Source organism: Hoplias malabaricus, chromosome 5, assembly GCF_029633855.1.
Source record: "Hoplias malabaricus isolate fHopMal1 chromosome 5, fHopMal1.hap1, whole genome shotgun sequence".
NCBI classification, from domain to species: domain Eukaryota; kingdom Metazoa; phylum Chordata; class Actinopteri; order Characiformes; family Erythrinidae; genus Hoplias; species Hoplias malabaricus.
Window position 1 is genome coordinate 32,307,827 of NC_089804.1, and position 72,089 is coordinate 32,379,915.

At 40.0% G+C, this 72,089-nt stretch overlaps 2 protein-coding genes and 1 pseudogene across 3 annotated transcripts; 1 reads left to right on the forward strand and 2 right to left on the reverse strand.

Moving 5' to 3' along the window:
- The first annotated feature begins 12,506 nt into the window (after positions 1-12,506).
- LOC136696197 (guanine nucleotide-binding protein G(t) subunit alpha-2-like) lies at positions 12,507-15,746 on the forward strand. The gene is made up of 8 exons (XM_066670380.1): positions 12,507-12,546; positions 13,238-13,280; positions 13,361-13,502; positions 13,909-14,066; positions 14,297-14,425; positions 14,749-14,878; positions 15,193-15,346; positions 15,543-15,746. The coding sequence occupies exons 1-8, from the start codon at positions 12,507-12,509 to the stop codon at positions 15,728-15,730; spliced, it is 984 nt and encodes a 327-aa protein (XP_066526477.1). The 3' UTR covers positions 15,731-15,746.
- A 994-nt stretch (positions 15,747-16,740) lies between these two features.
- Positions 16,741-19,685, reverse strand: LOC136696196 (G-protein coupled receptor 61-like; annotated as a pseudogene).
- A 3,231-nt stretch (positions 19,686-22,916) lies between these two features.
- Positions 22,917-52,656, reverse strand: strip1 (striatin interacting protein 1). Of its 2 annotated transcripts, none has more exons than XM_066670639.1 (21): positions 52,470-52,656; positions 46,199-46,268; positions 40,942-41,016; positions 40,533-40,667; positions 38,411-38,531; positions 38,251-38,319; positions 37,046-37,152; positions 35,587-35,714; positions 30,679-30,861; positions 30,282-30,514; positions 29,999-30,064; positions 29,836-29,899; positions 29,667-29,738; positions 27,764-27,838; positions 27,168-27,265; positions 24,865-24,991; positions 24,660-24,760; positions 24,396-24,462; positions 24,103-24,207; positions 23,773-23,977; positions 22,917-23,523 (listed from the first exon to the last, which is right to left on the reverse strand). In XM_066670639.1, the coding sequence occupies exons 1-21, from the start codon at positions 52,563-52,565 to the stop codon at positions 23,276-23,278; spliced, it is 2,445 nt and encodes an 814-aa protein (XP_066526736.1). In that variant the 5' UTR covers positions 52,566-52,656; the 3' UTR covers positions 22,917-23,275. The 2 variants fall into 2 exon arrangements, with proteins under 2 accessions (XP_066526736.1, XP_066526737.1); XM_066670640.1 differs by having other exon boundaries at positions 22,919-23,520; positions 52,470-52,654.
- Between the last annotated feature and the right edge of the window lie 19,433 nt (positions 52,657-72,089).

Genomic DNA, 72,089 nt, shown 5'->3' on the forward strand with positions numbered 1-72,089 from the left:
TTACTCCCATAGGAATGAATGGAAAAATGTCCATAAACTTTTGTCAAACTTTCAAACTGCTGTCACACGCTCAGTTTTCGAGCTAGAGACACCAGAACTCAAACGGGCAGACCCGAGGGTCCACGGTCCCACCACGTAAAATTATGAGCCAATAGCCCACCCGCTTCATGACCTTTGACCCCGTTTTCCTTTCACGGCCTACAGAGCTCCATAGAGTCCAATGTAAACTGCTGTGGGAGAGTGCTCTCTTAACATCCCACTACCAACAGCTTAGCAGTAAACTCCTTCACCATAAGCGTCACCTAGTGACCCACGCGGGTTTACCGTATCGAGGACCTCGCTTTAAGCGGGAAAGACGCGGATCGGGGGGCAGGGGTTTAGGCGGCGCAACATCTCGCGTTTCCTCCTGGAAATGCAGACCTCTAGTGTTACGTTTGCTGCCCTTCATTCTGAGGATCGTTCATTCTTGTCCGGTTAACTCCGCCCACAGTTTTCGAGATATCGACTCCGTTCAAAGTTTGTTTCGTACAGCTTCCCTGTGGGATGCGGGCTTGTATACAGGTTTTGGAAAAGTTACATAGTTTTTGCACAGTAAGCATTTGAAATTTCGTGTTTTCTCCCATAGGAATGAATGGAAAAATGTCCATAAACTTTTGTCAAACTTTCAAAGTGCTGTCACACGGTCAGTTTTCGAGCTAGAGACACCAGAACTCAAACGGGCAGACCCGAGGGTCCACGGTCCCACCACGTGAAATTATGGGCCGATACCCCGCCCGCTTCATGACCTTTGACCCCGTTTTCCATTCACGGCCTACAGAGCTCCATAGAGTCCAATGTAAACTGCTGTGGGAGAGTGCTCTCTTAACATCCCACTACCAACAGCTTAGCAGTAAACTCCTTCACCATAAGCGTCGCCTAGTGACCCACGCGGGTTTACCGTATCGAGGACCTCGCTTTAAGCGGGAAAGACGCGGATCGGGGGGCGGGGCTTTAGGCGGCGCAACATCTCGCGTTTCCTCCTGGAAATGCAGACCTCTAGTTATTATTTTTATTTTTATTATTCCACGTTTCCTTGTCCGCTTATCTAGTCCCGCAGCTTTCAAGCTATCGACTCCGTTCCACCTGGAAATCGTGCGTCCTATAGCGACGATGTGGGCTTGTAGACAGCTTTCCGATCCCCGCACTCGTTCGTCCGCTACACTCGTTTTTCGCTCTGTTTTTCCCTAGTCATTTCTATGGAATTAATTTTCAAAGTGCTCTAACTCGGTCATTTTTCAAGCTATGGACACGGGATTTCAGACGGTCGAACCCGGGCGTACCGGCTCCCATCACTTCCGTTTTCAGAATTTTTGCACTCATCCTTCCCTTTCTATCACTCCTTCAAAATCCCTCCATTCATTTCAATGGGAGGCTCTTAGAGTGGGTCATTATTTGGAGGGTCCCCTCGGTCGAAATTCATTGAATCGTGAGTCTGTCAGTTGTATTCTGTGAGGGTGCGTGAGAGAGAGAGAGAGAGAGAGAGAGAGGGGGGAGGGGGAGAGCTGTGAAGGACATATGCAGTCTCTAACACTTTAAAGGTCCTTTTTAAGGGGGACGTCTTAATTATCCAGCGTTTCTTAAGGTGAAATTTTTTAAGAATACCTCATTCACAATATACTGGCTGTCTTTTCAACATTTTAAGCTTTTTTTCATATGGTCATTTTTAAAGGTGGACGTCTCAATACAACTGTGGGTTTCTTAAGGTGGTATTTAAAATGTATTGGCCATCTTTTTGTGCTTTTAAGGCTCTTTTGGCCTGCGATGTTAAGGTGGAATTGTTTTTAAAGGTGGAATTCAAAATGTATCATTTTCCATTCACGCCCTACGGAGCTCCATAGAGTCCAATGTAAACTGCTGTGGGAGAGTGCTCTCTCTACATCCCACTAACAACCGCTTACCAGTCAACTCCTTCACCATAGCGTCGCCTAGTGACCCACGTGGGTTTTCCGTATCGACGACCTCGCTTTAACGGCGGCGCAACATCTCGCGTTTCCTCCTGGAAATTCAGACCTCTAGTTCACCATTACTAGTCATTCTTCATCACACTTGAGATGTATTTAATGATTTGGGTACACTTTAGCATAGACTGGCTGGCTAACTAAGCTAGTTAGTAACATTTTAGTGCAACTTGCAGGTAACGTACATACATTAATTCTGAAATGTATGATTTATAACCATTCCTGCAAAATAATTTTTTCATTAAAACATATGAAAATACAAGTGTCTGGATAGGGCGATACTGGCGCTGCTTCACAGCCTGTCATACCTTGTTGAGGGAACAAAAGTCCCTTGTGCTCTATTTCTGGGTTCGTTGTGCAATTAAAATCCCATGCTATAATATAGCTACCATACAGAGATGAGATTGTTAGAAAGAGATTCTGAAAAAAACTTTGGGTCATCAGTGTTTGGAGCATAAATATTGTAGTGGAAATAGTATGCACGGTGGCATTTGCACTACATAGCAGAGTCAATGATAATTAATTATTATTTTATTAATAATTAATTATTTAATTCATTTTGCTAAGCTCCATGTTTGGGAGCCATTAACTAATATGTAGTGTCCTTACCTGTCTTAATTTTAGCTTAGACAAGTAGGTCATCTTCACATATTATACAGCAGAATTAGCTAGAATTAACTGTTATTAATGAATTATGCTCATTGACCCGCCGTGGGTTCTTGACTCTGAAATGGAATCTGAACCAAAAGTTATAATTCCATACAAGAAAGGTGCACACACAAACAAATAACCAAGGATTTGTTTTATCACACACCTGGTTTATTAATTGTAATATCAAATAATGAATATTAATTAGACATTCATATAATGAAATGGATTACAGAGATAGATGAGGGAACAGGGAGATTAATATATGAGGGAAATTCTCTATGATAATTATTGTCCTAAGTTCTAAGAAAGGCTATTGTTTATCCCAGCAAACTTTCAGTACCAACCCATGAGCCATGAGAGACATGAAACCATGTGACCTTACGTATCCGGGGATGAACCGGGAGCAGGTCGCTGATGGTGCCTTCCGGCACGACTTCCTGGAGTATTGCAGATGCGGGCCTTGTAGGTTGCAACCGCGGGCGTTCATTTTCTCCTGAGGCTTTCAGACGCAGCCGTCGGAGCTGGTGGTGTTCTGAAGGTCTCTGTGGGGATTCTTCGTCGTTGCTGATCTGCCGCCTTGTGAGAGAGAGACACATCCATGCAGGTCTCTCCTGGGGCCTCATCTCAGAAGGTCATTCTGAGGGTGCGTGCAGCAGTCCTCTTCATAGCGTTATCGTCGTTTGGACGGTCAGAGGTCTAAGGTTGCCTCCATGCTCTGGGTGTGGCGTTGAAATTTTGCTAGGGTTAAACTATAGCTTTGCTTAATCTGTAGTTTCTATCTGGACCACGCTTTAAAGGTCCAAGACTGTTTAAGAAAGCCATGAGTCTGACGCCTGCAGAGTCATTTCCAAAACTCAGGTCATTTTACTCTTTTAGCCTTGAAAAAGCTAAAAGAGACAACGCCCCAAGTGTCTGAAGCCTTGAAGTGAAGAGTCGAACATCGGAGAAAAAGGGGCAGAAGCCCAAAAAGCTCAAAAAGCTTGAAAAGCTCAAAAAGCTCGAAAATCTCAGAAAAGCTTGTCATTTGGCGCCACAGGTTTTTAACCAGAGTTTAGAAAACCCGCCCCGAATACCTGATTTGTCCTCAATGAGGGAGAATTGGAGCCTTTCTTGCTCCTGATTGGCTGTTTCCTGTACCTTGGGAGTGCCATCACATAGAATTTATGACACTTGACAAGACAAAGACTTGACCATCCCTGAGTGAATACTTTGCAATATAAAAGATTATATGTTAACACAAAGTAATATCATTAAGAAAAAATAACCATGTTCTATATAATTATTAACCAACTAAACACATAGTATGTGACTACCTTGGTTCTACATAAATTCATATAAACTAAAATGACTTTAAACACATGTAAATTAATTCCACCTATTTTGATTGTCAAAACGGGATTAATTTCTAACAGTTGTGCCCATATACACTTGTTTTCCATGTAAGAACTTTGGGATGTTTGAATCTTTTCAAGTTAACAGTCTTTAAAAAGGTGTCCTTTAAAGAGGGCATTGTGAGTTTCAATCAAGATTGAGTCTCTGTGTCTCTCTGCATTCTTTTCTTGACCCTGGGGGTCCTTAAGTCATAAAAAAATGGTCTTTGGAGGGGTTTTACGGGCCTGCTCTGGAGGTTTATCTCACCTTACGATCTTGGTTAGAGATGTCTCTGAAAACTAGCGAAAGCTTGGATATTTAAAATCACATCTTCAAAAAGTCAAAATTTCTTATTAGAAATTAATACACATTCATCATATCCACTACAATATTTATCAGATTTATTTTTTCTGTAATCAGTGTCCCCTGTAGAATAATATACCTCACAGTCTTGTCTTTAATAACCCTTGTCACATAAAATGGTATGGATTTATGGATCAAGATCATAACTCCTCTTGCCTGAGAAGTAAAGGGTGCCGAATATAAACAGCCCTGCCACCTCCTCCCAATCCTTGCCTCCAGACCAGACAAGAGGTGAGTTTCCTGAAATAGCATAAATATCAGAGTGTATAGATTTCACGTCATTATCTGTTTAACTTTTTAAAATTTTTGTAATCCTCTGCAGTTCCAAGAAGATATTTTAATTCTTAACCCACCAGACATACTGTGTAATATTGAATGGGCTTCCCAGTTCCTTCAAATTATTTACAGGCAAAGAAACCAAAAACACTTGGATGTTAAAAACTACATCCATAACAATAAACATTGAACATCCATCCATCCATCCATCCATTATCTGTAACCGCTTATCCAATTTTAGGGTCGCGGGGGGTCCAGAGCCTACCTGGAATCATCGGGCGCAAGGCAGGAATACACCCTGGAGGGGACGCCAGTCCTTCACAAGGCAACACAGACACACACACATACACATTCACTCACACATTCACACCTACGGACACTTTCGAGTCGCCAATCCACCTGCAACGTGTGTTTTTGGACTGTGGGAGGAAACCGGAGCACCCGGAGGAAACCCACGCGGACACGGGGAGAACACACCAACTCCTCACAGACAGTCACCCGGAGCTGGAATCGAACCCACAACCTCCAGGCCCCTGGAGCTGTGTGACTGCGACACTACCTGCTGCGCCACCGTGCCGCCAACATTGAACAGTATACCCCTATTAACTAGAGCTCTGTTACCTACCATCCTCCCCCCTAGTATACTGGTACCTGTCTAACAGCTGGAGGCTGCTCCACACAAATGTGAGGATCAGCCGACTGTGCCTGAATACTTTTGCTTCCTACCCCACCCCGCTAGGTAAGAAACTCGTTATTAAATGTGTTCAAAAATGTGTCTAATAATATTGGCTGTAGGTTTTTGGACCAGAATACCTTCAATATATTAAACAAGTGATTTATCCTTCTTGTTACGACTTAAGGCATAAGGCTAACTAATTATTCATCCCTATCAATGCCCTACAGTATGATGATATCATCATTGTCTCACCCAGGTCCACTTTTTGCTTTCAGAGTCCTTACAAAATCCTTTGCTTCAACTGGTTGGTTAAAGATGCAAGACTGACCATTATGTGTCACCAACAGTCGTGCGGGAGGAATCATGCCATATCGTATCCCCATGGCACTGAGTTGTTGTCTCACTCCGTCAAATTCCTTCTGTTTTTTGTGAACACCAGTTGCGAGGTCCTCATAAAATCTCACTGGTTGGTTCTTAAAAAGAGTCTGTCCCTTTGCCCTGGCAGCTCTTATCATGGTCGTTTTGTCCTTGTAGTTTAAGAACTTCATGATAAGGGTTCTTGGATGTTTGATATACTCTTCTGACCCAACCCAATGCGCTCTCTCCAGTGTCAGGGAGGTGCATAATGGTGCCAAGTTTAGAGTCTCCGACAGCCATTTTTCCAGGAAGGCACATGCATCCTCTCTCTCTCCGCACCCTCAGGTAGATTAACCAATCACAGTTTGGATCATCGCGATCTGGCCTTCAAGTCCAGCACTTTCCCTTCAAGATCTTTGTTTTTATTTTCCAGGGCTTGAACCCTGGATTGCAGACTGGTGATGCTATCCTCTGCTGCCGATATCCAGACCTCCATCTCAACGACCCACTCGGCACACTCATTAACATCTTTTTTCACATTCTCTATTGCTGACAGAATACCATGAAGGATAGAAGAGAAGTTGGATTTCAAATTTGCAATTGCGTCTGAGCCAGCTTCCGCCGTCTTTCCTTCTCATTCTGCTCACAATTTTCCTCCTCCATTGCCCGTGCTTGTGCTAGCTTCACTACTGTCACCGCTAGCTTCAGGGCTCACCTTAGAAGTAAAGTTGGATAACTTCGACTGAGTCAGCTTACTGATATTTTTACTGGACTTCCTTTGCGAGAGAGGCATCACAGCTGTCTTTAGACATTGGTCAATGTCTCATATAATGAGTCTTATTCAGGATTTTACAGAAAGGTAGCAGAGACGAAGCTAACACCTCCTCTCAGCAAGCTGCCATTACCGGAACCGCCATCTATTTCTACTCTCATTGATTTTTCATCCAGCATAATAAGGGCTCTTTTGTCCTGTTTGGAGTGAGTGGCCTCTTTCTCATTTCGATAAAGTACTTGTACTTGCTCAATGCCTTGACAAATAGTGTGAAGCTCTAGAACCTCAGGTGTTTCTTCAAGATGTAAAGAGTCTGCAATTTATGGAAAAATCATAGTACATTCTGAACAATCGTCTAAAAGAGCATATGCATTAAAGGACTGGCCTCTATGACTTAAGGTGACTGAAACCAATTTCAAAAGAACCTTAGGGGACTAAATATGTGGATTTACATAAAACACTTTAGAAGGTGAATGCCGAGAGGGTGGATCATCTATTTTCTGGTTTACCTCGTGGAGGACACCTAGGTGTGAACCTTGACACTTTGGACAGGGTTTTATCAAGGTTACATTTCCTAGCTTGATGGTGATTTGGTTCTCATTTATGTGGCTTAATGTAGGTGTATCTGGATGGCTTTGAATAATCATTACTGACCATAACACTAGAAGCTAAAGCTTGTCATTGACAAGCTAAAGCTTGTCCTTGAAGCCAGGTACTAAAGTCTATCAGATTATATTGGACATCTGGATGATGATTTAACTCAGCATACCGTGAATAATTTGAAATTTGATCCATTGGTAACTTACTCAACAGCTGCTGAACATTGGATGAACGGTATAAATCTGTAGCTCCATCTCCTTGACCCAGTGACTGAAGCAATTCAACCAGAGATCGTACTCACAGGGCAAAGGCATGAAAGCCCTTTGAGTCTCCTGATCTTATATGAGGAAGTTGCAAAATAGACAATATTACCATTAGGGCTAAATGATGGGGTTGGCCATATTATAGTTTGAGGGCTGCTAGTGACATTGAATAAGGATGTGGGTCGTGAGAGCAACAGAAGGTGATCAGCAGGATATATCAAACTCTTTAGAAGGGACATAATTGTCCAGTGCCATTTTCAGCATAATAAATTCATATGGGTCATCATTTCCCAAAATCAGGAAAAGAAAAAGTCACAGTATGGAAATAATGCTTGAGGTTTACAGTCAATGTTTGGTCAGGAAAAGTAGAAAGCTGAGGCTCAAGAATTAAAAGCTAAGAGGAATCTGGCAGAGGCTGAGGAACGGGCAGTAGAGCAGGCTGAGGCTGAGGGATGGGCAGGGGAGCAAGCTGAGGCTGAGGGATGGACAGGGGAGCAGAGCATGAACTCCTAACTCTTGACTGTTTTTCTTGTAAGGAGCTTTGATGAAATTCCATGCAACTGTTAAGTCTTTGTTTACATTGATATTCACCATCCTCAGAATCAGATCTATAATCACAATGGGAACTAGATGAATGCTGAGGAAAACCAGGGAACAAATATATAGATTCAGATTGTTTGGTTTGGTCAAACAGGGATTCCATTCGATCCATGAGACATTGTACAGTCTCTTTTAGATTTTGCTTCTCTTCTTTCAATTCGTTGAATTTCTCTGATTGATGGGAAGGTGGAGGATCCATGAAGACTGCACCTCTTAGTCCAGGTAAGGTGGCTGAAGACCTGATGAGTGATGAACATGTATGTTCAATACTTTCATGTCTTACTGACTCCAGCTGAATTTGCTGAAGATAACCTGGAGGCTTTCTCTGGCATGTGGAACATCTATTTACTTGATCCATCACAACAGCAGATCCTAGGTTTTGGCACCATGTAAAATAGTTGTGTATAATGATGGTATGCCCATTAAAACATAGGGGGATAAATAACCAAACAGGTAGGTATAGGTAGTTGTTTTACAACCCCTGGCAAAAATTATGGAATCACCAGTCTCTGAGGATGTTCCTTCAGTTGTGTAATTCTGTAGAAAAAAAGCTGGTCACAAACATGACAAAAAACTTAAAGGCATTTCAAATGGCAAAATGCACTAACAAGCAGCCTTAATCTGATGCAGGTGTTAGAGTTTGTAATGAAAATTTGCAGGGTGATTCCATAATTTTTTTCCTCAGAATTGCGTGATTCCGTAATCTATTCCCTGTGCTTGTTCTAAAAATCTAACTGTTACTGGCTACCACAATTATTTTTCTTGATTTCTTTTAGTGTTTCTTAAAGCCAGAAAGTTGCCATTTGAAATGCCTTTAGTTTTTTGAGTTTTTGATCTGCTTTTTTTCTACAAAATTAAATAACTGAAGGAACATCCTCAGAGACTGGTGATTCCATAATTTTTGTATATTAATATTGAATTGTGACAAATGGTATAGCCTTGAAATGAGACAATGGATAATATTGATAACAATAAGGAGAATAAGGATATTGTTTTTTGTTCTGATTTTTATTATTCCGCCGGAAAAAAAAATTCTGCCTTAAAACGAATTGCACAGCCCAAACCATAAGACCTGACTTGACACTTGGTCAACAGATAGTACATGCTCCTGCTACTCAGGCACAAAATAGCCTAATTGGCCTCAAGGGGGTGCTACAGCGAAAGAAAATGCTTTCATTACAAGATTTTCCACCCCGTGTGGCATAGAGATGAAATTTTTTTCTCTACATGATCCTTGGGTTCCGATGAATCAAAAAGGTCGATACAACCACCAAGCTCCTCCTACTTAGATTTTTTGCTAATTAGCATAATTTACAAAACCTATTTTCACAAACTAGTCCCTGGATTTTGATCTGATCCCTATGATCTTGCTGTCAAAACATTTGTAGGAGTGAGCCGGTCAATAATTATCAAAAAAATCCTTACATTTGGAAACAAGATGGCGGACATATGCAAATGAACATGTACCGTGAATGGCAACTTTTACTCTAACCCCTGTAACTCCTGTATGCTTTACTCAAATCAGATGAGCTTCCAGTCAGTGATTTAGGACATAATTCTGAGGTAGCATGCATTTACTGGTGCATGAAATATTATAGGGGGCGCTATAATAGCTAATTATGTCTTTTTGCAAATATCTCAGCAGCTACAAGGCCTATTAAGGTGCCCTTTGGTATGCTGATTCTGTGAGCAAGCCTACACTTGGGGAATTAAGGACGACTTGATATGGGCACGTTTAATAATGTCATTGGCCAATCAAATTTCAGTTCTGGTTTTACATTCTTTTGACAGGCTTAACAATGTCCAATCATCATGACATTTGAATGGTATGTTCATAGACACAGTTTGTACAAGCAGAAAAAAATTCGTGCTGATAGCCACAAGGGGGCGCAATTAATGTTTTTTACCATAAAATATGGAATATCTTAGTGAAAATTCAACATATCAACATGACATTAGCTTCTTAATATACTCTCCCTAGTGTCTCAAAATACTGCAATTGCAACTATTTAAACAAATTTATAGTTTTTCCTCAATTGTCAGGTATGTGATTATGGAATTTTTTGAACTAGTCTGTGTGTTTTGATCCTATCAACACACAATCAGTCTCATTGCAAAGTGTATTGCCTGTAGGTAAATAATTATCAAAAAAATGTTGAGATTTGGACACGCTGTTGCTGCAATACGTCAACAAACGTGAGTGGGCGGAGCCCAATGCACTCTTTTAGCTATAACTCATATAAATTTGACCCAAATCAAACCAAAATGGGTACACATGTGCAAGGCATTACTCTGAAGAAGTGTACCAAATATGATCAAAATGCACATACAGGGGGCACTAGAATTGGAAAAAATACTTAAAAATAAGCTTTAATTTTTTATAGCGCCACCTAAGGATGCAGTACCAACAAAATGTATTGATCTGTTCTGAAGCATATTTGAAAGAAGCTTGTGTTTTTTCATAACATTTGGCAAAAGAATTTTTGACTTACAGCTGTTTATGTGTGATGTTTAGAATGCAAGTTACACACCAGTGTTAAGCAGAGCCTGGTTGCTACGCAGTAATGAAATGTCATTTTAATAATTATTAAAGTTCAGGTTCTTGTGATTCTGCTGATACCACATATGTCCATATTAAGTCATTAATCACAGACTAGTTTGCGGTCAACCATATGTGAGTTATTCTCAGCAATGCATTCAAAGGCATTATTGAAGAATCCTCTTTACCCCCCTTCCTCCTATTCCTTCTCACATGCTCTCTGCCTCTTTCTCTCTCTCTCCCTCTCTGTCAGATTCAAATAGCTTTACTAAGTGACAACAGTAGTAAATAATAAAAATATTTAAAATAAGATATTTTGGCAGCATATACAAAATGATATAACATATGTAAATATGTATTTATTTATACATACCCAAGCTTTACATGTGTACCTGTATAGCATATACATACTTATTTATTTAATATAGTGTAAATGTTGTCAGTAGTGAAGCATGGGTTATGCTGAGGTGGGTGTTACCCACTGTCTCTCAGCTATCAGCTGTGATGGGCTGATACACACTGTGCAGCGAAGTGGGCTGTGAGCCCATCACCCAGGATTATCTCTAATTTCTCTAGGTCTGTGGGTGTTTGGTAATTTGTGATCAGCAGTTTAAACCAATCTGGGTTTTTTTTTTTTTCAACAGAGTAGGGTTGACTGACGTTTATTTTGGGAGTGGCTTTTTGTGTGTTTTTGTATATGCATAGGGAGTAAGGTAAGGTATTGTTATTTGTTTCCTTTTGTTTTCACTTAGGTAAGTTAGAGCTGTTTGTGTGTCAGTTAGGAGGGATGTTTGTTTGTTATTTTTGTCGGCATAAGGCCATCCCAAAATTCACTGGTGTTTGGGTCATTGTAAATATCACATCTACAATATATATTCTATTCATTTTACATTCTGTGTATTCCGTTTGTGTCCTTTTTGTCCACCTTCACATCTCTGTTACAGTTATTCCTTTCTCATACACTAATTCCAACACACACCTCATTCTGTTACGGCTCAACCCTAGACTGGGTTGCAACAGTATGTACAATAAAAAGGGTACAGAAGGATACAGAGCATGTATAGAAGTGTGCAGGGAGGTACACAGCAGGCATAGAATGGTACTGAGCATGTACAGAAGGTTATAAAGCTGGTACAGAAGGTGAGGTGGCAAGGAGTTGAGGGGGGTGAGTTTGCTGAGGGGTGAGTCGTTGTGGGGTGATGATGAGTGGGTGTGGAGGCTGAGCTGGTGAGAAAGTGAGAGGGTGAGCTGTGGTGGGGTAAGTTGTTGACGGTGAGCTGTTGAGTTGTGGGTTGAAGAGGCAAGTTGTAAGGTGATGGGATGAGTGGGTGTCGAGGTTGAGCTTGTGAGAGTGTCAGGATGAGGGGGTGAGTTGTGCGGGTGACAGGGTGAGCTGTTGAGTTGTGGGGTGAAGGGGGATGTTGTAGGGTGATGGGATGAGTTGGTGTTGAGGTTGAGCTTGTGAGAGTGTGAGGATGTGAAGAGGTGAGTTGTTGTTGGGGTGAAGGGACAAGTTGTGGGGTGATGGGATGAGTGGGTGTGGAGGCTGAGTGGGTGATGGGGTGAGTTGTGGGGGCAATAGGATGAGTGGGTTTAGAAGCTGACCTGGTGAGGGGGTGAATTTGCAGGGTGTGACGTCCTGGAAACACAGCCGGTTTAAATCGCTGAGCGTTTGAAGGAATCTCAGCCAAATCCTTTTGAGCCATTTAGTATTTTTAGCTTCACTGAAAGTGGCTATGGGTTCAGACGCTACTCCTAATTGGATTCTGAGGTTACCATGACAACCAAGATACGCCCCAAGCCATGAATGGTGAATGGTGAAAAGGAGGAGGGGTTTGGGAAGGGGGCAGAGCTTGGAGTCAGGTTTTAGAAGTGGTTTTGGACAATGACATTAGTTTACCTGCTGAAACACACTACGACATCCATCGTCTCTATTGCCTCCAATCACCTTCATCGTCTACATCTGTCTATACATCTGTCTCTGTCCATCGCTTTCTGTCTAAATCCATCCCTGTCTGTCTCTGTCCAGCATTGAGAAACCATGGGATCCACAGAACAGAGCATTAAAGTCCTGTTGCTAGGTAAGGAGCTTCTGTTGCACTTTCCCAATCTTCTGCCTCTGTTTGTTCTGAGAGTGACTCAGAGTAAAAGATGATATTCTGGGAAGAGATGATATCAGAACGGTATCAGAACCGGACGTGTATGTGATTTTTATGATGATATTTGTTTCTGTGACCATGTATCTCTGAGAGAACAGTTTTAGTTACAGCATTTTAAACACTCTGACACAAACAAACTCGTCCAGGGCTGTGGTTCAGCTCTGAACAGAATCGGCCTGTTTTCCTTCTGTACTTCCACTGAAAGTCCTTCCTGTAAATGCAATAAAGCAGCTCAGTTCCTAGGAAAAACCAAGTAACACCATCAGACAGCCATCTGGGGGATACTTTTCCTTTGAAATGGGAGCTTTACTGCCATATGTACACCACTCTTAATCTCATTAAAACTGCTAAAAAAAACCTGAAGGATTTAATGTTTAAAATCCAAGAAGGCATCAGTGGTTCAGGTCAGTGTCTCACTCTCAGATCGTTTAAAGCTCAGTGGGTTGAAACACAGCTCCCACACCACAGCTTCACTCAGGGGTCTGCATTGGATTTATAAAACCAATTCAGACTCAATCTCCACCTTTTAATTTATGAATTATTTTTGTGCATGCGTGTGTGTCTGTGTGTTGTTGTTAAAGTGAATCAGCCTGATGTATTGTTCTGTGATCAGGTGATGCAGAAGCTGGGAAAAGTACCATCATGAAGCAGATGAAGTAAGTGCCACACACACACACAGTTTGTGTAAGTTAGATTAATGGCATAACATTAACATTTAATTAATATGTGTGTGTAGGATCCTGTATCGTGGAGGTTACACTAAAGAAGAGCAGCTGGAATTTAAAGCAGTGATTTACAGAAACATCCTGCAGTCTGCGCTCGCTATTGTCAGTGGAATGGAGTTACTGCAGATCAAATACGACACCCCCGCAGCAATGGTTCACACACACACACACACACACACACACACACACACACACACACACACACACACACACACATACACATACACATACACATACACATACGCATACGCATACGCATACGCATACGCATACGCATGCCTCTGCACACACACACACACACACACACACACACACAGAAAAAAAGCACTTGGTTGAGGGGATAAATAGGAGTCAGTGATGAGGTTTATGTGTATTATGCCATCATGTGAATTCGTCACATTGTGTGTGTGTGTGATTTTTAAATGTTTGTGTATGTGTATATGTTTGTTTTTGTATATGCACAAATATTAAACACACACAAAAATATTATACACAAAAAACTATTAAATGTTTAAGTGTTTTTAATGTGTGTGTGTGTGTGTGTGTGTGTGTGTGTTAGGAGGATGGCAAGAAGCTCCAGCAGCTGGCGGACTCAGTGGAGCAGGGCACAATGCCGTCAGAGCTGGAGGAGGTTCTGAAAAGTTTGTGGAGAGACAGCGGAGTTCACGCAGCCGTAGAGAGATCAGCAGAGTTTCATCTCACAGACTCGGCTCCATAGTGTGTGACCCACCGACAAAACTCTCAGAGAAAACACAAACAAACTCTCAGACAAAACACAAAAACAGTCTCAGACAAAACACAAACACTCAGACAAAAGACAAACACACCCACAGACAAAACACAAGCATACTCCCAGACAAAACACAAATGACATTCCCCCAGAATCCAATCAGAATCCACATAGTGTGCGTATGTGCGTGTGCGTGTGCTCGTGTGTGTGTTTGCAGTTACTTTGCTGACCTGGACCGGATCTGTGCTTCTGATTTTATTCCCAATGACCTGGACGTCCTCTACGCTCGAGTCCAGACCACAGACATAGTGGAGGAACAGTTTACCTTTAAAGGTCTCAACTTCAGGTGAACAACACACACACACACTTGCATGAACATGTAACACAAACACAGACACCTATTACACACACACACACACACACAAGACAAACACGCACACACACCACTCATACAAAACACAGCACTCACACTTATTACATACACAAACACACACATTTGCAACACAAATACACAAAACTGAGAACATTTTATAACTCATAATAAATACAAATATCTTTATTTTAAAAAGCTGTATGTAGTTTGTGTTGTGTGTGAATATGTCTGTGTATATTGTGTTTATGTATGTTTGTGTTGGAAATGTTGTATGTGGTGTTTGTGTTTGTGTGTAGGATGTTTGATGCTGGAGGTCAGAGACCTGACAGGAAAAGGTGGATTACCTGCTTTGAGGATGTGTCCTGCATCGTCTTCTGCTCAGCCCTCAACGCCTACGACATGGCACTGGTGGAGGACGAGGAGGTGGTGAGTTACCATAGCAACACACAACCCAACACACACCTAAAACACACACATACATACTCAGACACACACATGATGTGGACATCTGTAAAAGTGAGTTCCAGCAGGACACACAAATGTCTCTATATTTTCTGGATCTGAGGAAAGCTTTGTTGCAGAAACTGTTGTAGGAAACATCACAGATGCCTTTGTTGAATACACAGAAATTTCTTTCATGTTGTAGATCATCTGCAATGTTTTGGTTTTTCACTCACGCACACTGTGTCTCTCTCTTTCTCTCTCACCACACTATGTCTCGCTGTCTCTCTCTGATGCAGAACCGAATGCACGAGAGTTTGCACCTGTTTAACAGCATCTGTAATCACAAGTTCTTTAGCAGCACCTCCATCATCCTGTTCCTCAACAAGAAAGATTTGTTTCAGGAGAAAATTAGCAAAGTACCTCTGAGCGCCTGCTTCCCCAGTTACAGTGGTCAGCATCAGTCATTCTTTATTCTACATTATTACACTGTAGACTTTTACACTGTACATTATTATACTGTATCTTACACTGTAAAGTTTACACTGTACATTATTACAATAGCCTTGACCAGGGTAGATATCGTCCTGCTGAACCTCATTCTCCAGTTTGGCTGCAGACTCCAGTGACGTTTTGTGTCTGTGCACAGGTTCGAACACGTACGACGATGCTACCAACTACATCAAGCAGCAGTTTGAGGATCTGAACGTGAACAAAGGAGGAAAACCCATCTACAGTCACCTGACCTGTGCTGTGGATACCAAGGACATTGAGAGCAACTTCACCAGTGTCACCGACATCATCGTTCAAAACCTGAAAGATTGTAGACAGCTGTGACCACACTTCCTGTTACATTAATCCCTTATTCTCTATGGATTTATATTCAGAAACTGAGAAAAAAGGGAGACAGTGTTTTATCTGTGGAGTGATTTGTGATTTGAGATAATAATTAAATAGACACTGTTAGTGGAAAAAATTGACAATTTGTTTTAGTTTTAAGTCAGGATTACTGAGACACTGCAACTTTATTTTTTGGTCTTCATTCATTTGTTCACGTTCCAGTTTGTTCTACAAATAATTGTTATTATCCAGAATTATATTATCTGGAATTATTATAATGATCTGAAATTATATTATCTGGAATTACATTTTCCAGGATCATGTTGATATGCATAATCCAAACTCCAAGCTAATGTATCTCTGTTTAATGTTGTGAAACACAGTAAAATTGGGTAAATAGTATATTGGCCTCTTATCTTTGATTTGTTCTCACACACGCACACACACACATCTCAAAAATTCATCCAAAATATGTCAAATAAAAAATTTACACAATGTACACAAGACAACTCAATCCTCTTGTTCTAGCCCAGGACAGACCACCTGCTTGAACCAGTTAATTCTCACCTAATCCTAAATTAACCTAATCCTGAACTAAACTATCCTTAACCTAATTTAATTCTAAATTAAACTGGTCATAACTTAAACTAAACCTAATTTAAACTAACCTTTAAATGAAATTAAATTAAACTAACCTTAATATAATTAAGTAAAATTGAATCTAATCCGAACCTAAACTAACCCTGACACAAACTTGGCCTTTAGCTTTCAAAGCATCTGCCCCTTGTTCCGCTTTGAATCTTAGACATTAATGTCCTCCTATTGACCTGTTACAATGTGTTCCTCCGGTCAAAGCGAGAAAAGTGTCTGACTGATTATAATCTTCTGTTGGGTTTTAGCTCCACCCTCATTCCTCCAATGATACTCACGAGAGGAAAACATTCTAGACTCCAACTGACAGCGCTTGGTGGAAAGGAGGGAGTTCCTGGACCACCTAGCTAACTGGTCTAGAACAATCCTAACTGTCTGGAATCATGAGATTGTTGTTAATCTGCTGCTGCTCCAAGAATCCTGAGGTTTCCTCTGCAATCTGTCCTGGGATGCAGAAGTCAATGGGAATGGGATGAGAGCGCGTTGGGGGCAGAGGGAAGGATTTTGGGCTGGAGGTGCCATGGGATGGATGAAGTTCTCTTGAATAGATCCGTCATGGCTGGGCAGGTGTTCTAGCTCGTCCTCGGCTGGTGAGCAAAACAGGAACGGGAGATGTATGCTGAGCTCCTGACGAATCTGACAATTAAAACCACCGTAAAAGAATGGGTTGGTAGTGAAGCACATGTAACCGATCCAGGTGACTATGTCCTCCGTGGGTGCCAGAGAGTTTGGCTGCAGTGAAGCCAGCGCTGAGTACAAGTGGAAGGAGAAATATGGGAGCCAGCAGAATAAAAACTGACCCCCGATAGTCGCCAGAACAGCCATAGCTTTCCCCCCACCTAACTGATGCTGAGGGGTTCCCTGAGCCACGGTTCCCAAGCCACCCGTAGAACCTGATCTGGACACAGACCCTGAGTTGGTGACCATGATAGAGCGGCTGCTTAGGGACTCTGAGCGATGGTGAGGGTCTGTGCAAGTGAGAGGGGGGCCGTGCTGCATTGCTGCCACTCGTGCCACTTTAAACATGCTGATGTACACTACCATGATCAGCAGCAGTGGGCACAAAAAGTACACCAGTGCAAAGACTGCCATGAACACCACCCGATTAGCTCCTCCCCCGCTCCAGTGCAGGGAGCATCGCCTGTGTGTGGGGGTTGGGGTGGGACGGGCATTACTGCTAACCCTCACCCCCATCAACTCCGCCTACTCCAGACTCCAGGGTGTGGCTTCGCCCACCCTGAAGCAGCCAACCCAACAGGGGCAGCACTGACATCACAGACGCCTTAGTCCAGATCCCGACTAAAACTCCGCCCACCAGCCCCAGAGTCATCCGGACTTCGTAGCGCAGTGGGTGGAGGATGTAGTAATAGCGCTCCACGTTGATAGCGCAGATTGACAAAATGGCTACACTCACCAAGCACACACTCAAAAAGAGATAACTACGGCACAGCACCTCTGAGCCCATAAATGTCCGGCTGGATCCAGATAACGTTCCCATCATGCCTAGAGGCATCAGCACCAACGCTGCCAGCAGGTCGACTAAGCACAGATGGAACATGAAGATGAACTTCCGCAGTTGAGGAGCTCTGGCGATCGCCAACATCACAGCTGTGTTCCCTGCCACAGCCACAGAGTCCATGACAAGCATCAGCAACAGGGACATGAACCAGGCCATGGTGCCCTCTTCAGGATTCTCAGAGAATGATACATTAGATGACCATGAGGAGTTCCTGTGAGGATCCATAGAGAAACTGAAGGAGACAAAAAAGAGATTATGATGTCAGACATCTCCCATCCTCCAAGCACAGAGAGAGAAGACCATAACCTTCAACCTACATCACACAAGATGAAGATGCTGGAGATGTTCAGAGCAGCATCCTGTCTTCATTAACATCAACATGGGTCCTGGAAGTTTCCTGAACATAACAGAGAACACAGAATGGAGAACCAAGCACACTGATCTGCTTTGGTCCAAGACTAGTTTCATTAGTAACCCCAGTTTCCAGTCCAGTATGTCCCACCATACTCTCCCTTCCTTATCCCCACTGATGATATAGCGTTGAAAGGTTTTTTTCTCCTTAAATGCAACCTTTAGAAATGTATGGATGTGTTGACTGATCTAACAATATGGTGAAGAATAAAAATTTACAAGTGTCAGTACTAATCTTGTGTGTTCATTCATTGTCTGTAAGCACTTATCTAGTTTAGGGTTGTGGTGGCTCCAGAGCCTGCCTCGAATCATTGGATGCAGGGCAGGAACGCACCCTGGAAATGGTGCCAATCTTTTTGGACCATGGGAGGAAACTGGAGCACCAGAGGAAACCCATGCAGGCATGAAGAGGACACACCAAACTTCTCACAGTCACCCAGAGTGGGGTTTGAACCCACAACCCAGGAACCCGGAGCTGTGTGACAGGGACACTACCTGCAGTGACAGCATGCCGGCCCATCTTCTGTGTTGCATTTGGTTGTTTATGTATATTACAGTGGCAGTGTGGTGTTTCCCACTGTGTTCATCTCTTCTTTAACAGCACTCTGTGAGCTTTTGGGAACGGAGGAGACCTGTCGCTGTAGTTTTGAATGTCAAATGTTTTCTGATTCTTCCAGAGAAGGCAGCAGCATGCAGTAAACTTCTTTACAGAAACCCGTCTGAGGGCTAGAAGACAACAGCCAGATACTGGTTTTGAGCATTGACTTTTTCATATAGAAATTTCTCTGGTTCTCTGAAACTTTTATTGATATTATGGGCTATAGATTATGAAATCCAAAGTTTTTTTCTACTTATTACTTACTTATAGGTTTCCTCCCACAGTACAATTGGCACTTATAGACCACAAATAATTAATGTGTTTATACATTTGAAATGTGTTTGTTCTATTTTCAGTTAAACATCGGATTTAAATTATTTGCACATCATTGCATTCCGTTTTAATTTACATTGCAAACTTTCCTGAAAATGCCCCCCACACACACTCACCAACACACAGCTACTCACATACCCACCCCCAGAACCCATCTCCCCCTACACTCTCTCTCACACACACACACACACGCACTTTCACCCTCAAACACCCCCATGTTGACATAGATTGTAATTTTGAGGCATGCACACGCACACACACACACACACACCTGTTATATGACGTTAGATCATGATCTCAGCACATCAGCATCGTCTTCACATCTTCATCATCAGAGGCAGTCAGTCAGCATGGAGAGAGATGCTCTCTCTGATTTGCTATTGTTCTATTGCTTTTCTCTCTCTCTCTACCGAATGCTGAAGCTGGTGTGTGTGAGAGAGATGGAGGAGCGAACAGGGAACACGAACATTCTATACTTATATAAAGACAGCAACTAACACACACATGCAGTGACTGCAGAGAGAGAGAGAGAGAGAGAGAGAGAGAGAGAGAGAGAGAGAGAGAAACTGACTCCTCTGGGTCCTAATGTTCTCTCTGAACTCCCTCTCTTTACACTGCATAAGAAAGAGTAATTACTCCTCTTTCCAGTGGGTGGAGCTATAAGAGAGATATCTGATGTGTCTGGTGAGCGGAGCTATTAGGGAGGTTTCTTATTAAGGTTTACTCCCTCCAACCACAAATCATTCATTCATTTATTGTCTACAACCGTTTATCCAGTTCAGGGTCGTGGTGAGTCCAAAGCCTACCCAGAATCACTAGGCACATGGCAAGAACACACCCTGGAGGGGGTGCCAGTCCTTCACAGGGCGACACACACTCACACCTATGGACACTTTTTTTGAGTTACCAATCCACCTAAGAACGTGTGTTTTAGGACCGTGAGCACCCGGAGGAAACCCATGTTGACACGAGGAGAACAGACCAAACTCCTCCAAGACAGTCACCTGGAGTGGGACTTGAACCCATAACCTCCAGGTTCCTGAAGCTGTGTAACTGGAACACTACCTGCTGCGCCACCGTGCCACCCACCCACAAATAGTTTTTTTTTCTAATAAACACTAACAAACCAGTTTATCTCACCTTCCACTGTAACGTCTGCTTCCCCCAGAGTCCACCACTGTCATCAGAGTTGCTTTGTGGTGACACTGTCATAGGTGTGTGTGCTTGTGTGTTGGCCTTTGCTATTTCTAAGTGCAGTGGGGATTCTATTTCTGTGGTTACTATGGAAACCATTGTATCAGCCACAGCAGTGAATGAGTTACTGAGTATACTATTTTTGTCTCTCTCACAATCACACAGACACCCACAAAAACACACAAACACACATGCGTGCCTGCAGACATGCACACACAAACACACGTGTGCATACAGACACACACTCACACAAATACACATTTTAAAAGTAAAAATTTTACATTGTGTTTTATTATATTCTAGCTTTTTGTTTCAAATCCATGAGGAAACACACGTGAACACGGGGAGAAAACAACAACTCCTCACAGACAGTCACCCGGAGCAAGATTCAAACCCACAACCTCCAGGTCCCTGGAGCTGTGTGACTGCGATACTACCTGCTGCGCCACCATTGTCATCAATTTAAGACAAAATCATTTGTGCAGTGCGTTTTAAAATGGGAGGGTTTTGAAAAGCAAATTTACAGAAACCCACAGTTTAAACAGAGACAGAGATAACATCTCCAGTGAAGCAGCTGACAGCCACATTAGCAGAAAAACTAACTTTGAAGCTAAAGTAAGAACCTTGCGAGGAACTGAGTCTAACAGGGGAGAGGCCTCCTTTGATCAAACACATTATAAACAAGAGTTTTAATTTAAAACTGCAGGGAGATCCAGCAGTGGAGTGGAGTGTGAGGGTCCTGGAGGTCTTCTTTAGTAAAAGTTTAACTATGACTTTAAATCTTAAGCATTGGACAAGAAGTGTGGAAAAAAACAGTAACACAATAAAAACAATGGAGAAAAAAACTTACATACTCACAAACGTATAAACACATACAACCATACAGAGATGGTTGCACATGAGAAGTTATTGCACATGATATTCACATTGTTGGGAAAAGGGCAGAGGTAGTAATAAAAAAATAGATCTTTCTGGTTTGATCCTGTTGTTCCCAGCATCTGGACCTTTTGTCCAACACTCTGATGCACCTGGATGGGTTTGTCTTTGAGACACTGCCACATCTGGAGGTCCTGATTCCCCACAACAATCGCATTGGTCACATAGATCACACAGCGTCCTCTGAACTGCTGGGCCTCAGGAAGCTTTACGTCAGTCAGAACCAGATATATCGCATCCCTCTGGACATGCTCTAACATAACCATATATATAAGCCCCGCCTACTGGATGTTTCAGCCAATTGGATCAGAGCTCTGCCCCTTTTAGGGATGTAAGCGTCTTCCAACCGACGGAAAGACAGTTTCTATTTCCACAACAGCCTGCTGTATAGCTTTCTGATTGGCTGGCAGCACCGGGACCTCTGTCCCTTCTCTGAATTCATAGAAAGTCATGAGTGATTGCCGATGTGGGGTGGAGTCAAAGCTAAAACCCTTCAGTTGAACTGTAGCTCAGTGCAGGATCAGAAAGCATTTCTGAATCAGACTCTGACCCTAGACCAGGGGGCGGCAACCTGCGGCTCTTTGATCCCTCTGATGCGGCTCAGCTTGTGAAAATAATTACTGAGTGTTTAATTAAAATGTATTTAATTTTAGTTCGTTCATTTTGAAAATGTAATTCTATGAAGATTATGGCGATCTTGTAACATCTAAAAAATTTTGTCGCTCTTAATACACGTCACAACTCCCAACGTGCGACACCCGCCAGTGTGCGGTTTCTTGAACTTTTTGACAGCTGACTGCACGGCGCCAGTAAAATAATGACGGCACGCAGAGAGGAGAGCATTTTTGTTTGCTGCCACTGGATAATTTAAGTTCGGCGTTTTCCCCCATTACTACAAGGACTCAAATAGACATTGAGTATTTTACTTAACCGTCTACCCAACGTCTTTTTTTCGAAGTTAAAAATGTTTTTTTGCATGCAGAAATATTATTTCATTTTTCTGCAGTCGTTCATTAATTTCATAAATGTAACACAGTATAGTTTGTTTATACATAGCACAAAGGCAAAAAAAACCTGTTATATGCAGTGTTATTTAATGTAAAATTTCAAAAGGATTTTATGGCTCCCAGTGTTTTCTTTACTATGTGAAACGGGTCCAAAGGGCTGTTTGAGGGGTAAAGTTTGCCGACCCCTGCCCTAGACAGTGGATGCTGCCCCCGCAGTCAAACCACAGCATTGCATACTAGCTGGATGACAAGCGTCTGCGAGTGGAAGATTCTGGTGAATACAGGTATATTTCAGCTTATTGTTACTGATGCTGTGATTGTTATTGTTGATAGTTATTCTTTCTGGGTGCTCTGAAATCCTGAATGGATTTCCTATTGTCTACTCTCTCTCTCACACACACACACTTTTATATTTAAGCTGAGATATAGTTATAAGATTCACTGTGCTTAAAGTATTTCTCCTGAGGCTGAAGCTTTCTCCTGAGTCCTTGCTCCAACCAAAACAAATTTAACATTTAAAATTTTTATTTTATTATTTTTTTAATACCCCATAACAAATAGAAAATGTCAAACGCCAAAACAGTGACCACACAAACTGTAATCAATAATGCCCTCACACTCTTACTTACACACACAGTTTATTAAATCTTTTGCACACACACCCCATCAAAACATTCTGGATGTAGTGTAACACTAACACACGCATAGAGAGAGAGAGAGATCCTCAAAGTGAAGTATTTAATCAACACGGTAAGGGAATCATCCATTCTATCAAGCTTCCCTTTATTTGCCTGTTACTTTGTGTGTGTGTGTGTGTGTGTGTGTGTGTGTCTTTAAACAAACATAGAATGCACAAACTCTGTAGTCTGTACAGAATGTGTGTGGGGCTGTTGTCACTGTAGCAGCTCCTCCCAGCAGATGGGTTTGGAGAACACCTCCCTCTCGAGCCACAGGTCATAGTTGCTGTGAAAGTCATGAGGGAGGGCCACCTGCTGACCAAGGACACTCTGCAGACAGTTGTCCACAGGAAGAAAGTCGGGGTTCGGACACTTCTCGTAACGACGGCTGTTAAAGCGCTCAATGCTTGCTCTGAGGGAACATTCCTCAGCCTGGAAATCCCATGGACGAGCGTCAAGATCTGCTGAAACACACACACACAATACTAATACATAAACACTTTACATATACACAGCATTTTATACACACAAACAACATTAATTCATAAACACATTACACATAATACACACCCCAAGAATACAAACACATAATATATACTCACACATCCCAACATAAACATACACATAACACACAATACTATATACACACACACACACAAACTATAAAAATATAGACACATTTTATACAGAACACACATACACATTGCTCTCACCGTTGCCGTATGCCCAGTCATCATTTAGCCGATGGCGGACTTTCTGGTAGATAGCGGACATGGTCTTCATATTGCTCTTCCTCCACTGACGTCCAAGATACTTGGTTTGAACCTTCAACAACTTCAAAACATACAGCTGCATCATCGCCTGCTTTACCTTCAGTGCCCGCTTCAAGATGGGAGCAGATTTAAACACCACCAACATCTAAAACAAAAAAAACAAACAAAAAAAAAAAACAACAACAGCTCAGGGCACACAAACAAGAAATGCCTGGACTGGAAGAGGGAGCGTGTGTGAGTGTGTGTATGTATGGGTAGACAGGTTAGTACCATGGTTCTGGAATGTTTCCATTTGGTGAGTTTGTTGAGGATCCTCAGTAAATTGATGCAGGAAAACAAGTTCCTCCAACAGAACTGGGTATTATCACCAGCTTCCTGTAAAACACACATGCAACTAATCAGATGTGTGTATAAATATGTGAGTAAGTACTTGTGTATAAACCTGTGTTTGTAGTAAGTGCTTGTGTATAATTGTGTATGAATGTGTGTGTGTAAGTACTTGTGTATAACTGTGTGCGCGTGTGTGTGAGAGAATGTGTGTGTAAATGTGTGTTTACTCTCACCAGACTTTCAGCTGTGAGTTCCGGCAGGTCATGCAGAACGCAGTATGGGAAATCCAGGACTGAAATACTGATCTCACACACACACACACACACACACAATACAGCGAGAAGTTAAAGCCATAGTTTTCCAGAACACTACATGTCCTAAACATAGTCGATCAGAGACGTGTATTTGGGGTTTGTTTACACTGGAGCTTTAAGGCTAATGTAGCTATTAAGAATAACAATCTTCACAGAATTGAGTCGGTGTGTGGGTGCATTTACCTGTTTTTAGCTGTGATGTATGACATGATGTTCTGATTAAAAAACTTGAGGATGAGTGGAATGCAGTTTGCAAACACCAGGTGCTGAGCCATATACTCAAACTAAAGAGAGAAAAATAATCTACTGGGCTGAAATGTGGGGAAACCGTAATCTGTGTTTTTACACTGGATATGAACTCTGTGTGTGTGTGTGTGTGTGTTAGTACCTGGTAGATATGGTTGAGTTTGAAGTGTTTGAGCAGTAACAGGATAATGGCTGAAATTGCTTTAACGATGATTTCTTTGTGTCGATTGACGTCCACACCAAGCTTCATACTTTGTAAAACTGTTGTTCTGCACAAAGACACAACCCCCCCCCCCCCCCACAAGTTTCTCTTAAAATTTTTAGCTGAATATAACATCACTATTCGTAGTCATGCCTCTTGTTTAAGGAGCCACGCAAATATCAAAATAATTAAAGGTTCAGGTCCCTTCTATAAAACAGTGTTAGTATATACCCTGCACCGTCCCTAGATTACTGACCCTCAATGACATGGTAGAGGCTGGGAAAAATTTGTGTACTGTATTGTTTAGGGAGCAAATGTCCAGAACAAACAATACATGTTCAGCTCAGATGCAGCTGACCCAGGACATGCCCAACTAACAAACAAGAGCATTGCAGCTGGACTGAACAGTACAACTTGGAATACTGTCAAATCTAAGGTTGCTTTCTGGAACTTTGTGAGTTTGTTTTTGTTTGTGTCTGCAGATATGGAACCTGACAATACAGAAAGATGCTGTGTTAACGATGTTTAAGATCCCATTCACAGGCATCTGGAATTTTTTTTAAAAGCAAAAGTTATTGTCTGTATTTTGGCCCCTCATCCACACGAACACGGTTCTGTAGGTAGTGTTTTGAAAACGCTGTTGTCACTGTTCTCGTGTGGACAAGGAAAACTGAGCTTTTCTGATGTCACATAGTGTCTGTCTCCTTCAGAAACACAAACAGCACTAGATTTCAGATTTACACATTATATATTTCTAATACTTAATCATTTATATTTATTAATGCATTATCAAGATCTACAGGGTGGGCCATTTATATGGATACACCTTAATAAAATGGGAATGTTTGGTAATATTAACTTCCTGTTTGTGGCACATTAGTATATGGGAGGTGGGAAACTTTTCAAGATTGGTGGTTACCATGGTGGCCATTTTGAAGTTGGCCATTTTGGATCCAACTTTTGTTTTTTCCAATGGGAAATTCCAAGCATATTAGGAATTTCACAAGAAAAACAATGGTGTGCTTGGTTTTAACGTAACTTTATTCTTTCATGAGTTATTTACAAGTTTCTGACCACTTCAACCCTCTTCACAACACCGCAGGAGAAATCCTAGCACAGGCTTCTAGTATCCGTAGTTTCAGGTGCTGCACATCTCGTATCTTCACAGCATAGACAAATAAAGTCTAATGGAGTCAGACCGGGAGACCTTGGGGGCCATTCAACTGGCCCACGACGACCAATCCACTGTCCAGGAAACTGTTCATCTAGGAATGCTCGGACCTGACACCCATAATGTGGTGGTGCGCCATCTTGCTGGAAAAACTCAGGGAACATGCCAGCTTCAGTGCACAAAGAGGAAAACACATCATGTAGCAATTTCACATATCCAGTGGCCTTGAGGTTTCCACTGATGAAGAATGGCCCCACTATCTTTTTACCCCATATACCACTCCATACTATCAAGTGCAGCACCTGAAACTATGGATACTGGAAGCCTGTGCTAGCATTTCTCCTGCGATGTTGCTATCAGTGTGTGAAGAGTGGGAGAAGAGGGTAGCATTGACAATCCAACACAATGGGCAGCACTTTGAACACATTTTTTAACTGGTCAGAAACTTGTAAATAACTCATGAAAGATTCAAGTTAAAACAACTTCAACTTCATACGTTAAAACCAAGCACACCATTGTTTTTCTTGTGAAATTCCCAATAAGTCTGATGTATCACATGACCCTCCTCCCATTGAAAAAAAACAAAAGTTGGATCCAAAATGGCCACCATGGTCACCACCCATCTTGAAATGTTTCCCCCTTGCCATATACTAACGTGCGACAAACAGGAAGTTAATATCACCAACCATTCCCATTTTAATAAGGTGTATCCATATAAATGGCCCACCTTGTAAATTCAGTAATTTCATGACTTGTTTCGTACGCTACAGAGGGAGTATGGAGTGATTTATAATTACACTTCTGTTTCATGAGTCAATGTGATTTGAGGTCTCTCATTAATATGTTGTATGCACGCCCCTTACTGGACAGGCATGATTCTGCTGTTGTTTTCTTATTTGTCTGGACTAGATATTTTCAAGAAAAATATCTGCTTTTCAAAATATACTTATCAATGTGGATAGGGCGTAAAAGAGGAGAGACACTCTCCACTGACACAGCACAGAATTGGTGATGAGTGTGTATGAATAGGTCTCTGTGTGTGTGTGTGTGTGTGTCTCTCTCTCTCTCTTACGGCATTTCCTCTGGCAGCACATCTGCCAGGATGTTGATAGAGTCCGTTTTGGCCTTTGAGGTTGGAGCAGCAGCAAGGAGAATCTTCAACAGGGCAATCTAACACACAACCATAAACACACACACAAACAGTTTTTGAAGGCTTGTGAGACTCATGGCTGATTCTTTTTGGCAGATGGGTGTAAAATATATTATGAAATGTAGATCTAACAACAATTACAACAAAACATTAACTCAATTTGACCATTATACAATTTCATAAAATAAAAAAAATAAAAAATACACAGTTCCTAATGTCCCTGTTCACACCTGGCTTTAATATGAGTCTTGGGTGATCTGATGATAAATGACTTCAGAATCACACAGCCCTTTACACCTGGCATTTAAATTTGTCTTCTGTGAACTTAACCCTGTTGGTTAAATGGCGCTACTGCGGATGTGATTAAACAGGAATTTCACCAAAACTCTTAAACAAACCCATGAGTTTTGTTCTAGAAACATAATAAATACACATCCAGAAACCCAGTATGGCTGACATTTTTTTAAAAATATAGTTCTCCAGCTCTCTAATTGGATTGACTGTAATGGGAGTCTCACCATGTACTGAGGCAGACTGGGTAAGATTCCCTGATAGAGCAGCTCTGCCGCGCACAGCTCAAATGCCTCCTCACCCTAAACACACGTGCGCAAACACACACACACACGACATCAATAAAGCATTAATTTGTGTGTATGTGCTGTATATGAGGGTATGTTGTATGTGTGTGAGAGCACATATTGTGTGCATGCGTGTTTATGTGCATGCTGTATACGTATTGTGTGCATGCATGCCTGCATGTGTTTGAACTAGTTGTATGCATGCATTTTGTATGCGTGTCTGCATGTTATATGCATGCTTGTTTGAGTGCATGTTATATGCGTGCCTGCATGAATTTCAACACGTTGTATACTTTCATTGTGTGTGCTTGAGTGTATGTCATATGTGGATGTGTGGTGTGCGCATGCTTGAGTGTTTTTGTTGATGTTTTGTGTGTTTGTATGTTGCATGTGTGCTTGTGAGTGTATGTTGTGTTTGTGTGCATGTTGTGTGTGTTTGTGCTTGCGTTTATGTTGTGTTGTGTTTTTGAGTTGTATGTCGCATGTGTGTTTAAGTGCATGTTGTATGTGGGTTTGTGTGCATGTTGTATGCGTGTATCTTGCATGTGTGGAGTGTGATGTATGTTGTATGTGTGTTTGAGTGTGTGTTGTATGTGTGTTTGAGTGTGTGTTGTATGTGTTTGCATTTATGTATGTTGTGTGTGTGTGTGCGCGTGTTTGTATGTTGTACATTGCTGGTCATAAAATTACAATAACATGAAAAAGTTTATTTATTTCAGTAATTACATTCAAAAAGTGAAACATATTATACTCATTTATTACACACAGACTGATATTTCAAGTGTGTTTTCTTTTAAGTTGATGATTATAACCGACAACTAATTTTTTTGTGCAGGCTACACAATCATGGGGAAGGCTGCTGACTTAACAGTTGTCCAAAAGATGACAATTGACACCTTACACAAGCAGGGAAAGACACAAAAAGTCATTGCTAAAGAGGCTGGCTGTTCACAGAGCTGTGTCCAAGCACATTAATAGAGAGGTAAAGGGAAGGAAAAGATGTGGTAGAAAATAGTGTACAAGCAATAGGGATAACCTATAGCCCTGGAGAGGATTGTGAAACAAAACCCATTCAAAAATGTGTGGGAGATTCACAAAGACTGGACTGCAGCTGGAATCAGGGCTTCAAGAAACACCATGCACAGACGTATGCAAGACATGGGTTTCAGCTGTCGCATTCCTTAGGTCAAGACACTCTTGAACAAGCGAGTGCATCAGAAGCATCCTGCCTAGGCTAAAGACTGAACTGCTGCTTATTGGTCCTAAGTTATGTTGTCTGATGAATGCAAATTTTGCATTTCCTTTGGAAATCAAGGTCCCAGAGTCTGGAGGAAGAGACGAGAGGCACAGAATCCATATTGCTTGAGGTCCAGTGTAAAGTTTCCACAGTCAGTGATGGTTTGGGGTGCCATGTCATCTGCTCATGTTGGTCCACTGTGTTTTCTGAGGTCCAAGCTCAACACAGCCATCTAACCAGGAGGTTTTAGAGCACTTCACACTTCCTGCTGCTGACCAACTTTATGGAGATGCAGATTTCATTTTCCAATTAAAAGAAAATCACTTGAAATATATCAGTCTGTGTGTAATGAATGAGTATAATATACAAGTTTCACTTTTTTAAAGGAATTACTGAAATTAAATCAACTTTTTCATGATATTCTAATTTTATGACCAGCACCTATATTTGTGCTTGTGAGTGTATGCTGTGTTTTTGTGTGTATGTTGTGTGTGTATGCTGCATGTTTTTGTTTGAGTGTGGCATGTATGTTGTACATGTTTATGTGTGTTGTGTGCTTTTGAGTGTATGTTGTATGTGTGAGTGTCTGAGTGTGAAAAAGCTGACCCCAGAGAGAGGAGTTTTCTGATATTCCTCCTCCTTCGCGATTTGAATCTCAGCAACGGATACATATTTATGCTACAGGAGTAGAAGCACACGCACACATATTAATAATAATTCACAAAACAACCACACACACAGATACATACACAAAATCTCTGTGAACAGCTTTTACCTGCTTCAAGGTCTTAATGCTTTCGTGAATAGGTCTCGGCAAACCCACCACTGTATCTGTATCACTGCAGCGCACACACACACACACACACACCAGTGTGAAATTTGGTATTATTTGAAATTTATTAAACCCTATATATTTAGTGAAGATGTTTGTCACTCACTTTCCAAGTGTGTAACCTATAAATTTACTCCTGCTGCACTCCAGGAAATTCTCTATGTCCTTCTCTCTGTTCCAAATAGAACAGTCAGAGTTTGAGCTGAGGCCTGAACGTTCACCCCACCACCAACATATCCACAAACACCATTGCAATAAATACAGGATATTATTATTTTTACGAGGCTCTGATTTTAGATAATCACTGACTTGTTTCTTTTAAACTTAGATTCTTAGTTTTGTTGATGTACATATGCATATTTATTTTTTGTGTGTGTGGGTGGATGTACCTGACTTTAGGAGCCCAGGGCAGGCCTTTAGGAAAGGAGACGCGATCTGTGGGTGGTGGATGAGGGAGGGGTGGAGGCATGACATCATCACGCTCCAGGGGAAAAGGTTCTGCCTCCAAAGCACTTTCATTATTATCATTATCATCACCATCGTCATCATCATCACGAGAATCATCAGCCTTATACGGATCCTTCTCATTAAATGCATCCAAATTCTCCTGCTTTATCAGAGCCTAGAGAGAGAGAGAGAGACAGACATCAGAGAAAGGGATCAGAGAGGGAGAACATAGACAGCAACTACTCCTGATTAGAAGACTTCTCTGACTCTGCTCTTTCCGTGTTTTTCTCTGCTGTTGGTCTAGGACATCAGAGGTGTTTTGAGAGAGAGAGAGAGTACCTTGTGTTCTCTCCGTGTTTTCCTCTGCTGTTGTTCTATGAGGTCAGAGGCTGAAGCAGGGGGTGATGCTGCCCTCATGCTGCGAATCACACTGATGCTGTCCTCTGGGAGGCTTGGCAAACCAAGCTCCACCCTCTTACATACCTTCAGCTTTTGCAACTGCTCAAATCCCCCTAATGTGAACTACACACACAAAAAACATACACACATGTCCCTCTGAGAGTACAGTTCCACTGATGTTGTTAAAAAAATTCCTCTCTGACAAACAATCATGTACAAACCCCATTTCCAGTAAATGGAACATTTTGAACAATCTGTGAATGTTATCATCATCTTTTCCACTTAATCCATTTCAGGATCACAGTGATATAAACCCCTCCCCAAAGCTTTTCCCTTGTGGACAAACTCAGTACCGTGTTTTACATATTTTTTACATACAAATTTTCACATGTAAAAACGGATGTGATTTTTAACCTTCACATCACCTCCAACATGGATGGTATCTCAGAAATGAGGGTGGTATTAATGATGTGTGTGCTGTGTGAAATTTCTGTTCTGCATCTTTAGAGTCTGAGGCCTTTCAGCCATGTCTGTGGTGACCTGACATGCCTTGATATTTTAACAAATTTCACCTACTTAAACAAGAACAAAGGAAAACTAGGCAAGCCTAATTTTGCCGGACCACCATTAGCCATATAGCTATTGTCACAGAAGTTTTTCTGGTATTTCAAAACAGGAAATGCCCAAAATATACATACACTTGTCTTTGGAAGGTCTGGAGAAGCTTTGGTGCTTCATATCAATGTCTTTGTTTACAATAACAACAAACTAAAAATAGTTTATCTTGTCAATTGCTGACAGTGTGTGTACAATCATGGAAAGCCTGCTATATTCTGTTCATACCACGCTACAAAACTGAAGCACCGTGTTGAGATGACATTAAAGCAACTCGTTAACCAGCAACAAGATAACATTTTACCAAGTTTTTCTAAAACCAAGCACCTTAACAATTTATCAACCAAGTAATATTTACTTGATAAGCAATCATTGGCATCACTGGAAACTAGATATTTATTACTGATTTACATTTCTATAAGGGTCCGACTGATAAAACGGTGTTGTAACAAAATTCACAGCCCCATTTATTTTGAGTAACACCTTGCTCTGGTGTTCTGGCTTTAAAAATCACTATATTTTGTCTGTTTTCATGTAAAGTTAAACAAAAAGTTATAGTGAGGTGTGTCTGTATTTGATAAATATTACCTCAACAACTATCAGCTTGTAAGGTAAGGTTAGTTTTTCACAGGATCTTTATACATCGAGACAATAAGGTGCTAAGGGTTTTGCATGTTTGTTGGACAGCAAATGGCTAGAGGTTAATGCATTGAGGTGTGGCTGTAGTAATGAAATGGTTAGATTTGTGCCCGAGGGAGCACATTTTCAGGAATGTGCGCAGGCTACAAATATTGGTAGATGGGTGAAGCAGAAGATTGGAAATTGCTGGTGGACTTACAGTGCCTTGCGAAGGTATTCAGCCCCCTTGAACTTTTCAACCTTTTGCCATATTTCAGGCTTCAAACATAAAGATATAAAATGTAATTTTTTTGTGAAGAATCAACAAGTGGGACACAATCGTGAAGTGGAATGAAATTTATTGGATGTGTCAAACTTTTTTAACAAACAAAAAAAAAAACTGAAAAGTGGGGCATGCAATATTATTTGGCCCCTTTAATTTCAGTGCAGCAAACTCACTCCAGAAGTTCAGTGAGGATCTCTGAATGATCCAATGTTGTCCCAAATCACTGATAATGATAAATAGAATCAACCTGTGTGTAATCAAGTCTCTGTATAAATGCACCTGCCCTGTGATAGTCTCAGGGATCTGTTCAAAGTGCAGAGAGCATCATGAAGACCAAGGAACACACCAGGCAGGTCCGAGATACTGTTGTGGAGAAGTTTAAAGCCGGATTTGGATACAAAAAGATTTCCCAAGCAGCACTGTGCAAGCAATCATATTGAAATGCAAGGAGTATCAGATCACTTCAAATCTACCAAGACCCGGCCATCCCTCTAAACCTTCATCTCGAACAAGGAGAAGACTGATCAGAGATGCAGCCAAGAGGCCCATGATCACTCTGTATGAACTGCAGAGATCTGAGATGGGAGAGTCTGTCCATAGTCGTACACTGCACAAATCTGGCCTTTATGGAAGAGTGGCAAGAAGAAAGCCATTTCTCAAAGATATCCATAAAAAGTCTCATTTAAAGTTTGCCACAAGCCCCCTGGGAGACACACCAAACATGTAGAAGAAGGTGCACTGGTCAGATGAAACCAAAATCGAACTGTTTGGCCACAATGCAAAACCATGTTTGGCATAAAAGCAACACAGTTGGTTGGTGGTGGCAGCATCATGGTTTGGGCCTGCTTTTCGTCAACAGGGACAGGGAAGATGGTCAAAATTGATGGGAAGATGGATGGGGCCAAATACAGGACCATTCTCGAAGAAAACCTGTTAGAGTCTGCAATGACTGGGACGGAGATTTATCTTCCAACAAGACAATGATTCAAAACATAAAGCCAAATCTACAATGGAATGGTTCACAAATAAACGTATCCAGGTGTTGGAATTGCCAAGTCAAAGTCCAGACCTGAATCCAATCGAGAATCTGTGGAAAGAGCTGAATACTGCTGTTCACAAATGCTCTCCATCCAACCTTACTGAGCTCAAGCTGTTTTGCAAGGAAGAATGGGCAAGAATTTCTGTCTCTCGATGTGCAAAACTGATAGAGACATACCCTAAACGACTTGCAGCTGTAACTGCAGCAAAAGGTGGCACTACAAAGTATTAACGCAAGGGGGCCGAAGAATATTGCACGCCCCACTTTTCAGTTTTTTTTTTTTATTTGTTAATAAAGTTTGACACATCCAATAAATTTCATTCCATTTCACGATTTTGTCCCACTTGTTGTTGATTCTTCACAAAAAATTTAAATTTTATATCTTTATGTTTGAAGCCTGAAATGTGGCAAACGTTTGATAATTTTCACAAGCCACTGTAGGTAAAAAAACTGCAGATCCCAGATTGCATTGTGTTAACTACACTGAGGCCAGAGAGGGTGCTCTACTCTGAAAGTAAACATATAGTTTATTTCATAGAGTTAACAGTTCCATTTGAGGATGCAGTAGATGAAGCATTGAAAGGAAGAAGCTAAAGTACGCAGACTTGGTGACTGATGTGAGGGAATTCGGGTGGCAGGCACATGTAAGACAGGTGAGCAGAGAGCATCCAAACTTTTCTACAAGCCATTTTCCCCCCTCTATCAGCTGAGTTCTGTGCCTCTGCACATTTCTGGGGGTATGTTTATTATGTTATTAGGATCAAAAACTCTGAGTTGCATAAGTGTTTTGGTGCAAGTTGTGATTCATCCTGCCAGCAGGAGCACTGACTCCAGATGGTTAAGAACATGGCCAAACATTTTTGTGCATTTAAGTAGCCCACCGCAGTTGTGGGTTTAGCACTGAGCTAGGGTTAAGAGAGGAAAGAGGACAAAAATAGACAAAATACTCTGAAGACCCTTCACTTGTGCTAACAGGTATGAGGCTTTATACTCTAAAGTGCGTTTTGAGCTTCAGTTGCCTGGAAAAATGTGTGCTGTGTTGTGCCTGTTCTAAACAGTGCAGAACTGTCTTAGTTCTTAGTTTAAATTTTCTCTTCCTCCAAAACCATTCGCTGAAATTTGCTGTCTAAGAAACTGATTATTTTATCGCCAACACATGTGTTGGTGTGCATTGTCAGGCTGTGCTGAGATAAACAGCACAGCACAAACTCTCTTCACTCGACTTTGTGCTCACAGACATAAGGCTCAGTGCAGCTCGACAATTTTGAGATTGTATGTCAGTAGGAAAAATGTAGATACCGCCCATACCTAGTGTGAAGGAAAACAAAACAATAACTGTTAGGGAAACAGGAGGAGGATCTGAAAGTTAGTCAATGTTAATATTAGCTGTGTTCAGGTTATGAGCACTCTAAACATGCAGCAAGTTAACATTAGTCTCTGGCCTTGTCACAAACTGCACATTACTGCACTGAATAGTATCAAAAAATATACATACCACCCTTAGCAGTGTTCTCTGTAGTGTAGTATGTAAAGTTCCATAGTGTAGTGTAGTATGTAAAGTTCCAACTCCTCACAGACAGTCACCCGGAGCGGGACTTGAACCCACAACCTCCAGGTCCCTGGAGCTGTGTGACTGCGACACTACCTGCTGCATTTTTGCACAGACTGAGAAGTGAGAAAACTTTTCTGTATTTTTGAACATTGATGTTAATGTTATATCTGATGTTATTATGTTAAGCTACTGATTTAGAGAAAGAAGTTGATGATACTTAAATTTGAAAATTGTGTATTTTATTACCATTTTTTGGAGCAATATGGTACAGGTGGGGCATGAAAATTCCCCTTTGTCTGAGTTGGAGAATGATAGAAAAATTTTGAGAACCACTGACCTAGTGTAAGGTTTCAAAAGAGTGTGATATAAAATTCTTTTAAACTTTTCACTCTTATTATAAAAATGTGATTTTATTTACAAAAGTCCATCAAGGTGGTCAGTGAGAAGATTGGAAATAATTTTTGGCACTTCTTTCAGTTAGAAATGTTTTAAGAGAATGAACAAATCACAGATAGTTTATTGCATACAGATTATTAATTATGACATATATGTCCCTACTTTTCTGGAAATGTTATTTGTATAAATTAATTTATGGTTTTGAGCTTTTTACAACAGCCACAACACAGCTGTTAATCAGTCATATACATTAACAATGAACAGAGTGCAATATATGGAAAATATAGTGGAAACAGACAGTGAGAAGAGGCACTGACAGAGACAGACAAATAGACATATTACCAGAATAGTTTTCCAGAGCAGTAGGAGGACCTTCTTCATGGGAAAGTGGGGAGCGTGGCCACTACAGAACTTTGTTACCATGGCAAAGAGCATCACAGAGACAGGCTCACTGTTATAGATTGGAGAACCTAAATACAGACACAGACATTTGTTCTTCACGATCATGTGACAATGGGGCATTATTTTCAGAATCATTTCCAAAGTATCCTGCTGAGCAGCATCACTGTTCTCAGTGAGAGCAGTGGATTAAAGATTCACTGAGGTGAGCCCAAAACAATTGATCTTTGACTACAAAGCCCCTGGGACACGAGATAAACTCTGAGCATGATTCTGAGAATCAAAATTCTTGGTGTTGACCCTTTTTGTTTGTAAGTGCCTCCAACTTAAACAGTACACAGCATTATTTCGACATGAATAACTTAAATCATTATGATCTGTATGGAGCTATATTAGGATCAAAAGTTTTGTTCATTTGAAAAAATAATCTGAAACTGAAAGGTCAAATCTTGAGATTCACTTTCCTATATATTTTGATATCTGAAGTCTTATATTTTTCAATTGCAGATTTTATGTTTTCAGATTCAAATCTTAATTTTTTAAATTTAATTTTTCGTCACAAGTCACTGTGTGATTTCACTTTCAGATTTTTTTTTTTCGTTTTGGATGCTTTTTTCCAGTTTCAGATTTCTGACCCTTTTGTCTCGTGGGAGGTGGGACTTCAGCGTAGAGGGGCGTGGACTAACGACAGACAGCATAGGAGCTTCCTCAGTGTTGACAATGAGAACTATCACTGAACACGTTATACGCAATATCAGTGTAAAATATTGACTATAGTGACACAGTCCTTTATTGTGAGCTCTTTTAGACAATATTTGGCGCCTATCGCAGTAAAAGAGCTATTAACTCTGTCAGAGTGCATATCAAAGCCACACTTTAGTTTCCCAGCACTTTGCTGGTGATGGCATCCGCTCCATCAGGACAAAGCTGCAGTGAGCCAGTAACAAATCTGAATAAGCTCCTTATTGCCCAGGTTCTTAGTCTGAAGTTCCATCCCACCTTAAATCATGCTTTAATTTAAACCGGTTCTCAAAACAGTGCATTAACAACGTATAAAATTTTATTTGGATTCTATTTGTTTATCTAGGCCTTTTGGCGCTGTCCTGGTTAAAACAGCTTTGAACATTGTGAGAAAAGTAATGGTGCCCTAGATATAGCTGGTTGCTGCTCCAGAAACCATAATTTGAAGCATTTTCTAGTTTTTTTTTTATGTCCTGGCAAAACTGAATAAAGGGTTGTTTCCTGGTATTTCTTTTTTTTTTTTTTTTTTGAAAATGTAGATAAAGAGTCATCACATATTTTCCATATAAAATTTACAAGGACCCATCATGCACATGCAGTTTTGTCCCCTAACCAAACCCTAACACACACACTTAAGACAATACAATCTCCCCTGTCCCACCTATCTCTGTTCTGAAGTTTTCTCTGACAGCTCTCCATGCCGGAGGATCTGTAGGGTCTTCCTGCCCAATTGTCTCCATCATCAGATACATGATGTTCAACAGCACCCTGAACACACACACACAGAGCAGATGGATTAAAGCGCATCAGCAGGTTTGTGAGAGAGAGAGAGAGAGAGATCAACCTCAAGAACACAAAAGTTATGGTCTTTCAGAGAAAGCCCAGGTGTCAGGAACAAGGGTACCAGTTCACCCTGAGCAGCACAACCCTGGAGCACACACTGCAGTACACTTACCATGGCCTTGTAATTTCAGCATCCGGGAGTTTCAGCCCTACAGTGAATGCACTAAAGGTAAAACTTGCAGAGCACTGCTCGCAATCAGGAGGAAATTCTACAACATTGACATTCCCATCTCAATCTTACCGTGTGATCCAGCCCATTGCGCTGTACAGGAGTGAGGTGTGGGTTCCATTCAGTGAGCACAACTACACCAGATGGGGCTAGCATCCAGCAAAAACCCTACACACTGAATTCTGTAGATTGATTCTTAAAGTCCAAAAGACACTCCAACCAACGTGCGCAGGAGTAGAATTAAGCCAATGTCCCATTAATAAATATCCCAAAAGAGTCCTACATTTCTGGACACACCTAAAGTCCCAAAAAACCCTGCCGTTTAAAGCGCTACAGAGCCAAGAGCAAACTCCCAATCAGAGTCCCCTCGGCCTACTGGTCCTGAGATCCTTTATCCGGCTCCAACACTGCCAAACCCCCCTGATTAAACGCCAACCAGATCATCATTAACAGTTAGAACAGTTATCTAGAGCAGTGGGAGAACCAGATACAGATTAACCTATATAAACGACTATTTATAAGTAGTAAAAAGAGTACAGACAGGAACTGTATCTCCTGAGCGTCAGAGATCCACAGCAGAGATGGATACTGACCAAGTATCACCCCAATGACCACAGCCTGGCCATAGAATAGGGCAGGTATAAACAGTCATTGCAGACAAGAGAGGAGAGAATGTGTGGTCATTGTGAGAGTGGAGAGGGGGAGACAGAGGTGCACTTCATTCTTCACGGTCACAAATTCAGAATGAGAGATCCCAAACTCACAGACCTGGAGAAATTAGAGATATTGGCAGTCATGCCAATAAAGTTATATGAATCAGAATCTAAAAAAAGAGGTATGTGTGTTGTTTGTACCTCAGGTCTGTACTGTCAGCGAGGGAGATGGCCGGTTTCCTCACTGCACTGCTGCATGCGGCACTGTTACTGAGAAAGAAACACACACACTTTTAACCATATGTAAACATAAAACTATAAGACCAAGGAATTCTGATAATAGAGTTCACTTCATTTTTACTCTATCTCCATGTTGAGGAGTTCCACAAGAGTAGAGAATGTCCCCACATCCAATAGTAAATACACGTTACATCTGCTCCAGTGCTGAACTTCAGCCTCAGAGTTACACTCTGCAAATGTGCCTGCAACAAACAAAGACACACTCCAAATTAGTAAACTGATTAAGACACTTCCTCTGATGTTTAAGGCACATTAACCAGAACAAAACTTGAACAAAAGGAAAAATTAGCAGAGCTCAAGCAAGGGGCATGTAAGCTTATCGGTTTTATCCTGTGGTTTTTAAAAGGTGATACAGACAACATTTAAACATATATACAACACCAGAAAAAGGTGCTCCCATGGAAACGGTGTCCCACCACAAGAGACAAGACCAGCCACAAAACACTGCCCATGTCCATAAAAACGAGGACAGTTGTTGTGTGAGACTGTAGAGAGGGGTTATATTTTATTCTCCCTCATGTGAACAACTCTGAATGATAAAACACTCAAAACCACTGAGAAAGGTTGTAAATCAAATGTTCACTGTTTTTACATGTTTTTACATTTTTACGTTTTCTTCTCTATGTTGGATTGAAGGCAGTAAATAAATCACCTGAGGCCTCGTTTATAAAACTCTGCATGGATTCTGGAGTGAAAAAATGCTTGCGAACAAAAGCCAGAAAATGTGTGTGCCCAAAAAAATGTCAGATTTATAAAACTGTACGTATACATACCTGAATGCTTTTTTCTCTTTATAAATCACAATCTTCTTCAGAACGTGCGCAGATGAACCAGCCTCATCCAGCTTGTTACAAACGCAAATTAGTTGAGTGACAACATGTGGCTGCAGCAGTAAACAGTATTAAATCGGCTCAATAAACAGTCATCATTGTTCGCAAAAAAGTTCTTCATGATTTCTGAAAACATACTGTCGCCTTATTTGTCAATCAGTTATGCTTTAGTAGCGCCAAAAAGCCATTATAACAGACAGTGCATCAGCCTCTTGCCTATTTATAGACCAGTGATTCTGTGCAAGTTACAGCTATTTAGGCTTGTAATTATCTGCAACTATTGCCAACACAATGATTTACTGTCTATTTTTATGGTGTTAATTATGGAGTTTAATTTTTTATAATAATAACAATAATAATAATGAACTTAAATGGCACATTCCAAAACGGAGTTTAAAAAGCACTTTGCAGATAAATTTATTAGTGATACAAGAGAGAGTGAAATAAAACAAGCTAGACCAAAATCATACTGCAACTAAATGAGATACAGCAAACAATTTAACTAATTGATTTTTAATATTCTGCAAGTTATTTTAAACAAGTGTTAAATCTTTCTTAATTTTAATCTTTATGTTTATAGACTGATGGTTTACACATTTACTTGTAATTCTCTATTTTACCACATGATGTCACCCATTTGCGCTCTCTCTGCAAAGTTGTATGGGTACGCATGGGTCAAACCTTGCTTAAATACACACAAATTTTTACCCAAAGTATTTCTTTATTAATCACAGTTTCTCCGTGAGCTGGTTTGTACGAACATTTCAGACTGATTTTTGTGCATATTTATAAATGAGGCCCCAGGTCATGGTCAACTCTGCATTTCATATTGGTTCAACTTCCTGAAAAAAAGTCCAAATCATCCAAAAATATTTTTCACACTGAATACGAATCAGACCTTGGTTCAGTTTGATCAGAGACAACCTTTTTTGTTCAGATAGGAAAGCATACTAAGAGCTACCGAAGGACTCCATGACTCTGAATTGGCATTTCTTCTCCTTGTGCAATGGATAAATAATTTTCTGCTTATGTTTTCAGGAATAGGAATAACTGGCTGGAGCCTGGATTTATGCTCAAATGGAGGACGAGGCATGGCTCAAGGGGAGAACGTGGCATTTCATTTGTTCTGAGATTCTGATATGTGATATCTACTGGCAAAATATAGAATATATATATACACACACACACATACTTATAGTTTTTAATACCTTTCATTCTCTCCGAATACAAAACAAAAAGCTTCAGAGACCGAACTGAAATATATACGCAGTACCCCAGCAGAGCAGTTGCAGTGCTGTAAATCAAGGAATTGACTAGCTTTCTCTCTCACTCTGTGTCTATGTGTGTGTATACCTTGGGCCATGTAGAGAATTGCTCTGGCAACCTTTAGACGTTTATCTCGTCCAGTTACATCCAGTGCATTGACGAGTCGCATGGCATGAGTTCGTCTCTGCTCTGAGTCCAGATCCACCCAGCGCTGGCCACTCACTATTAATCACATCAATATTTTACATTATAATATTATACTTTATCATATATAAAAACTTAGATACAATTTTGTATTTTTTTGTACTCAGCATTATAATATAGTAAGTAGCTTTTGTGAGAAATACTGCATACGTGATTGCAAAAATCTTATCACCCCTAAACTTCCAGTATGTCAAAATGACTGCAGGGATCATATGAACTTCATAGAATTCTACTGTGTATTAAAGTAAAGTAATGTGAAAACTATATAATATTAACTGACTTCTGAACTCACCTTGTGCATGAAAATCTTCCTCAAAGCACTTCCTGTTGAGCTGGAACTCTGGACCCTCTGTGTAACTGTACAGTTCTGACCAAGGACAAAGCATTCAGGACCAGGAGGTCACATCAGAGGTAGAGCTGAATAGGTCGGTAAAGGATATTCGGATTTCGCCCCTCCCCCTGCTCACAAGCAAATCTCTGAAATTATTATATTTAGCCAAAATACCACATCTTTCCATAGCCGGAATGGCTTCAGCGGGCGCCCAAGAGGCTAAGGGACTGTTGGCAAAGTGCGGAACCTATATAAAAATGTAAACCATGCAGATAGATGAGCAGTGAGCTAGTGATCAAATCAAATCAATTTGTATAGTGCTTTTTACAACTGATGTCACAAAGTAGCTTCACAGAATTCCAGTAAGACAAAGATTTGACATGAAATGTAAAAAAGTTAAAAACCCCAATTGAGCAAGCCAGGGGCAACAGTGGCAAGGAAAAAACCTTGGGAGGAACCAAGGCTCACAGGGGGTGACCTATCCTCCTCTGGTCAATCTACTGGTATAATAGTTAGTAGTCCGTGAGAACTTCAGTGTAAGGGCAGCTTCAAGGCACTTGGTGGTTGCTGGAGTGTGGGCAGCTGGTCTGAAGCGTGGAGGAGGGTCTCGACAGTCATCCATCAGTGTCCAGACAGACAGGTGGGCAGTCGTTTACTCGGAAAAACGTAAAGGGATGGAATTAGTTTTGAACTGTTTGGTGTTTGTAAACCAGAAAATGTGAACATATCCAGAGTGTGGCTAATTACTCCGGCAGATCTGACTATGACAGCTTTAACTGAAAGAAGACAACCAGAAGGACACACAGACACGGGAGCATCCTGAAACACTGGCATCCCTCCGCTCCACTGTCAACAAACCTGAGTGATCGCGCGAAGCGGCGGGACGACAGCACCAGCGTCTCAGTTTACTGTAATTCCCTGTGTCCATGGACCCCCTGGATCTGCCGCCTTTATTTATGGGGGAGCATTAACTACCAAAAATAAACTAAACAAATGAGTTTTTAGCCTACATTTGAAGATTGCGACTGTGTCTGAGTCCCGAACATTTTCTGGAAGATCATTCTAGAGTTGGGGGGCTTTATAAGAAAAGGCTCTTACCGCAGCTGAGGCCTTCTGAATTCTGGGAACAATTAAAAAACCAGTATTCTGTGATCTGAGTAAACGCGGAGGCTCATAATAGGAAATTGTATCTTGAAGGTATTCAGGGGCGAGCCCATGTAGAGCTTTATATGTTAATAACAGAAATTTGTAGTTGATGCAGAATTTTACAGGCAGCCATACAGCTGGTAGTACTTCTTTGAGTAATTTTATCAAATGTGCAAGTTGTACAGTTTGAGGAGGTGATAATCTTCTCTAGTTCTAACTGTGGGAGTGGGTAAAAGGTTTCAAGACTTTCTTTTACAATTACATTATGTTTTATATCAGTCACATCGGGTGGCAGCCAGGTATGATTTAATCCTGTGGCCTGAGTTTGTTGTCTAAAATTCTCAATTTTATTATTAAAAAATGTGATACTTATAAAGACTCAAAACATAACGTACAACAAACGGGAGGTACACACCAATAGCCAACCTTATCAACTTACTCAATTTTATTTATTTATACATGCGAATAATTAGTTTTAAGCACTACACGTTGTAAACATATACATGTAGTGCACTCTCTCTCTCTCTCAAAAAGAGTTATCTTTGACACTATGCTTTTCTAAATCCAGTTATGCATTATGCAGTGTTTTATTATTGTTTAATCGTGTGATATCCTATGTTATTTTCAGGTGAATGTACGCTAACATGAATTGATTTGACGTGAATTGATGTGTATTTCGAAATCACGAAGACCAATTCCTTTCTCAATTTAAAAGAATGTTAATTAATCTCTAATAAATAGAATAGTTGGTGTAACTACATCAGTATGCTCAATGTATTAACACTCAATTATATATAAGGTATTAACTCAAGAATGTTTTATCTGCCTAAGCAGAGTTAAACATTTTCTCTCTGGGGAACTTGAGACGGTCAACGTTTACTTACCAAGCCCAGTAGCAGTATCAAGCCCAGTTTTTTCTGAGTAAACGACTGCCCATTTGTCTGTCTGGACACTGATGGATGATTGTGGAGATCCTCCTCCATGCTTCAGACCAGCTGCCCACACTCCAGCAACCACCAAGTGCCTTGAAGCTGCCCCTACACTAAAGTTCTCACGGACTACTAACTATTATTACCAGTAGATTGACCAGAGGAGGATAGGTCACCCCTTGTGAGCCTTGGTCCCTCCGAAGGTTTCTTCCTCAGCTGAGGGAGTTTTTCCTTGCCACTGTCGCCCCTGGCTTGCTCACTTGGGGTTTATTTACATTTTTTTTTTTACATTTCATGTCAAATCTTTGTCTTACTGGAATCAGTTGTAAAAAGCGCTATACAAATAAATTTGATTTGATTTGATTAGTAGTATCAGAGAACAGCTACCTCTCTAGTGGGCATAACGACACCACATAAAAAACAGTAAAATGGCCGAAAGGGCGTGAGTCGAGAGAGAAAAGAGTCGTCGAATAAGAAAAAGAGTCGCTTAGAAAGTTGCGCTGCTGAATGGAGTCGACTGATCAACGGAAGACAAGAGTGATCTCTGACACATCCTGAAAGACTCTGAGACCAGACCAATCTTGGAACAGGGGACCCTCTGGTCAGTTTAACATTGTGTAATTGAGTGATTGAGTCAAATAACTAAACCTGTAGAAATAACTCCGTCAGCGCCAGCCTCAATTTACTTTGTTGTTTGCTTTTTTTTTATTGCCTAGTCAAAGCGTTTTTATATACGGCTGAACAAAGCAGGTGAAACTTATTTTTGGCCAGAATAAGAGACCACCTCTGAAATTAGCAAACATTTAGTGTAGTAACTTGATATACGGACTTCAAGACATCACCTCTGATGAGAATTCTCAACCAGACCAGCAACCATCCTCTCCAAAAAGCAATCCCGACCGTCACTCCGGCTCAGGGAAGCCCAACGGCCCTCATCATTGCAGAAGTGACCACTTCCGCCTCCAGAGGCATCACCCACTGTGACATCCGACAGCCAAGGCCTCGGACTGGAGAGATGAGACTGATTCGCTGGATCCATTAGTTGAATAGATCTGCGTCAAGAGTAAGCTACAAAAATATCATTTTCAGAGCTGATGTCTAATTAAGTCTCTTGGTAAATTTACATATTAATCATTAGTTAAATTTCATCTAGCAACGCATATTAGTCACAAGTCATGTTGCCTAGCCACTTATTAGGCTCATAATAAGGGTTTCAGCTGTGTTGATCCCATTTGTGAGATTAGAATAATTGTGCTATGTTTATTAAATTATTATTATTCCTCTACAATAAAGTGTTCTTTAATTTGAAATAATGCTGTGTAGAGTTTGTCCTAGAAGTCTGAAGATCCTGAAACTCACATTCTAGTGTGAATAGTATCCAAATGTATGATAAATTATTAATATTTGCTATCTAAAATTATTATTATTATTATTAATAATAATAATAATAATAATAATAATAATAATAAGTATAGTTGAATAACTACAATTAAGCAAAAATAATTCAAATACCGTTACCACGCTACAAATCCATATGATATATGGATCTAAAAATCAACTGTAGTCTACAGAGACGCGTCTGACCAACATCCTACAACCTTTAGTTTTTGAAAATATGTCTTTATTAAATTTTTATTATTTTTTTCATTTACATTTCAGTTCAAAACTGTGAGACTGTATGATATATGAATCTAAAATCAATTCTAGTCTATAGAGACACATGTTGGCAACTACTACAACCTTTAGTTTAAAATATGTCTTTGTTAAATTTTCATGAATTTTTTAAAGCTACAAATCGCTACTGTGAGACATCCGTATGATATATGGATCTAAAACTGGTTGTAGTCTATAGGAACATGTGTAGGCAACATACTACAACCTTTAGTTTCTTAAAATATGTCTTTGTTAAATTTTCATGATTTTTGTAAGGCTACAAATAGCTACTGTGAGACATCCATATGATATATGGATCTAAAACAGGTTATAGTCTACAGAATCATGCCTGACCAACATACTACAACCTTTAGTTTTTAAAAATGTGTCTTTGTTAAATTTTCATGAATTTTTTAAAGTTACAAATCACTACTGTGAGACATCCATATGATATATTGATCAAAAATCAGTTGTAGTCTACAGAGACGCGTCTGACCAACATACTACAACTTTTAGTTTTTGAAAATGTGTCTTTGCTAAATTTTCATTAATTTTTTAAAGTTAAAAATCGCTAATGTGAGACATCGGCATGATACATGGATCTAAAATCAGCTGTAGTCTATAGGGACACGTCTGACCAACATACAACAACCTTTAATTTTTGAAAATGTGTCTTTGTTAAATTTTGATTAATTTTTTAAAGTTACAAATATCTACTGGATCTATCTGTATGATATATGGATCTAAAACTGGTTGTAGTCTACACAGACATGTCTAGGGCTGGCAAGTGGCAGAGGCTTTAAAAAATTAATCAAAATTTAACAAAGATATATTTAAAGAAACTAAAGGTTGTAGTATGTTGGTCAGATGCGTCTCTAGACTACAACTGATTTTAGATCTATATGCCAAATGAATGTCTGAGACTATCAATTAATTTTATGAAGAAAAAAATCATTTAAATTGAACAGATGCACATTTCTTTGCTATAAATGCACTACATGTATATGCTTACAATGTGTATTGCTTAAAACTAAAGATTCATGTGTATAAATAAATAAATTGATTAGGTTGTTAAGGTTGGATATAGGTGTGTACCTCCCGTTTGTTGTACGTTAAGTTTACTTTTTAAATAGGTTCCGCACTTCACCAATGGTCTTAGCTTCTTAGGCGGCCGCTGCAGCCATTCCAGCTATTTTCAGTAAATTTACTCTGTGAAATGGAAAGATGTGGTATTTTGACAAAATATAATAACTGTAGTTTGTTCTCTGATCCTCGACGATTAAGAAAATTAAGTTTCAGAGATTTTAGGACGTTGCTAGTGAGCAGGGGGAGGGGCGCAACCCGAATATCCAATGAATATCCGATATAAACCTAACTTTACCAACCTGAGCTGAATTCAGGCTAAAATGTGTTTTTAAACAACTTCACTGAATTTACTATATACTTATATATTAAAAGGTGTGTGTGTTTAAATGTGTGTGTTTTCTCACCGGATAACTCTGCAGCCCATTTGTCTGTGTCGGCATATTCAAACTCTAGATCAGGAGCTTCCGAAAATCCCTGAAAAATTAGGTAAAACTAAAATCTCACATGCTGAAATCACTCCCAGTTAAATCAATGTTGCCTCGGTTTGCTGTGTCAGTTTTAAAACACTTTAGGATACTCTTAGTAAAACAGACTCAAACCTAACCCCTACACCATGGAATACAGTTCTTTAAAAATACAACTCTAAGATAATCATCAGCCTCCCCATTTTCCCTTTGGATGCAGTTATCGTAACGATTATGATTTCCAGTGATACACAGTGATTAGAGAGTTATTTCAGAGTGGTACAGTAATTTCAGTGTGATTTACAGTGATTTGGGAGAGATTTCAGGGTGATTTGCAGTGAGCAGGACTGGTCTTTGTCACTCCGATAAGTGTTCAGGGTCCTGCTGCTGGGAGTGATCTGGGCGGATTTAACACTGGAGTCAAGCTATCCGCACTTTGGAGACTGACGGTTAAGCCATCCGCGCTTCAAATCCGAATGCATGTATAGGCGCATCATTACAGTTTTTCATTGCGGAGAATACCACATCCGCTTTGGGACAGATAGAGAGTCTGAAACCTGCGTTTGAGCAGCGATTTCTCTGTTACTAAATAAATGCACGCAGTGCTAAAATGGACTAAATGGGCTAAAATTAAAAAGCCATTAGGGATATATTTCGTTTTAAATCACTTTAAAGAGGCAAAACACGCTTTGCTTATTTCATACATTTACGTATTTTTTTTTTACTTTTCTATAAACACTTAACTGGCTTTGAATAATAATCCTGGTGGACATGTAGAAATACAGATTACCTTTTACTGTCATTAAACAGAGGTAGCTCACTGTATAATATTCTCATGGATTTATACTGAATACCTACCAATATGGATTTCTCAAAAACTACCCATAATGCCTAAACCATTCCACTGTCATTAAACAGAGGGACCTCTTGGCTATCAGCTGTATGATTTTGGTAGAATTTCACTGTGTACTTTTTTCATAAACACATACTGAATATTACCAATATGGATTTCTCAAAAATTACCCATTATGCCTAAACCATTCCACTGCTATTAAACAGAGGGACCTCTTGGCTATCAGCTGTATGATTTTGGTAGAATTTCACTGTGTACTTTTCTCATAAACACATACTGAATATTACCAATATGGATTTCTCAATAATTACCCATAATGACTAAACCATTCCACTGCTATTAAACAGAGGGACCTCTCAGCTATCAGCTGTATGATTTTGGTAGAATTTCACTGTGTACTTATCTCAGAAACACATATTACATACGTACTGATATGGATTTCTCCAAATTTACCCATAATGCCTAAACCATTCCACTGCCATTAAACAAAGGGGCCTCCTGGCTATCAGCTGTATGATTTTGGTAGAATTTCACTGTGTACTTTTCTCATAAAATCATACTGAATACATTCCAATATGGATTTCTCAAAAATTACCCATAATGCCTAAACCATTCCACTGCTATTAAACAGAGGGACCTCTTAGCTATCAGCTGTATGATTTTGGTAGAATTTCACTGTGTACTTTTCTCAAAAACACATATTACATACATACTAATATGGATTTCTCAAAAATTACCCATAATGCCTAAAACATTCCACTGTCATTAAACAGAGGGACCCCTTGGCTATCAACTGTATGATTTTGGTAGAATTTCACTGTGTACTTTTCTCATAAACACATACTGAATATTACCAATATGGATTTCTCAAAAATTACCCATAATGACTAAACCATTCCACTGTTATTAAACAGAGGGACCTCTCAGCTATCAGCTGTATGATTTTGGTAGAATTTCACTGTGTACTTATCTCAGAAACACATATTACATACGTACTGATATGGATTTCTCCAAATTTACCCATAATGCCTAAACCATTCCACTGCCATTAAACAGAGGGGCCTCCTGGCTATCAGCTGTATGATTTTGGTAGAATTTCACTGTGTACTTTTCTCATAAAATCATACTGAATACATTCCAATATGGATTTCTCAAAAATTACCCATAATGCCTAAACCATTCCACTGTCATTAAACAGAGGGGCCCCTTGGCTATCAGCTGTATGATTTTGGTAGAATTTCACTGTGTACTTTTCTCAAAAACACATATTACATACATACTGATATGGATTTCTCAAGATTTACCCATAATGCCTAAACCATTCCACTGCCATTAAACAGAGGGGCCTCCTGGCTATCAGCTGTATGAATTTGGTAAAATTTCACTCTATACTTTTCTCATAAATTCATACTGAATATTTACCAATATAGATTTCTCAAAAATTACCCATAATGCCTAAACCATTTCACTGCTATTAAACAGAGGGACCTCTTAGCTATCAGCTGTATGATTTTGGTAGAATTTCACTGTGTATTTTTTTCATAAACTCATACTGAACATTTAATGATATGGATTTCTCAAAAATTACCCATAATGCCTAAACCATTGTACTGTCATTAAACAGAGGGACCTCTTGGTTATTACCTGTATGATTTTGGTAGAATTTCACTGTGTACTTTTCTCATAAACTCATACTGAATATTACCAATATGGATTTCTCAAAAATTACCCATAATGCCTAAACCATTCCACTGTCATTAAACAGAGGGGCCTCTTGGCTATCAGCTGTATGATTTTGGTAGGATTTCACTGTGTACTTTTCTCATAAACTCATACTGAATATTTAACAGTATGGATTTTTCAAAAATTACCCATAATACCTAAACGATTCCACTGTCATTAAACAGAAGGGCCCCTTGGCTATCAGCTGTATGATTTTGGTAGAATTTCACTGTGTACTTTTCTCATAAACACACATTACATACTTACTGATAAGAATTTCTCAAAAATTACCCATAATGCCTAAACAATTGTACTGTCATTAAACAGAGGGATCTCTTGGTTAATACCTGTATGATTTTGGCAAAATTTCACTGTGTACTTTTCTCATAAACTCATACTGAATACATTCCAATATGGATTTCTCAAAAATTACCCATAATGCCTAAACCATTCCACTGTCATTAAACAGAGGGGCCCCTTGGCTATCAACTGTATGATTTTGGTAGAATTTCACTGTGTATTTTTTTCATAAACTCATACTGAACATTTAACGATATGGATTTCTCAAAAATTACCCATAATGCCTAAACCATTGTACTGCTATTAAACAGAGGGACCTCGGGGCTATTACCTGTATGATTTTGGTAGAATTTCACTGTGTACTTTTCTCATAAACTCATACTGAATACATTCCAATATGGATTTCTCAAAAATTACCCATAATGCCTAAAACATTCCACTGTCATTAAACAGAGGGACCCCTTGGCTATCAACAGTATGATTTTGGTAGAATTTCACTGTGTATTTTTCTCAAAAACACATATTACATACGTACTGATATGGATTCCTCCAAATTTACCCATAATGCCTAAACCATTCGACTGCCATTAAACATAGGGGCCTCCTGGCTATCAGCTGTATGATTTTTGCAAAATTTCACTGTATACTTTTCTCATGAACTCATACTGAATATATTCCAATATGGATTTCTCAAAAATTACCCATAATGCCTAAACCATTCCACTGTCATTAAACAGAGGGACCCCTTGGCTATCAACTGTATGATTTTGGTAGAATTTCACTGTGTATTTTTTTCATAAACTCATACTGAACATTTAACAATATGGATTTCTCAAAAATTACCCATGATGCCTAAACCATTGTACTGTCATTAAACAGAGGGACCTCTTGGTTATTACCTGTATGATTTTGGTAGAATTTCACTGTGTACTTTTCTCATAAACTCATACTGAATATTACCAATATGGAAATACCCATGGACTAAATGGGCTAAAATGAACAAGCCATTAGGAATATATTTCGTTTTAAATCACTTTAAAGAGGCAAAACATGCTTTGATTATTTCATACATTTACGTATTTTTTTACTTTTCTATAAACACTTAACTGGCTTTGAATAGTAATCCTGGTGGACATGTAGAAATACAGATTACATTTTACTGTCATTAAACAGAGGTAGCTCACTGTATAATATTCTCATGGATTTATACTGAATACCTACCAATATAGATTTCATATTACATACATACTGATATGGATTTCTCAAAAATTACCAATAATGCCTAAACCATTGTACTGTTATTAAACAGAGGGACCTCTTGGCTATTACCTGTGTTATTTTGGTAGAATTACACTGTGTACTTTTCTCATAAACTCATACTGAATATTACCAATATGGATTTCTCAAAAATTACCCATAATGCCTAAACCATTCAACTGCCATTAAACAGAGGGACCTCTTGGCTATCAGCTGTATGATTTTGGTAGAATTTCACTATGTACTTTTCTCATAAAGTCATATTACATACTTACTGATATAGATTTCTCAAAAATTACCCATAATGCCAAAACCATTTCACTGTTATTAAACAGAGGGACCTCTTGGCTCTCAGCTGTATGATTTTGTAGAATTTTCACTGTACACAACTGTCAGCTTGCATATGATTATGCATATCTTATCCATGGAAGACATGGGCATTTTCATATCATATGGCAAAAGCATTTGAGTTACAGTTGTTGTACACAGTGAAATTCTACCAAAATCATACAGCTGAGAGCCAAGGGGTCCCTCTGTTTAATAACAGTGGAATGGTTTTGGCATTATGGGTAATTTTTGAGAAATCTATATCAGTAAGTATGTAATATGACTTTAATAGACAAGTACATAGTGAAATTCTACCAAAATTATACAGTTAATAGCCAAGAGGCCCCTCTGTATAATGACAGTGGAATGGTTTAGGCATTATGGGTAATTTTTGAGAAATCTATATTGGTAAAATATTCAGTATGAGTTTATGAGAAAAGTATACTGTGAAATTCTACCAAAATCATACAGCTGATAGCCAAGGGGCCCCTAGCTTTAATGACAGTGGAATGGTTTAGGCATAATGGGTAATTTTTGAGAAATCTATATTGGTAAATATTCAGTATGAGTTTATGAGAAAAGTATACAGTGAAATTCTACCAAAATCATACAGCTGATAGCCAAGAGGCCCCTCTGTTTAATGACAGTGGAATGGTTTAGGCATTATGGGTAATTTTTGAGAAATCCATATTGGAATGTATTCAGTATGAGTTTGAGAAAAGTATACAGTGAAATTTTGCCAAAATCATACAGCTGATAGCCAAGAGGCCCCTCTGTTTAATGACAGTGGAATGGTTTAGGCATTATGGGTAATTTTTGAGAAATCCATATTGGTAGGTATTCAGTATAAATCCATGAGAATATTTTACAGTGAGCTACCTCTGTTTAATGACAGTAAAATGTAATCTGTATTTCTACATGTCCACCAGGATTACTATTCAAAGCCAGTTAAGTGTTTATAGAAAAGTAAAAAAATACGTAAATGTATGAAATAATCAAAGCATGGTTTGCCTCTTTAAAGTGATTTAAAACGAAACATATTCCTAATGACTTGTTCATTTTAGCCCATTTAGTCCATTTTAGCACTGCGTGCATTTATTTAGTAACAGAGACATCGCTGCTCAAACGCGGGTTTCAGACTCTCTATCTCTATCCCAAAGCGGATGTGGTGTTCTCCACAATGAAAAACCGTAATGACGCGCCTATACGTGCATTCGGATTTGAAGCGCGGATGGCTTGACCGTCAGTCTCCAAAGTGCGGATAGCTTGACTCCAGTCAAAATTAGATGCAGGAACTGGAACAGAACCGGGGCACACTTGTAAAAAAGGGTCATATGTGTAAGAAGAGATTTGCTGGATATGCTTTCCAACTCCCTCCACAGCCAATAATCCATTAATCAATATTTTCCTCTGTGTTTTCCCGATCAAACCAGACTCGGCATTAATGAAAACTACCCACCTTCGTTTACCACTTAATTTTTGCTAGAGTTATTAATTATATTATACAACGCTCAGGAACTAATTCATTCTAGAGTGTAACGCACACCTGAGCCGTTATAACCTCCCAGCAATAGATCAAAGGCGTAATAGGAATAAAACCCTTAGAAACGTTTACGGCGTTTATGACTGATAACTACTGGAATTATCCCGTCCACCTTAAACAGTGCAGCGGTGGCTATGGTTTAAGGTGGACCGGAAGACGCTGGTTAAGACAGATTACGGCTCAAAGAAAGAGAGAGAGGCTGTCCTGACCTCGGACTCGGCGCGGTGGCTGCGGGAGAAATCCGCGCGGTTCTTCGCGGAGTTCGGCTTCGGTTTGTTGTTTCCTGGAGATCCGTTCCCCTCCATCTTCCCTTCCCTGTCCTCGCTTACCGAGTCTCGCGCGAACAGAGCTCTGACACCTTCCTCTAACGCTCACTAATCGTGTCTCGCGAGAACACACGTTTGGCTCCTTTCTGATGAACTTCGCGCCTCCTGGTGATCTGCGGGAGTATTACGGAATCAGATTTGTGCCAAAAAGAATCGCACAAAAAATATATCTCAAACATAAAACTTATATATATATATATATATATATATATATATATATATATATATATATATATATATATATATATATATATATATATATATATATATATATATTTCAAATTAGCAAGCAAGAAATATTCGTTATTAAAGTTCGTTAGTATAGGCGTTCGTTAGTAGAGGTTCCACTATATATATATATATATATATATATATATATATATATATATATATATACTGATTACCTAGAAAATACCTGTCGATCTACTTTAGAAAAGGTAGCACCACTTAAACATAAAAGTATAAGACAGAAAAAGCTCGCACCATGGTATAATGATAAGACCCGTACTTTAAAACAAACATTACGAAAACTAGAGCGGAAATGGCAATCAACCAAGCTTGAAGTGTTCCATTCTGCTTGGAAGGACAGCCTTATAGAGTATAGAAATGCCCTCACTAAAGCTCGCTCAGCATATCTGGCCTCGCTGATCTCCAATAATTAAAATAATCCGAGAGCACTGTTTAGTGTGTTTTCTAGAATTACAAAAAATCAAGCAGGTTCTGAACAACTAATTCCAGCAACTCTCACCAGTAAAGATTTTATGGACTTTTTTAATAATAAAATTGAGAATATTAGACAACAAACTCAAGCCACAGGATCAAATCCATCCTGGCTGCCACCCGATGTGAATGATATAAAACATAATATAACTGTAAAAGAAAGACTTGAAACCTTTTACCCACTCCCACAATTAGAACTAGAGAAGATTATCACCTCCGCAAACTGTACAACTTGCACACTTGATGCAATTCCCACAAAGTTGCTCAAAGAAGTACTACCAGCTATTATCGATCCTCTTTTAACTATAGTAAACTCATCCCTTAGTCTGGGCCATGTACCCAAAGCTTTTAAACTAGCAGTTATTAAACCTATACGGGTTGAGCTCGCGTTCCAAAAATCACACAAATACAGCTATAACTCACAAACGCTTTCTCCGAATGTTACGATACTTCACATGCTTGATCCCTAAAGGCTGGAAGCCATAAGTACTTGGCTGTGCAACTGCAAGCCTAGGGGGCGCTATAACAGCAAAAAAATTGTTACGCTTCACAGGATTGTCCGATTGACATGCTGATTGGTATGCATGTAGTGTGTGATGAGCTGACTTAGATTCTATGACGATGATGTCATATTCGAAAAAACATTGCCGCCATAGACCAATCAAATTTCAGCAGCTGTTTCATGACCTTAACAAGGTCCTATCATCATGACACTTGCATGGTATATCCATGGCAGAACTTCCTAAGCACATAACAATTTTCATTACGATAGCCACTAGGGGGCGCAATTCAAATTTTCTATATGAAAATATGGAATATCTCAGCGAAATATAAACATATTGACAAGCAGTTTGCTTTATTGCATACTCTGCATAGTGTCATACAACTTTGCAATTGCAACTATTGTCAGAAAATGCATAGTTTATCCACAATAGTCAGGTATGTGAAAATGGAGCTTTTCGAACTCCTCCCTGGAAATTTGTCTTATCAATAATCAACTGTTTTTTTTTGAAGTCTGTATAGACTGTAGATAAATAATTATCAAAAAAATGTAGAACTTTTGACACGCTGTTGTGGCAGTAATTTAACAAATATGCATGGGCGGGGCTCGATGCACTCTTTGAGCTATAACTACAACAAACTTCACCTAAATCAAACACAACTTGGTGCACATATGTATGTCATTACTCTGAAGTACTCTGCTAAATATGCCCGCATTGCACAGAAATGGGTCGCTACAATTAGTCAACTACTGGTTGCATAGGTTATTAATTGATTACTCTGCCACCTAGAGATGCAGTACCAGCAAGATGAGACAGATATATTCCAAAGACCATGGGAAAGGAGCTTTTGCATTTTCATAACATATGACTAACGCATTTGTGAGTTATATCTTTTTCTTATGCAGTGTTTCAAAGGCAAGCTGCACAGCTCTATTTAAGCAGAAGCTGCAATCACTCAGTAATGAAAGTTCCACATTTTGTTGATAATTATTCAAATTCAGGTTCTTATGAATCTCATGATACCACATATGTCCATATTGGCTTTTGATCCAAACACTAGTTTATGATCAAATATATGTCTGTTATATCTCATCCTGCAGATTCTCTCTATGCAGAATCCCCCCTCAGCCCCTCCTTCTCCTCCTCACACACAGATTGTCACCTCTCCCCCTCCCCTCCCCCTGCCAGTCAGAGAGGGCCAGAGGACACAGACATTTGAAAGCAGATCTAAACAAATCAACAATACCATCATGACCACCTCAGTTTACTTTCAGTGTCCGTGTTTTCAGCTCCACTGTACACAGGAGCACTTTGTAGATCTAAAACTACAGAGAGGGGTGCACCTATTGCTCTGCATACTTTCATTGCTCCTTTTCACATGTTCTTCAATGGTGAGGACACCTATAAAGCAGATATGCTGAAAATGTATGATCTACTGTCTCTGCCTTTTTTATCTATAATCTGGACCAACAGGGTATGTGTGTGTAACAGTGTAGACAGTGAGTGGACACAGGTTTTAAAATTATCCAGTAGCACTGCTTTTTCTGATCCACTCATAAGAGCACTACACACACTGCCAAATCACCACAATGTCAGTATCACTGCAGTGCTGAGAATTATCCACTACCCAAATCATATCTGCTTTGTGGGGTCCTGAACATTGGGTCAGAATTTAGGGTGAAATTCCAGATTCAGTTCTGTGCTCTGGACTGTCTCTGTAACCCAAGCCCCATGTTCACCTGTCTGCAGACCAGAAACTCACCCACTTATCTACTACCCCTTCTTATAATCCAGAGCACCAAGGATCACATTTTAAAGCACTACAAAATCTATCTTAAAGTGTGGCTCCTGTATCAGGAAATGTCATATGCTACGCTCTTGCTCTGCAAAGATTGCTTGCTTTCACCCTGCTCTTCAATGGTCTGGACACCCATACCACAGGTATGACTCAGGTGTTGGAGTTTTAAATCCCTCAGCATCACTGCTGGACAGAGAATAGTCCACAACCAAACACTGCCAGCAGAGATTGTCTTCTGTCCACTGATGACCGACTCAAGTACAAGCCACTCCACATCATATCTACTGTTTGGGGGTCCTGAACATTAGGGTGAAAAACCAGAGTGCAACTCCAGAGTGACTTCTGTGCTCTATACTATGTCTGTCATCCGCTACTCATCCATCTCTTGCTACACTTCCAAAGAGATGCCAGAGCAGCATGGAACACCTTACAAACACTTCACAAACTTCCCCAAAAGCCCCTACTATCTCAGGACAGCTCATATGCTAGCACATTGTTCTCCTACCAGCGAATACCAGCTTGAACCCCGGGAATTGTCGCTTGCGGCTGTATTTATTCTTTTTCTCCTGTAAAAGTCATTGTGCGGAAGAGACCGTAGGTCGTACAGACTCCCCACTTGGAAGGTAGATGTAGTTTGTGTGCATCTCGGAGGACAACAAAAATTACACTGATTGGCCTAATGGTGGCGCTATAGCAAAGTGAAACGCATTTAGGTTCATATATCCTACACCGTGAGGCGTAGAGACAAAATCTTTTTTTCCACTGATTCTTTGGGTCCTGTCAAAATTGTCAAAATTTCATTTTTCCAAGGTTATTATCACACTAATTTGCATAATTTGCAAAACCTACTTTTGCGAACTAGTCCGGGGATTTTTGTCCAATTTTCTTGAGCTTGGTGCCAAAATGTTTGCAGGAGTCTGAAGGTTAATAATTATCAAAAAAAAGTTTAAATTTCGATTCAATATGGCCGCCATATGCAAATGAACCTCTTCGGCTTATCGTATGTTTTACTTACAAATTTATAACAATTTCATACTTTACTCCAATGTGTTCAAATTTCAAATTCTACTTCCAGATATGATTCTGAGGTAGCATGTCAAAGGAGGAGCCAATATTCATATAGGGGGCGCTGTAAATGCTACAAGTTTATATCTCAGCATCCGCAAGGCGGATCGGATCGCCGTTTGGCATGCTACTTCTGTGGGCAAGGCTGTAAGTGGAAAATTAAGGACAATTAGATTCGGACAAAATTGTGATCGTCATCGGCCAATCAGATGTCAGCACCTGTTTGACTACCTTAAAAAGGTCCAATCATCATGGGATTTGACTGGTATGTTCCTGGGAGCACTCCCTGAGAGCATTAAAATGTTCGTAACGATAGCCACTAGGGGGCGCTATGTCAAGAAAATATGATATTTGTCAGCGAAAATTAAGCGTATCGACACGCAGTTTACTTCTCTCCATACTCTGCAGAGGGCCTCACAACTTTATAGTTGCAAGTGTTGTCAAAAAATGCGTTGTATTTTCTCAATCGCCAGTTGTTTAAAATTGAACCTTTTCGAACTAGTCCGTGGAATTGTGCTCTATTCCCAAATAATTGACGTTGTTAGAATCTGCAGAGCCTGTAGGTCAATAATTATCAAGAAAAGTTCAACATTTGGACAAACATTTGTTGTAATAAATCAATAAATTGAAGTGTGTGGAGCCTTAAACATTCTTTCAACTCTAACTCAAAAAAAATTAAGCCCAATCAAGACTAAATATACGTATGTAGGGCCTTACTATGAAGAAGCATATACAATATGACTCCAATCCACCAAAAGGGGGTGCTACAATTGGACAATAACTGATTAAATGAGCTTTTTTGTGTTATAGCGCCATCTAGGATTGCAGTGGCACCACAATTTAATCATGTCATCTGATCCTCATACTGATACGTTTTTGAGTTATAGGTGCATTTGTGATTTCTAGAATTCATGTTGGATCTCTATTATTTGGAGGGGCCTGTAAGCCACATAGTGATGAAAGTTCAACATTTTATTGATCATTATTATATGCCAGGTCTTTAGGATTCCACTGATACCACATATGTCCATGTTAGGAAAATATCCATAGAGTAGTACTCTCTTAAACAGTTCTAACATGAAAGACTGTAACTGCTTAGCAACACTATGTTACAGTAGTAAATTCTTTCACCACCAGATAGAACTACAAAACTAAATATTGTTTTGTTGATCTATATGGAGGTTAAGATCCTATTAACCTGTTAATGGTCATACCATGTGAAATGAATATTTATCATAATTAAAAATTACAAAGTCTCCTAAACCTCTTCAAGTGGCCATTTACCCTCACCAGTCAGGAAATACCCTTTGTTATTGTGTGTTTTATTCTGATGTACTGAGTTTCTGATGTTTACACTTGTTTCTCACAGAATACAGTGTCCCATTTAATGCCTGACATGTTAAAAGGCAAGAGCTGCACTCTGATTGGCTGTAGTGCGAGGCAACCTCCTCCCCCACACCACCTCCTGCATTTAAAAGCCCACCTGCATTTAAATATTTTATATTTATATATAACTACTCTATAGTGGCGTGTCCAGAGCACAGGTTGCTCTGATAGTGGCCTTCAGCTCTTCTGCATTGTTGGGTCTGGCGTATTGCATCTTACTCTTCACAATACCCTGTAGATTTTCAATGGGGTTAAGGTCAGGCGTGTTTGTTGGCCAATTAAGATCACTGAGACCATGGTCCTTAAACCAGGTACTGGTAGCTTTGGCACTGTGTGCAAGTCCCAAGTCCTGTTGGAAAATGAAACCTGCATCTCTATAAAGTTGGTCAGAGCAGGAAGCATGAAATGCCCTAAAACATCCTGGTAGATGGCTGCATTGATCTTGGCCCTCAGAAAACACAGTGGACCAACTCAAGCAGATGACATGGCAACCCAAACCATCACTAACTGTGGAAATTTTACACTGGCCCAAGCCACACGCTTCTGATGCTGTCTCTTGTTCAAGAGTGGGTTCACACAAGGAATGCGACGCTGAAACCCATGTCTTGCATACATCTGTGCGTGGTGGTTCTTGAAGCGCTGACTCCAGCTGCAGTCCAGTCTTTGAGAATCTCACTGACATTTTTGAATGGGTTTTATTTAACAATCCTCTACCACATTGTTTCCTTTCTTTCTCCTCTCTATTAATGTGCTTGGACACAGAGCTCTGTGAACAGCCAGCATTTTTAGCAATGACCATTTGTGTCTTGCTCTGCTGGTGTAAGGTGTCAATGGTCATCTTTTAGACAACTGTCAAGTCAGCAGTCTTCCCCATGATTGTGGAGCCTACAGAACTAGACTGAGAGACCATTTAAAGGCCTTTGCAGGTGTTTTGAGTTAATTCACTGATTAGAGTGTTGCACCAGTTGTTTTCAATATTGAACCTTTTCACAATATTCAAATTTTCTGACATACTGAATTTGGGGTTTTCATTAGTTGTCAGTTATAATCACCAAATTAAAAGAAATAAACACTTGAGATATATCAGTCTGTGTGTAATGAATGAGTATAATATACAAGTTTAACTCTTTGAATAGAATTGCGGAAATAAATTAACTTTTTCATGATATTCTAATTTTATGACCAACACCTGTAATATTCAAGTTTATAGTAAGCACTGCTCACACATTATATACCTCACACAATGACCCTCTTACATCACACATATCACTCAGAAACAAACACACCTGAGAGACTGTAGAACACAACTGAAGTCACAAACACAAGCACCTATTTCAAATAATCTGACACTGCACATACCTACTTGGCTCAATATCTTAACAATTTTGCCATAGCCACAAATGTCAATACATCCTCTCCCGATCAATTCATACTACAGGAGTTGTCAGATTTGACTTGACTGCCATATTAAGCCAGTTAGTGCTTGAACCCGCAGATAGCCGCTAGCGGCTCTAGTTTCTTTTTTATTACTGTTACCACTGTATTTATTTTTTATTTTTAGTAATGCTACATGTATTTTTAGTTTTGTAAACATATCAGTGCAAAAAGGGTGACTTTCGGGGTGGGCTGGAATGCATTAATTTGTTTGTGCTCCATGTCTTTGTGCATTGGACGTTATTCACGACTCAACTGCAGCAAGCAGTGAACGTTTTTGAATAGCTATCAGGGCGGCACGGTGGCACAGCAGGTAGTGTCGCAGTCACACAGCTCCAGCAACCTGGAGGTTGTGGGTTCAATTCACAGTGACTGTCCCACTCTGGGTGAGGAGTTGGTGTGTTCTCCCCATATCCTCCAGGTGCTCTGGTTTCCTCCCACAGTCCAAAAATACACGTTGGATTGGCGACTCAAAAGTGGGTGTGTATTACATGGTGGGGTCGGCAACCTGTTAGCACACTCACGGTGTGAAGACCAAAAACATGGTGGGGTTTGCCGGTCCCCACAATGTTTTCAGCCAAAATGGGTCAGCTGACTCGGGGGGCATGCTGATATGGGTGATGCAGTTTTTTTTTGGGCCCCCATGCTTCACAGAAACCGGACAGCTGTGTGTCATGGTGGCACTCGGTGGTATTACACGAAGACACAGATGGTGGGGTCCGTAAACACACTTCACTACTGCGTCTTCGCAACACTGATAGTCACTTTGCAGCTTTGCAAGCTCAGATTAAATGAACTAGGGTCCTTTAAACACTGCATTAATGGCTGCTTCTCCAAGGTAAACACACATAAAACACAGTAAAGGCGATTATATTTGTAGTGGAGTATGGACCGAATATGAATAACGGATGAAAAATTAAAATGAAAGATGAAGAAATAAAAAGTTTTGAATTAAAACTTTTCCAGTCTGAAGGGGACCTTTCGTCTGCGACCAAGACACGAGCCGCAGGGGTGCAAGGACCCTGCACCCCCCACAAACACGCACACACATAAGATCTAACATCAAAGACTAGAGAGGGACACTTTCAAGTGACACATGGCCCCAACACCCCCTTCTCTCTTCTGAGAAACAGGAACCTAGAACAAAGAAGAGAGTTTTTACGGCCCGCTTTTATGACAATGGCACCTAAATATCTCGTCCTTATCTCGTGCCCACTAAACAGGACCAGCAAATGGTTAAACCAAAAGTGACCTCGGTTGAACCCCCGTGAATCATCCATCCGCACTGGACCAACATGGCATGGACCAACAGCGACCCCAAATGGACACTGGCGAAACTACGCCTCGCTCGGGGTCGTCTAAAACAAATGACTGGAATGAAGTCAAATTATGATTAAATGTGTATAAACAAATGTATTAATGTCACTTTCAATGCCCCCAGATGAATGTCCACCTTCTAATGAAATGATGTATATTGCTGATTGTTTCTATCATGAAAAGAAGTTCTGTCTCTGACTAGAGAAAACGGATTAATATTTTTCGAACGTATTATTGTAAATGGGACGTAAACACAACGTACCCCAAGAGGAAATCTTATGTAAATGTTTGATATTAATAATCCAGTATAATCATTGTTATATGTTACTAAAATGTATAAGGAATTTCAATACGCGAAAATTATGTTCAATCTCTGTGAATCACTGATTCAAACCCCCTCCTACTCTCTCCCCCTTTCCTGTCTCATGAAGTCAGTCACGTGAGCCTGAACTCGCGTCCAATCAGAAAAGAACGCCTCCCATTAGGGCGTGACCGCGCTGGCTTTGAAAAACACAGAGCTCTCGACACAAAGGAGGAACTGGACACAGAAAATTCAAGCAGAGCACACAGAATAAGGAGAAGGAGAAGGAGTTCAACAATTCGAGAAGTTCAAGAGGAACTCCGAGAAGCTTCGAAACAACAAAGAGATCAGCAGAAAACATCGCTTCCAGTCCAAACCTCTCCAAAGCGAGACGCTCTCTTCTTCACGCCGACGAAACAAAGAAAAATCTAAGAGACTTCATCAAAAGCTCACAAGAGACGTCTTGAATTAGCTAAAAGTATGAAGCTTGAAAAATGCGTCGAGCGATTTGAATATTTTCTTTTATTTTAACCTTGTTTATGTTTTATCGCCCAATCTAAGTTTAATCTCACGACTGATCAAAGCCGGTGAACTTATTCGTGGCCAGAGTAAGAAAACACCGCTGAGATACCAGAAAGTCGTAGAATAAGTAAGCTTATTGAATCGATTTTCAGTTCTGGATCCGCAGTAACCAGCGAAACTTTCGTCCAAACGTCCATATGGTCGAACCCTCCTACTCACGACACTGAGCCAGAGGATCCTGCCGCTGGCATCATCACGCTCCAAGTACGCCGAGGCGACTCAACCGACGAAGAAAACCTCCACGCTGACTCAGCCTGGAAACTTCCGAGACCGCGAAATCAAACAAGACGCCATCACTCCCAGGACCTCAGAGAGCCTTTGTACGCAACGAGTGGAGACAATCGACGAAAAGTAAGCTAAACTTACGCATGTCCAGAGCTGAAAATTGAATCAAGTTTCTTGATAAATTTTGATAAATTAATTAAACCTCAGTTAGCAACACATTAGTCACAAGCTAGAGTGCCTAGCGTATCGCCGCAGTCGAATCGGCTTCCCCTGCTTTGATGCCGTGAGATTTCAAGATCACACTATGTTAAGTAAATATCCTTCTCTTTGTTAATAAAACTTTCATTATTTGAAATCACAGTGTGTGCAGTTTTGTTCATTAATTTTCCTGAAAATCCTGAAGTACTCACTTAGCGTGATTATTATTCATTCTCAAACTAATTATTAACGTTTTAATTGCTTAAGCCAATTATAAACTTTAATTAATATCATTAAGTCAAATATCAGAGATTATAGGAGTTTGAATAAGGTCAACGCTATAAACACAAATTATAAATATATATATTAAATATATATTCACAGAGGTATCGTGGCGTATGATTAAAAATCCAACATACGCTACATATTTGCAACTCCTTCGTCTGAAAATAATTTGGTGTGTACTATATGCCTGACTTGCTTGTAATGTTTGCTTTGTTTGTATTTGTTTACTTTTAGGGAGAGAAAAATTTTGGAGCGGGAGACAGCAGATTCTGTTCCTGGGCAGGTAGAAAGAGGAAAAGGGAAAGATCGGGGAGGAGAAAAAGGAGAGTAATGCACTGACCCCTCGACTGATCTGCATCTAAGCTCAGAATATGAGAACTGTTTATTCACATTTAGATGTATACTTACCGTTAGTGAGTGAATGAATTACTGTGTTCCTCCATCGCACATTTTCTACATTCATCTTTTCCTCAAAGTACTCTTTCCACCTTTCAAATAGCATCTCCTCATTAGTCTGCACATCCTCGCTAGCACGGTTCCTCTCTCATCTTGCCAGACGATACATGTCTTTTATTCTATCCTCAGTATTCATCTTCTCATACAACTTTTCATATGCATTTTCCCTAGCCTTTATCACTTCACCATTTGCTTGATGCTGCATTTTTTGTATTTCTGCATCTCTCTTGAGATTCCAATTCCATTTTTGTCGACCACTTCCTTCTTAAGATTTCCTGCATGATATCCTCATTCCAGCACCAAGCCACTTTCCCTTCCTTCCTATGTCCATACAACAAACACAGTACCTCTAGCCGATTCCCTCAATGCTTTTGCAGTCTCTGCACTTCTGTCCATCACCTCGTCCACCCTACCTAGCATCTGCCTCACCTCCTCCCTGAATCACACACCGTACTGTTCTTACTTTAACATCCACCATCTGATCTGTGATTTAGCCCTCACTCACTTCCTTTTCTTCACCTCCAAATACATCCTACCTACCACCACCATCTGATGCTGCATTGCTATACTTTACCCCTGAACCTTACAGTCACAAATTCCTTCAGGGTGCTTCACCTGCATAAAACATAGTCCACATGTGTAGACCTTCCTCCACTCTTAAATGTCACCCTATGCTCTTCCTTCTTCTGAGAATAAGTATTCACTACTGCCATTTGCATTTTTTTTTGGCAAATTCTACCACCATCCCTCAGCTATCTCTCTCCTTTTACCAGTCATAGTGCTAACGTTCAGTGTTCCCACTGAACCTTCCTCACCCTTTTCTTTACTTTGTCTCCTAACTCTTGTTCCCCCTCTCCTTCTCCTCCTGTGACCAACAGTAGCTTAATTTCCACTGTTACACTGGCAGGAAACAATCCCAATGGTGGACATTGTTAACCCGGGCCTCGTCTTATCCGATATGGAACTCTTGTTAGTGATCTGCATTATTAATTTGACATAGTTTATACAAAAGATAAACTTCCTGACACAACCCTGTTTATACAGGCTTGGGACCAGCATTACAATGCAATGTATTTCAGTGGCTAGGTTATGATTTGTCTGCCTACATTTACGCATATTCTGAGTTCCAGGAGGATAGTACAATTGAGATGGAGGGGAGTGAAAGCACTTGATGAAGCAGCACAGAATTTCATCAGTGCCACTGTCAACACCAATGTATTGGGAGGTATCTCTAAACTCCTATGAAGGTAAATATACCTTCTTCAAGATTAAATGATATATTATGTATTACTATATGCCTGTATAGTTAACTTTATTATTTAAATTAGAAACCTTTATGCAGTTGTAGAGTAGTTATTTGTATCAAAGGAGTGCAGGTAACATTCAGCTTTTTTTTTTTTTTTTTTTGCTGCTAAATGATAATCTGTTTTTAAAACTTTTCATTTTTTTAACTGAAGCTAGGTTATGTCATAATGTGTAGATTTAAATAAAAGATTGTGTATTCATTAAATTAGACTGATAGTCTCATTTGTGGTTACCAAATTTTTAATATTAAATTGTGATATTTGATTAACTGTAACCTGAACTCTTTCGAAAACTCAGACACCGCTGAAACAATGAACATGGTAGAACATACCCACTGAGCTTCCGGTCCTGTGCTCAGTGCTGGAGCTCCGTCCTCTGACTTGGAGGTATTTAAAAAGTTTTCATATCCATATAGTCACTAAAACTAGTGAGGCAGGTCTCTGTGGTCAGTTGAAGTTTTCTCTGGTACAAAATTGTGATAGTTCATTGCTGTTGGATGAGGCCTTAGGGATGGTACCAGTTACACATACTCTCTGGTCTTACATTTTGGGGACCCTCTCAGGATTTGAACTATTAAAAAGGTTTTGGTCACATGTGCACACACACACACACTCAGGTCTAGCATAGTGGGGACCCTGTCTAGAGAGACCACTTCTACTAAAGCAGTACACTCGCAGGTTAATATACAGACAGCATTTCTGAACTACAGTGTACGTTACCTCATGACTGATGTCACTGAGGGTCTTGTTTGAATTTGTTATTATTTTCTTTTCTGATGTGTGTGGTGTTCACCGAAATGTTTTACTGTCATTTGAAATCTCTGTAGAAGGCATGAGAGGACACTGCTGACATGATGGACATGATAGAACAAATCCACTGAGCACCAGACCTGTGCTCAGCGCTGGAGCTCCGTCCTCTGACTTAAAAAGGTTTCATATCCATATATTACTTCTTAGCAAATACTTCTCAGCCTCCTCTGTGACATCCCGAGTTCCTCAAGGATCAATTTTAGGCCCTGTTCTTTTTTCACTATACATGCTTCCCCTTGGTCAAATTATTCGTAAGCATGGTGTCTCATTTCATTGTTGTGCAGATGATCTACAACTGTACTTACCTTTGAATCCCAGGAATCATCATGCTCTAGGTAGACTCAATGAGTGCATCATGGATATTAAAAATTGGATGAGTCAAAGCTTTCTTCAGTTGAATGACAGTAAAACAGAGGTTATTCTATTTGGGCCCCCTTCATTAACCAATAGTCTAAAGAAAAACCTAGACCCCTTAAAACCTTTCCTGAAAACACGGGTTAAAAACTTTGGGGTCATTTTTGACTCTGATTTCAAATTTGAAAAGCAAGTAAATGCAGTAGTGAAGGGCAGCTTTTTCCAGTTAAGAACAATCTCCAGATTAAAGTCATTTCTTAATACCTTAGATCTTGAAAAAGTCATTCATGCATTTGTTACATCCAGGCTGGACTACTGTAATGCACTGTACTTTGGAATTGGTGAAGCATCTCTTTCGCGCTTACAGTTAATAGTAAAAAATAGTGCAGCCAGATTATTAACTGGTTCCAAAAAAAGAGAGCACATCACTCCAATCTTAGCTTCTCTACATTGGCTCCCAGTGCATTACAGAGTCCAGTATAAAATGGCATTGATGGTTTTTAAAGCCTTAAATGGACTTGCACCAGCATACATTGTGGACGTGCTTTGCCTGTTGTGCCCTCAAGAGCTCTAAGGTCTTCAGCTCAATCGTATCTGACTGTTCCTAGGTCTCGTCTTAAACATAAAGGGGATCGTGACTTTGGAATGGTCTTCCAAGTGATGTAAGAAACGTGCCATCTATGACTGTCTTTAAATCCAAGCTTAAAACACACTTTTACCGTCTGGCATTTGGCAGCTGTGGATCTGTGGATTAGGAGCTGTGTTAATGTATGTCTTTCTGTGTCATGGATCACGGGGCAGACTGACAGAGGTGGACGCATTTGCTAAAACACAACTACTTTAATCAAAACAAAGAAACAACTCGACAAGAACAGGAAGCAAAACGACTGGGAATGACAAAGACTTGACTCAGAGTAGGAAAGAAACAAAACAACATGATTTAGAAAACAAAATGACTGGACTAGAAGAGGGAAAGAGACAAATCAAATCAAATGTATTTATATAGCGCTTTTCACAACTGATGTTGTCACAAAGCGGCTTCACAGAATTCCAGTAAGACAAGATATGACATGAAATGTAAAAACAAAGTGTAAAACCCTCAAGTGAGCAAGCCAGGGGCAACAGTGGCAAGGAAAAACTCCCCCAGCTGAGGAAGAAGCCTTGGGAGGAACCAAGGCTCACAATGGGTGACCCATCCTCCTCTGGTCAATCTACTGGTGATAATGAACCTATGATCAAGAAACCAAATCTTGATGCTAGTACACTGTCTAATTACAGGCCTATTTCTAATTTGCCATTTCTGTCTAAGATCTTAGAAAAAGCTGTGGCCCAACAACTTAGTTCATATCTACATAAGAATCATATATATGAAAAATTCCAATCTGGATTCAGGCAACATCATAGTACAGAGACAGCTCTAGTCAAGATAACAAATGATCTTCTTCTTGCCCCTGATCAAGGCCACGTATCCCTGTTGGTGCTTCTTGACCTAAGCGCAGCCTTCGATACAATAGACCACAATATTCTCATAGAAAGGTTAGAAAACATGGTTGGAATCACAGGGACAGCCCTATTATGGTTTAAATCTTACTTAACGGAACGTTATCAATTCGTAAAAGTAAACAATCTAAATTCAAATTATTCTAAAGTAAGATTTGGAATTCCACAAGGCTCTATTTTAGGACCATTATTATTTACATTATACATGTTACCGCTAGGCACAGTTATAAGAAACCATGACATTAACTTTCACTGTTACGCAGACGACACACAATTGTATATTTCAGCCAAGCCCGATGACAAACACAGATTAAAGAAAATAGAGGACTGTGTAAAAGACGTGAAAGGCTGGATGTTGCGTAATTTCCTCCTCCTAAACAGCAACAAAACAGAGGTCCTGCTTTTGGGTCCAAAAGTGACAAGAAATAAATTATCAGACTTAATTTTAAATCTAGCTAACTTTCCAGTTAAACCTGGTTCAGCAGCAAAAAATCTTGGTGTCATAATTGACCCGGATTTATCATTTGATCAACACATAGGTAGTATCACTAGGACAGCTTTTTTACATCTTCGCAATATTGCTAAGATTAGAAATGCCTTATCCCTCCAGGACGCAGAAACATTAGTACATGCCTTTATTACTTCAAGGCTTGACTACTGTAACGCACTACTGTCAGGATGCACCAGCAGCAATTTAAGAAAACTTCAACTAGTTCAAAATGCTGCAGCTAGGGTCCTCACTAAAACTAGAAAATTTGAACATATCAGCCCAGTTTTATCATCACTTCATTGGCTGCCTGTTAAATTCCGCATTGACTACAAAATTTTGTTATTAACATATAAAGCCCTACATGGGCTTGCTCCTGAATATCTTCAAGATACAATTTCCTATTATGAGCCCCCACGTTCACTCAGATCACAGAATACTGGATTTTTAAATGTTCCCAGAATTCAGAAGGCCTCAGCTGGGGGAAGAGCCTTTTCTTATAAAGCCCCCCAACTCTGGAATGATCTTCCAGAAAATGTTCGGGACTCAGACACAGTCGCAATTTTCAAATGTAGGCTAAAAACTCATTTGTTTAGTTTATCATTTGGTAGCTAATGCTCCCCCATAGATAAAGGCGGCAGATCCGGGGGGTCCATGGACACAGGGAATTATAGTAAACTGAGATGCTGGTGCTGTCGTCCCGCCGTTTCTCGCGATCACTCAGGTTTGTTGACGGTGGAGCGGAGGGATGCCAGTGTTTCAGGATGCTCCCGTGTCTGTGTGTCCTCCTGGTTCTCTCCTTTTAGTTAATGCTGTCATAGTCAGATCTGCCGGAGTCATTAGCCACACTCTGGAAATTTTCATATTTTCTACTTTACAAACACAAAACAGTTCAAAACTAATTCCATCCCTTTACATCTTTCCGAGTAAACGACTGCCCACCTGTCTGTCTGGACACTGATGGATGACTGTCGAGATCCTCCTCCACGCTTCAGACCAGCTGCCCACGCTCCAGCAACCACCAAGTGCCTTGAAGCTGTCCCTACACTGAAGTTCTCATGGACTACTAACTATCATCACCAGTAGATTGACCAGAGGAGGATGGGTCACCCCTTGTGAGCCTTGGTTCCTCCCAAGGTTTCTTCCTCAGCTGGGGGAGTTTTTCCTTGCCACTGTCGCCCCTGGCTTGCTCACTTGAGGGTTTTACATTTGTCTTTACATTTCATGTCAAATCTTGTCTTACTGGAATTCTGTGAAGCTGCTTTGTGACAACATCAGTTGTGAAAAGCGCTATATAAATAAATTTGATTTGATTTGATTTGATAATAGTTAGTAGTCCGTGAGAACTTCAGTGTAGGGGCAGCTTCAAGGCACTTGGTGGTTGCTGGAGCGTGGGCAGCTGATCTGAAGTGTGGAGGAGGATCTCGACAGTCATCCATCAGTGTCCAGACAGACAGGTGGGCAGTTGTTTACTCGGAAAGATGTAAAGGGATGGAATTAGTTTTGAACTGTTTTGTGTTTGTAAAGTAGAAAATATGAAAATTTCCAGAGTGTGGCTAATGACTATGACTATGTGAAAATTTCCAGAGTGTGGCTATGTGACTATGACAGCTTTAACTAAAAGGAGAGAACCAGAAGGACACACAGACACGGGAGCATCCTGAAACACTGGCATCCCTCCGCTCCACCGTCAACAAACCTGAGTGATCGCGAGAAGCGGCGGGACGACAGCACCAGCGTCTCAGTTTACTATAATTTCCTGTGTCCATGCACCCCCCGGATCTGCCGCCTTTATCTATGGCTACGCCTTTATCTATCATTAGCTACCAAATGATAAACTAAACAAATGAGTTTTTAGCCTACATTTGAAAATTGCGACTGTGCCTGAGTCCCGAACATTTTCTGGAAGATCATTCCAGAGTTTGGGGGCTTTATAAGAAAAGGCTCTTCCCCCATCTGAGGCCTTCTGAATTCTGGGAACAATTAAAAATCAAGTAGTCTGTGATCTGAGTGAACGTGGAGGCTCATAATAGGAAATTGTATCTTGAAGGTATTCAGGAGCATGCCCATGTAGAGCTTTATATGTTAATAACAAAATTTTGTAGTCAATGCGGAATTTAACAGGCAGCCAATGAAGTGATGATAGAACTGGGCTAATATGTTCAAATTTTCTAGTTTTAGTGAGGACCCTGGCTGCAGCATTTTGAACTAGTTGAAGTTTTCTTAAATTGCTGCTGGTGCATCCTGACAGTAGTGCGTTACAGTAGTCAAGCCTTGAAGTAATAAAGGCATGTACTAATGTTTCTGCATCCTGAAGGGATAAGACATTTCTAATCTTAGCAATATTGCGAAGATGTAAAAAAGCTGTCCTAGTGATACTGCCTATGTGTTGATCAAATGATAAATCCGGGTCAATTATGACACCAAGATTTTTTGCTGCTGAACCAGGTTTAACTGGAAAGTCAGCGAGATTTCAAATTAAATCTGATCATTTATTTCTTGCCACTTTTGGACCCATAAGCAGGACCTCTGTTTTGTTGCTGTTTAGAAGGAGGAAGTTATGCAACATCCAGCCTTTCACGTCTTTTACACAGTCCTCTATTTTCTTTAATCTGTGTTTGTCATCGGGCTTGGCTGAAATATCCAATTGCGTGTCGTCTGCGTAACAGTGAAAGTTAATGTCATGGTTTCTTATAACTGTGCCTAGCGGTAACATGTATAATGTAAACAACAATGGTCCTAAAATAGAGCCTTGTGGAATTCCAAATCTTACTTTAGAATAATTTGAATTTAGATTGTTTACTTTTACGAATTGGTAACATTCCGTTAAGTAAGATTTGAACCATAATAGGGCTGTCCCTGTGATTCCAACCATGTTTTCTAACATTTCTAGGAGAATATTGTGGTCTATTGTATCGAAGGCTGCGCTTAGGTCAAGAAGCACCAACAGGGATATGTGGCCTTGATCAGAGGCAAGAAGAAGATCATTTGTTATAGTGACTAGAGCTGTCTCTGTACTATGATGTGGCCTGAATCCAGATTGGAATTTTTCATATATATGATTCTTATGTAGATATGAACTAAGTTGTTGGGCCACGGCTTTTTCTAAGATCTTGGACAGAAATGGCAAATTTGAAATAGGCCTGTAATTAGACAGTGTACTAGCATAAAGATTTGGTTTCATGATCATAGATTTCTTTGAAATCTCCTACAATTATAACTTTATGATTGCACACCGCTAGGTTTGTAGCAAAATCGCTGAATTCTTTCAGAAATTCTAAGTAAGGCACTGGTGGTCTGTAAATGTTGCATAATAAAAATGCATCCTTTTTTGTGACCGGATTTGTAATAATAGTGGAGAGAACCTCAAAAGAAGAGAAGGTGTCACATTGTTTAAGACTAATTACTAGGGTATTTTGGTAAATTACACATACTCCACCTCCTTTGCCTGATATTCTTGGGCTTTTTCTAAGATCTTGGATAGAAATGGCAAATTTGAAATAGGCCTGTAATTAGACAGTGTACTAGCATCAAGATTTGGTTTCTTGATCATAGGTTTAATAACTGCTAGTTTAAAAGCTTTGGGTACATGGCCCAGGCTAAGGGATGAGTTTACTATAGTTAAAAAGGATCGAAAATAGCTGGTAGTACTTCTTTGAGCAATTTTGTTGGAATTGCATCAAGTGTGCAAGTTGTACAGTTTGCGGAAGTGATAATCTTCTCTAGTTCTAATTGTGGGAGTGGGTAAAAGGTTTCAAGTCTTTCTTTTACAGTTACATTATATTTTATATAATTTACATCGGGTGGTAGCCAGGATGGATTTAAGCCTGTGGCTTGAGTTTGTTTTCTAATATTCTCAATTTTATTATTAAAAAAGTCCATAAAATCTTTACTGGTGAGAGTTGCTGGAATTAGTTGTTTGGAACCTGCTTGATTTTTTGTAATTCTAGAAAACACACTAAACAGTGCTCTCGGATTATTTTTATTATGGGAGATCAGCGAGGCCAGATATGCTGAGCGAGCTTTAGTGAGGACATTTCTATACTCTATAAGGCTGTCCTTCCAGGCAGAATGGAACACTTCAAGCTTGGTTGATCGCCATTTCCGCTCTAGTTTTCGTAATGTTTGTTTTAAAGTACGGGTCTTATCATTATACCATGGTGCGAGCTTTTTCTGTCTTATACTTTTATGTTTAAGTGGTGCTACCTTTTCTAAAGTAGATCGACAGGTATTTTCTAGGTAATCAGTTAGTACATCTAGGTCCACTGGGTCTGATGGAGTTGGAACTGGGGTTGATAGTTCTGGGAGGTTTTCTATAAATTGTAGGGCGGTAGATGGTTTTATTATACACCTTGTAGAATAACGAGGGTTCTTACATATATTATGGCTAAGACATAGCTCATATGAAATTAAGTAATGGTCGGAGATTGCTGAGGATTGTGGTAATATACTATTTTTGTCAATGTTAAGACCTAGTGTCAGAACTAAGTCTAAAGTGTGGCTGCAGTAGTGTGTAGGCCCTGTTGCATTTTGAGTAATACCAATAGAGTCTAAGATTGAGTTAAATGCCTTTTTAGTGGGTCACTTTCCTTCTCAAAATGGATATTGAAATCTCCTACAATTATAACTTTATGATTGCACACCGCTAGGTTTGTAGCAAAATCGCTGAATTCTTTCAGAAATTCTAAGTAAGGCACTGGTGGTCTGTAAATGTTGCATAATAAAAATGCATCCTTTTTTGTGACCGGATTTGTAATAATAGTGGAGAGAACCTCAAA

Coding starts and splice junctions, on each gene's coding strand:
- LOC136696197 (XM_066670380.1), top strand. CDS start 12,507: ATGGGATCCACAGAACAGAGCATTAAAGTCCTGTTGCTAG. Junction 13,281..13,360: donor ACCATCATGAAGCAGATGAA/GTAAGTGCCACA, acceptor ATGTGTGTGTAG/GATCCTGTATCGTGGAGGTT. Junction 14,879..15,192: donor TGGTGGAGGACGAGGAGGTG/GTGAGTTACCAT, acceptor TCTCTGATGCAG/AACCGAATGCACGAGAGTTT.
- strip1 (XM_066670639.1), bottom strand. CDS start 52,565: ATGGAGGGGAACGGATCTCCAGGAAACAACAAACCGAAGCCGAACTCC. Junction 29,739..29,835: donor GCATTAAGACCTTGAAGCAG/GTAAAAGCTGTT, acceptor CTACTCCTGTAG/CATAAATATGTATCCGTTGC. Junction 24,463..24,659: donor TACATCACAGCTAAAAACAG/GTAAATGCACCC, acceptor GTGTGAGATCAG/TATTTCAGTCCTGGATTTCC.